The sequence below is a fragment of the Dipteris shenzhenensis genome, chromosome 18 (genome assembly GCF_047967505.1).
Source record: "Dipteris shenzhenensis isolate YYH24624 ecotype China chromosome 18, Dip_SZ_1.0, whole genome shotgun sequence".
Classification (NCBI taxonomy): domain Eukaryota; kingdom Viridiplantae; phylum Streptophyta; class Polypodiopsida; order Gleicheniales; family Dipteridaceae; genus Dipteris; species Dipteris shenzhenensis.
The window spans coordinates 16,239,529-16,311,617 of NC_141613.1; the positions used below are offsets into that span (position 1 = coordinate 16,239,529).

Genomic DNA, 72,089 nt, shown 5'->3' on the forward strand with positions numbered 1-72,089 from the left:
CTCTTGGAATCAAACTTACCTCTCTTTTCATTTGATGTTGCATCCAGTCCAAAGCTTCCTCTAGTGCCATGTCATGTGAAGCACTATAGGGCAATTGCTCAATCAGTAAATGGTTATGCAAATTGCTTCTACCCATACTTGTTGGGCATGTCCCTATTTTGCATCTTGCTCTTCACAAGAGTACACAACAATTGTGTGGCTCTTCCTTTCCATTACTCAATTTTATTGTTCTCTCTTAGACAAGGCAAAGTTTTTGCTTATTCCCGAGTCCAAATCTCATGCTTTGGATACATATTATCCCCCATTGTTAAATCTTTTGATTTGGAGGCATATTCCCCTCTTTGTTAAATCTTTGATTTGACAACTTTTTACCTCTATTTCATGAAGTAGGCAAATGTTTTTTTAATGCAATAATTAATAAATTTGACAGAGACCATTGATTGAGAGCATATTAAATAAGTCATTTACCCTATAATGTCATATACGTACAATGTGATGAAGACGATGGATTGAGAGCATATTAGTCATATACCCTACAATTTCACTATGCACTAGCTACAAGGTCCACTTGGCTTTAGTGGCTTGATTCTTCGGGAAATACTCTATGTGCCATTTCCCATTGAGGCATCCTTCACACTAATCTCCCTCTTTGTTAGAACCACTATGTGCAAGCATACATGCTCTTTATCCATGGATGTAATTGACAACTTATGTATCTCAATCCATGTCCAATGGCTCTTTCTTCAGTGAATAAGATCACTTCCTCATCATCAAAGAGAACTAAGATCTTCTAACCATCATATTGTGGAACTAATAGTAGATTCATGGCAAGTTCTATTACATAAATCACATCACAAATGTATTTGATCTCACCATCTAGAAGCTATGAATTGATGTGTTAGTAATCTCTTTAATTGGAAGTGGTTTATTGTCTCCAAGATGAACATATGGATCTCTTGTAACTCAATCAAGTTTCTTGAACCAATCACATCTACAACACATGTTGTAATACACCACTATCCAAATGCCGCAGCAGCTGGCAATTTGCTTTGATGCAATTAAAGCAATGCATAGCTTGATATCCAAGATCTCAACATGATCTGTCTAACACAATTGAACCTCTTTATATTGCACAACACATTTTATGTGAGCTTTCACCTCTTTTTGACACTTCTAAAGCGTACTCTACTTTTGCTACATATGCTTTAAACTATTTTTTGCCATTGTTGCGTGGTTCCATCCTTAGGCCTATTGGTGCATTGTCTAGCAATGTGGCTGAGTTTTCCACAATTGTAACAATTCATTTTGTTCGTTGCACTTGATTTCTACTTCTTGTCTTTGTTTGTTCTTGTTCTATCTAGGCTTGGAAGAGAACTCCCACTATGTTATGCATGCTTATATGACTTCTTGCCTTTGAATTGCATATGATCATCTTTGACACCAAGTGCACTCTTACTGTGCCCCCAACATGGCCTTCCCTAAACCTTTTCTTCGATCATTCCTATTAGATCAATAGGCTAATCATCTAATTAGACTTGATAGCCATGCCTTTGGGAAGCACTAGTATCTTAAGGCTCTCAAAGGATGGGGGCAAAGTCTAGAGTATCTATTCAACAAACTCTAGGTCCTCCATTTCAAATCCATTCCTTGAGGACCTTCATCTTGTTCAAATGATCCATCAATATATCAAGGGGGCACAAGAAGCCTCTTCTCGCCAATAATTTCTTGCAAATTGAGTGGGTCTACAATTGTTACACCCATGCAATTAAAATTTATTAACGCTTCATATCCACGTCTCCTCAAATTTCTTCTTGCAAGGATATTTCCTACATGAATAAGAGCCACATTTCCTAGAAAGCGGAGTGGCCACATAGTCAATAAGTCGTGAAATGATTTCCTTAATGCAAACAATGTACAGTTTTTTATTTTATTATATTTTTTCTTGCTGTCCCAACCTCATGTACATTTCAGCTTCACTTGGATATCCACATAACCTCATGAGACTCAATAATGCGAAGAGGAATGCAAAACCACTCATGGTAAGAGAGAGTATCATTATGTGTCATATTGCACATTTTGGAACAGATCTAATCACAAAATGACACACACAGAAATTTCGAACCCTAGTCTTGCAAGATATATTCGGTAACACCCAATGCTTTCTTTAATATGAGCCCAAAGTTACTGCTTCCATTAGAATCAGATCGGCTTAATATATTAACTTTTCCTCAATGGAACCAGATTATCCCATCCGCATTCCCACAGGAGCCAGCACTCGAGCTTAAATTCCATCCATGTATTTTAGCCATTAAAGCAATCCTCAAGACCAAACGGTTTCAGAAGATTTTAAAAGAACTAATCAAAAAATAACAGAACTTTGCCTGTGTTTAATTGCGAGTTCAACATAAATATACAGATTGAAGCACATCAGAATTAACCAGATATACTCTAATGCAATTAAAAACATATACTGGAGTTATCTTCAGGCAGGGACCGAGTGCATTCTCCTTCAAACCAATCAAGACTGCTGTGATGCTTTTGTAAATACACAAAATACTAATTCCAGCACAAAATCTCTATAACATCGGTAAATTTCAAGATCTACATTACAAGTTCTGACAAAAGAAGAGCAGAAAGCCAACACTTAAGGAGGATCTTAGGAAACCAGTGAGCAAGAAAGAGCATGTTATTCCACCATCTGTAAACTTAGTCTGCACAGCTGGACTAAATCAACCCCTACAATTTCACACTTTTCCTGTTTCAAGGAGGTACCGCACGGAAACCACAACTTACCAATGTTCTGTGGACTTATTCACATCTGACCCCCAGATTACCATTAAAAAATAAAGATCGTAGGTCTAAAATGAAAAAAAAAACAAAAAGAACTACCACCTGTATGCTAAAACAATACAAGGGATTCGAACATTACCTAGCCGCCCAGGAAATCCTCATCAGGAAATCCTCATCATATTTAGCTACTTCTACTTTGCAGCCGCAGACACAAGAGATTCGGAAGTTCCTGACAATTTCACCTACTATTCTACATCGCAAAAGGCCAGACCACCCTGAACAGCCAACTGTACCTAGGAAAATGTTCGACGCACACGGCCACGTCTTCTCAGAAAGTCCGGTACGTCAATTGGTGCTCCATTTCCCAAATTTGGTGGAAGAGAAACAGGAGGACGACCATCAGTTAACCGACCTGACACTTGCTGCAAAAGACAAAACAACAGGAAAGTTTAGGAAAATAAGTATCGGGGCTCCCAAATAGTCAACCCATTCTAACCAAATAATATACTACACTTGCCTTGGACGCAGCCCTTTCCGATTCATCACGCCCTTTAAATCCTGTAGCAATAAGAGTAATGCTGACCTGCGCCAAATAGTGAAAAGAGAGATCTTAGAAACCAGATATTTTATGCAAACCCAGTGCAGATCCAAGAAGATACAATCTATGCATATGCATCCTTTGCTTCTAAACATGACATAACTCAGTGTATCGTGATGACAACGGATTGGCTGTTTTCGTTGAGGCTCTCTGGTTCTCCCATTCTCTCCCCATCGCATCCTCTCCATGGATTAAGCATTAGCAAACTATTACACATACAAATGCTTGATTTCTTAATAAGGTCGTATTGAAGAATATTTAATTAAGACCCTTGTGTCCCAAATCACATTAAGGTCAGTAGGACTAGGCAGTGCCCGCTATGTTCAGTTTCAAACAATATCCTTGAATTACCACAAGACGAGACAGCTTACCTTAGAGTTGTAAGCAGCAACCGCTTCAATAAGAAGAGATGCAGCAAGAAGAAACGTTAGCACGGCCTTGGTTGATAGGAGCAAAAAAAGCCCAACTCCACTCCTCCACACCAGTAGTCACAAATTGGAATCCATCAACCGGGTGGTCCATGCAATAGCCCTCCTCCCCAGACAAAGGTTGGGAAAAGTGATATCCACAAATGGGATAGTTCAGGAAATCTTGCATATTCCAAGGGCCAATTGGTAGAAGTCCTAAGGAATCCATTGACAAAGCAAAGAAGTAGACCCCTTGCTGAAGAGGCTGGTGAGGGATACAATGAAGGGGAAGGATTGGGGGAGGGCCGAGGCTCTGTGCAAACCCTCCCACCAGGACTCCAACAATCCTTCCCCTAGGCTCATTGTCATCACAACCATGAGGTTGCCTCACTCAATGCAAGTGATGCCTTCGATGCTATGCGGTACTTTGATAGTGATGCTTCCAGGCACATTACTTCAAGAAGTATTTATTTGCAGATTTGCAGCCTGCTCCTATTGGCAAAAGAGTGTCTTGTGCAAGCAATCCTTCATATCCCGTGTGAAAGGAGTTGGGAGGATTTTATTGTCATCAGTTGACGAGACTGATTCATGCCTTCAGATGTGCCACGGATAAAGAAGATTACTTTCTGTGTCCTCTTTTGGGAAAAGAGGCTTAGCTGTCATTTATCAAGATGATAAGTGCATTGTTAGGGATAGAGAAAAAAGACTATCAAATAGTCACTATACGCACTTTGAATCAGAGTTTGTAGCGGCTGGACAACCATGACAGCAATACGTCTAGTGTGGTCCCACCAAAACACCATCTATTTTTGTTACCTTCATAGATTATTTATCTAGATTTTCATCGATGTATCCTTTGAAAGAAAAAGCTGATGTCTTTCAGAGCTTCAAGCATTTGCAAATTGCTACTATGATTGAGAATGAGTCAGGGTGAACTTCGAGAATAGACCAAGTAGAGGAATACATGTCCGATGCCTTCAAAGAATTCTTGAAGGAAAGAGGGATTATGCATCATGTACAGCCTCTTATAAACTCAGAAAAAAGACGTTGCTGAGCGGAGGAGCAGGTCTCTTATGGAAATGGCCAGATGCATGATTAAAGGGAAGAGGTTGCCACACAGATTTTGGTTGGAGAATTATTTGTGCAGCACATGCTTCGAATAGATGCCCCACCAAGGCCTTGAAAACTGTGGCTCCCTTTGAGGCATGGTACAAATAAGAAACCAAGGTGGACTACCTGAGTGTGGTTGTCTCTGTGGAGCTCTATGCCTTATTTGGAGATGACTCCTAGATATGTTTGTGAATACTGGGAAAAATGCACAAAAAATGTCTTTCCTAGAGATGGATATATTAGAGCTGAGAGAAAATTGCAGCTCATACACAGTGATGTGTGTAGTCCCACCAGGACACCATCTTTGGCACAACATCTATATTTTCTTACCTTCATAGATGATTTTGCCAGACTTTCATGGTCTATCCTTTGAAAGGAACATCTGATGTCTCTCAGTTTTTCAAGCAATTTACTGCTATGGCTGAGAATGAATCTGGGTGCACAGTGCAAAAAGAAAGAAAGATGTATTTATATCTTTGGGAGGTTTCATGGGGCTATGAGACAAAGTACAATCAAAAGAGTAACTCATACAAGCCACTATGGACTAAGGCAAAGGGCTCGCTAGGGCCCTTCCTGAGTGCTATGCTAAGGAGCTCAAAAACACAACTCCTAGTACTCAAAATATGAAACCAAGTACCATGGCAGCTCTCCCGTGGCATGGAAGGATACTTCATATCTGTATCTCTCGAGTAGTCTCTCGCTATGGCAGAAGGGCACGATCTCCATGATCTCTGTATCCAGTGAGCCATATCAAGTGTGACACCTCGATTTTGACGGTCACCTCTGAGGAGAGCTGAGATAGGCTGGACCTCCGTCATGCGGGCTCCAGTCAGCCTCTACATCACATCTGGTCACCGCATCTTTGTAAGCTAGCTCCTAATCCTGCACTCCATTATGTGCTGGGGCCGATTCAAATGCGTAGATATCTGTCACATGTCGCTGTGCTCGATCTACCTTTTTCTCTCGTGGCACTATCACCTCCTCTGTCTGAGTTGCCTCAGTAGGGTCTCTCTATGTCACTGAATCTCAGTCACGTAGAGGCCAACACAAACCTGGTCATGGAAGTGGATCAGTCAAGAGAGTGGTCCGAATTTGTGCCCCTCTTGAAAGAGGCAACCGTATTGTCCTTCGATCTCAAAATCCATATACCTAGATGAATCCAGGAACATTCCCAAACTCATCCTCTAAAAACACAACATAGTGCAGTTTCAATCTCATGAGAGTCACTCACAAGGTTGAAAACCATAAACTCCATCATGCATAGCAGGGACTAGCTACTATGACATCCCCACTGACGTCATCAGCGCCCAACAGTGGGTGTAGACCATAGTATAAAAATATGCTCTCACACATACAAATCCACACACCCACACATACTTGAGCATCCATTTATACAAGGTCTTCGTCCTGAGATCTCAAAATCCATGTTAAATTGCTCCAAAGAATTCTTGAAGGAAAGAGGAATTATGCATCCGTACAGCCCCTTATTTACCTCAGCAAAATGGTGTTGTTGAGAGGTGTCTAATGGAAATAGACAAATGCATGATCAAAGGGAAGAGATTGCCAAACAGATTTTGGTAGGAGGCAATACTGTGTGCAGCACATGTTTTGAACAAATGCCCTATGAAGTCCTTGAAAACTGTTATACTGTTTGAGGCTTGGTGCAATAGAACACCCCAAGTGGACTACCTCAAGGTGTTTTGTTGTGTAGCCTATGCAAATATACCTAGTCAGTTTAGAAGCAAGCTGGATAATAAGGTAGTTAAATATATTTTTGTTGGCTACGACAATGAGAACAAGGATTACCCTCTCTACAAATCTTCAAACAAGAAGGATTTTATCAGTAGAGATTGATTTCCGCAAAAAACCCAAATCAATCCATAACTGATTCGACAGACACCTGCATATAGGCAATTAGGATGTGTTTGAAGGGTTGCTTCCACGGGCAATTGAAGGCACTTTAGAGCAGCCACTAGAAAATCAAAATATCCAATATGCACATGATGATGCACAACAGCCTTTGGATGCTCCAGATCAAGTCCAGGATCAGCCTATCACACATGAGGATGTGCAAGAGATTGTCATTGAAGAGAGGGCTGCACATGAAACAGTTTGTAGATGGCTGTTACAGACCTTTGCAGGACAGCAGACTTTCAGCCCCTCTCTCCATTAGGACAGGGGCTGGTTCAAGAGGGACCAAATGGAGCAAACTTTGTTGATTCAGCTTGGACATGAGTTCACTATATGATACAAAAGAACCAAGCAGTTTTAAGGATGCTCAAGATAATGAGCATGAGATGAGAGCCATGCAGGTAGAAATGGATTCTATCGTGAAAAACAATACATGGGAATTTGTGGATTCGCCCATAGGGAAGAAACCTATTCGGACAAACTCTGTGTACAAGATTAAAAGATCATCTAACGATAGGTCTATTCTCAGTGCAGAAGGGGATAGATTATGACGAAACCTTTGTCCCCACTTCCAGGATGACCACCACCAGGTGTGTTTGTTTCATTGGTTGCTCATTTTGGTTGGAAATTACATCAGCAGGATTAAAAACCGCCTTTCTCAATGGGGACTTGCAGGAAGAACTGTATGTGAGTCAGCCTGTTGGTTTTCAAAGGCCTGGTCAGGAACGTAATGTACGCAAACTGGACCACAAGGCACTTTACAAGCCCCATGGGCTTGGTATGAGAAAATTCATTCAGTTTTGCACAACCAGGGTCTACAAAATAGTCCCAACTGAGAGTACCCTTCATGTCAAGAAAGACAAAAAGGATTTGTTCATTATCATCTTGCATGTGGATGATATGCTGCTCACAGGCACAAATGAAAGAAATTGCAGAATTCAAGAAGGTTCATTTAAGATATCTGATCTGAATTTGGGCATTGATTTTATGCAAACAAATGAAGGCACTGCACTCAAACATTCAAAATACATTCAGGGGCTGTTACAAAGGTTCAACTTTCAGGACTGCACGCCTCTTTCAGCTCCTATGCAGCTAGGGTTGATGCATGATGCAGGTGAATCTTTTGATGCTGTTGCATACAATTAGGCTGTTAAATGCCTTATTTATCCCTGGAATACCCATCCAAATATTACATTCAATGTATCCCACTTGAGTAGGTATATGCACAGCCCAAAGACACAGAATTGGTGTGCTGTAAAGCGTGTTTTCAGATACTTGCGGGGAACTCAATCTCGTGGTCTGCTCTATGCTGGGGGGGAGACTCTGGCTTGCATGCTTTCAATGATTCAGATTGGGCTGGTGATTATGACACTCGACATTCCGCCAGTGGAAATCGTTTCTTTATTGGCAATTAATGCATTTCATGATTGAGCAAGAAACAATCCAGTTTTGGCAGCTTCATCTGGTGAAGCTGAGTACGGGGCAGCTTTCACAACTACAATTGAAAGTGTATGCACACCTTCCCAAGTCCAGGGACATCCTCTTGACCTGCTTTTGGTCGAGGAATTACAAGTTTGCTACTCCCATACTCATTGACAATTAGAGTGCTATTGCCGTGACATGGAATCCTCTGTTTGATGGATGCACAGAACACATTGAGATCCATTATCATTATGCAAGAGAGAGAGACAGTTACATGCAAGAGAGATCAGTTTGATCTAGACATCAAAATGTTGCAGATTCTTTCAACAAGACCCTATCCAAAGAAAAGTTTCAAACTTTCCACATATTGTTGGCCCACTTCCATTTGGTGGTTGAGATCACTCCTTGTACACCAGGACACAGTCACTGCAGGGGGGATGCTGGAAATATTGTAATATTTAAGCCAACGGCCAATCTATTAGTTAATTAGGAGGGTTAGGGGCATGTTTTCCCCCCTAACAACAATTAGTGGTTGAGTTTATGGTACAGTCAATTTTGACTCACCTTAGGCTTTTAAACCTTTGTCATATCAGCATCCCTCTTGTACTTCATTCTTGTAATCTCATTTCAACTTGACCCCACATTTTTCAGCTCTCTCCGTCTCCAAACTCTCATCGATTTGCCCATAGAAAAGAAAGCTATAAGGACAAAGGGGTATACAAGGTTAAAGGAAGATCTGATGGTAACATTGACATGTACAAGGCAAGGTTGGTTGCCATGTATTCTCAGCAAATGGCGATAGATTATGATGAAACCTTTGCCCCCACTTCCAGGATGACCACCATCAGGTCTTGCTGTCCCATCGGCTGCTCATTTTGGTTGAAAACTACATCAGTTGGAAATCAAAACAGCCTTTCTCAATGGGACTTGCAAAAAGAATTGTAATGTGTAGCCTGTTGGCTTTCATAGGATGCCTTGTCATGAACATAAAGTATGCAAACTCCATGAGGCAATTTATGGGCTGAAACAAGCCCCACAGGCTTGGTACGAGAAAATTCTTACACTTTTTACCAATCAGGGTCTACACAAACTAGTCCAACTGAAGATACCCTTTATGTCAAGAAAGACAAAAAGGATTGGCTGATTATCATCTTGCATGTGGATGATATGCTGCTCACACGCACAAATGAAGAGAAAATTGCAGAATTCAAGGACCTTGAAGCTTCATTTGAGACGTCTAGGTTTGGTACACTATTATTAGGGCATTCAATATATGCAAATAAATGAAGGCATTTTGCTCAAAAGTCAAAACACATTCGTGGATTGTTACATAGGTTCAACTTTCAGGACTGCAAGCCTATTTCAACTCCCATCGAGCTAGGGTTGAGGCTGTCCATGCAGGGATGCAGTTGAACCTCTTGATGCATGTTGTATACAGCCAGGCTGTGGGATGCCTTATTTATCGCTGCAATACATTGCTAGATATTCAGTTCAGCGTATCCCACTTGAGCAGGAACATGCTATATGCCATTCTATGGGCTATCCATAGGTGCCACTCATTCCTTGGTATGTGCCTTGTACGCCTAGTTATAGGCAGTTAGGACAGTTGGTACAGTTAGTGCTTGTACCAATCAGGGCACTTAGTCTAGGACACCCTGTCCTAGGATTTCGTTATATTGGGTGTCTCTTATACTCTCATTCAGTTTTGCAGCAATTCGTTACAGCAGCTCGTTTTTGCCTCCATTCCTTGTATTCTTGAGCTTCCATTGCTTGCCCTAGCCAACAATGGCATCAGAGCAAGTTAGGGATCCTTCCCCTCAGTCATTGACAGCTTTTCCAAGCTGTTTGGCAGCCATTCTCTCCTTGCCACTTGCTGGTCAGCTCATCTTGAAGGCATTTACTGCAAGCTGAAGTAATTTGAGGTTGTTCTAAGCAGTTCCATCGCCAGAAAACACCTTTCTGGGGCTCCTCCAGAAAAGGCGCCTCTTGTGTGTACGGTTGATGTTTTTTGAGACTCCTTCCGCATTTTCTGTGCTTTTCAGTCTGCTACAGCACAGCCGCCTCCACACGTGTACTGTACGGAATCCATACAGTCTGTACAGCTGTACCGACTACATGTGGCTGCATTTATTAGCCGTACGGAGCTGTCAGCTGCAGTACGGGAACCAATGCAATAGAGGCTTACCCAATGATGTAGCCCCAAAAAATGCAGTAGAGAAAATGCTGCAAATGCGAGCACAAATAGTCACCCTTGAAGAAGAGGTGAAATGGACAGCAAATGGCAATGAAGGGTTGCTAAGAGAAGGCTGGAAATGAGAATTACAATAAGAGAATGTGATCCCACAAGAAGGAGAGCACTTCGAAATGAGTGGAAAGGGATCCAATGGAGAGAATCTCGCAGCCCAAGGCAAAAGGACAGCAAATGAGAGGAAACAGGCTCAAGGAGAGGTCTCCGGATGGCAGCAGCAAGCTCCAAAACCCAAGCACAAGTCTCCAAATGAACAAATCAGGCTGAGAAGAGGCTTCAAATGCTGGCACAAACTCCGAGGCAGGTCCGTACAGCAATAAATGCTCCAAAACAGATCCGTACATGTCTCCATACAGCATTAAAATGCTTTGTACACATGCTAAACCAATCCGTACAGGCAATAAATGATTCCTTCTCAATTTTGCAAAACAATCCTTTCTTTGCTTCATTGGCATTGTGGAAAGGCCCCGTGTTGCCTTGGAAGGCCTAGTGTTGCCTTTTGGGAGGTTTTTTGCAGCAAGTACACCTTGAGACAGCCAAGCATTTACAATAAAAAAGTTTAGAAGCTTGAGCAGAAATTTGCCTGTTGGTTTTGAAGGTTGCCCTCCTCTCCTTTGCATTGTCAACTGGTCTTTTGGCTTGAATTTCAGCACTATGGCTGACAGCAAGGATGATTTGTTTGGAATGCTTGGGGCTGAGAACAAGCTTGATGGCACAAATTACCCCATTAATCCACACTTTTCGAGAATGCAAATGTGTGCAATGCATGCAGAATTTGAATGCCGATTGGCCCTCCAATGGGGAAGAGCGCCCTCATGAGAGTACTTGTTTCTTTTTCGACCTACATGCAAGGTGGAAGAGAGATGACGGATGAATGCAATGTGTTAGAGAGAATGCTACATGAGATTCACAATGAAAGGGTGATACCCTTTCATTAATGTCCCTTGAGATCACTCAAGTTCCGTCTTCCCATTTACACCTACCCTTATCCTATGACCCATGCATCTACCATTCAATGCACGTTAATGCACCCTTCCCTTCCTATTGCCCCTAGGACCTAGACACGTGTGTGCACATTTTTATTAATAGAATAAGTATCACATGTCCAAATTCGATGCCGTCTGAAGCAGTGGCTCCAGCTCGACTAGTCCTATCCACTCAGATGATCCACCGCCATAACAAATCGGTCGGTGTCCATCACAAATACAAATACATGTTACACCATTGGCGTATAACATAATAATAATGTTTTAATGTCTACTAATCAATCAATAGGCCTGCCAATGAGGGACAGTTGAGGGAAAGGGGATATAATTAGCAGGACATGGAAGGGAGAGGACAAGGCACGATAAATTAGGAGAAAAGATGAAAACACCCAAGAGATCAGAAGTGCAATCACTGTCTTCTTTGATTTGTGCTGGATTGTCCATAGAACGTTGGGAAGCCCTTTGGATTAACATTAATATTTCACCATTTGATGTATACACGTTTCAAACACAAAACGAGGACATAACTATTGTAATACCAATATAAGGACCTGGTTTTTGGCTTTGATTCACAAGATAGCACCATGCCATGCTACATAGGAGTGGCAATGGCACAATGCGAGACTGCGCAACCATTTGACAATGAGTCACATGACTTGCGGCCAGTAGTCAACTTACATTAGATTATGTAACTCCTCTGTAAACAAACATTATCACATTCCAAAAACTTGGCTATTCTTGCAAGTTCTTGCAGACAAAAAACATGCATGCTAGGCACAGACAACAGTGTTCTTCACCACTTTGAGTTAAATAGGCAATTGAAGCTTTTCCCAAATTGCAAGCATATTTACACGCATGTTCCCACATGGTAAAGCGATCTCTAATCCCTAGAATAACACCTTGTGCAAACTGTTACGCTTAAACTCTCTCACTTGAAATCTGAACGCGATTCTTGGACTCACGGGCGATGGCACACTTAATGTTCCACCCAGCCAACCTCTGTAACCAAGCAAGCTCCAAAAGACTCATACATGTTGAAGTACTTGCATGCTTAAACCACAAAGCCTACAATTCCCTAGATGGATCTAGTCTACCACGTGTCATCATTCTAGGGTACCTCTTAAATGCATTATTATACCCCTCTCTTGGGATATCAATTAATTCACTTGCCCCTAGGCACATTTAGACATTTAATGCATTTAAGACCCATAGCCTTAGACCCATCTAGTCAGTGCCTTGTCACCCTCATCAAGGACCTTGACATTGATTTCTTTGACCATTTACAGGAAGCCCAATAAAATATAATACAAACATGATCCTCTAAAGGAAAATGTCCACTGACCCTTCCGAGGTCATGTTACCTCAGCTTGAGCGTAACATTCCTTCCCTCTTCAGGCATTAGCGTCCTCGATGATAAAGACTGGGAACGCTCTCCACAACTCGTATACAAATTCCCAGGTAGCTTCTAAAAGAGGTAGACCATGCCCCGCAACCAATAACGTGGGTATCTTCCAATTGCGTACTTGCATTGTTCCTCGGTCCGAGATTCTTGTTGGTTTGTGCCTTGCATTATCCTCTATCTCCTGAAACAAAACAACATCCTCGATTAGTGAGCCATCTGCGTGCAAAAACTTCTAATTTATAGACCACCTTCTTCTTTTTAGAATTAACCACGGCCCACAATATCGGGGTGATAACTTAGCACACTCTCCTACAGTCAAAGACTTGGAGTGCGAAGGAAGTCTGAGAAAAACTTTTTCTCCTTTCTTAAATTCCCTAACGCCGGATCTGTTTTCATCCGCATATGCCTTAGCTGCTCTATCCATAGCCTAGCAGATGTTAGCTCTCCCAAGTGCTAGCATCTCCTACATCTGAGCTGGATCCCTATAGAGAAATGTTTTCTATCATTGTAGGCAAATTCTAACACTGGCAACCACTTGTCTCACGTATGTTGCCTCAATGAAACATATGTGCTAAGCATATCCTCTAAAGTCTGATTGACTATTTCCGCCTGAACATCCTCTAAAGTCTAGTTGACTATTTCAGCTTAAGCATCTGTTTCTGGATGATTCCCACTACTCAGTCCCAACTCAGTCCTTAGTGTCTCAAACACTGCAATCCAAAAATGACTGGTAAATTTAACATCCATATCTAACACTATGGATTTGGGTAATCCATGTAGACGAAATATATGTTTAATAAAAAAATCCGCCACTTGCGGGGCATTAAAAGACTCTCTAGTTGGAATGAAGTGGACCATCTTGGTAAGACAATCAACTATCTCTAGGATAGAATCATATCTAGCTTGTGTCGTAGGCAAACCTACAATAAAATCCATGGAAATGCTCTTCTACCTACCTAGTGTTATTTCCAAGGACTGTAAAAGTTTGGGTGGCTTCACCCGTTCTGCCTTACTTAACACAAAAAACAATGTGTCACATATTCATGAATATGTATTTTCATTTTTGACCCAAAAAAATCTCATTTCACGAGATCATACGTGTGGAGCAACTGATATGGTGGAGCAGGAGAAGGAATGGAATAGCAAGCATGGATGAGGAGTAGGCGTGGAGGAGGAGGAGGAGGAGTAAGCAGCCAAACTCTCTGCCTAAGGTCATTATGATTAGGTACTACTACCTTGCCATTTCTTTTCAGCATACCATCTCTTATGATATATCTTGCATAATTTTGATCTTTTCTGGATGCCAGGTCACATCTTTCCCCGGGTTTAAGCGCATGAGCCTTTGGCCAAAGGCTCTGGATGAGCTCATCCATCTTTTGAGTTTCTCTTATCTCAACCATTAGAGCACTCTCTAATACCATGAAACTCATATTATGCATAATGCGTGATAACACATCAGTAACTTTATTATCCTTCCCTCTTCAGTACCAAAACGTCAGGTTAAACTCTTGCATGAGTTCTGTCTACCTAGCTTGGCAACCTCTTAAGTCAAGTTGTTTGCAGAAATGTTTCAAAGTATCATGATCAACATCAACATAAAACTCTGATCCATACAAATAATGTCTCCATGTTTTCAAAGCATGGACAACAGCATACAACTCTACTTCATGAGTTGGCCAATTTCGTTGAGAGGAAGAAAGCTTCTTGCTTTCAAAGAATACTGGCCTTCCTTCTTGGAGGAGAACTGCTCCTACCACAATGCCACTTGCATCGGTTTAAATGAAAGACAGTTTTTGGGGATCAACTATTTTTAACACTAGTTCGGAGATCACATCTTGTTTTATGGCATTAAAACTTTCTTGTTGATTCTGTCCCCATATAAAAGGTACTTTATTTGAGGTCAGATCAGTCAATGGCAAGACTATCTCGGAATACCCTTTCATATGCCTTCGATAAAATTGGACAAATCCCAAGAATGATCGCAAAGCGATCAAACTTTGAGGAATAGGCCAAGTCAGTATCGCAACCACTTTCTTTGGATCCATTTCCACCCCCTCAGGAGTAATAATGAATCCTAAATATACAAGTCTTACCATACACAGTACAGTTTTCTTTTTATTTACATAGAGATTGGCTTTCCTCAAAGTACTGAACACTATTCTCAAGTATTCGTGATGCTCAATAATACTTTTGATGAAAACAAGAATATCGTCAATAAAATATACTACAAACTTTTCGATATACGGGCGTAGTAAATCGTTCATAAGCATGACGAATGTAGCCGGAGCATTGGTAAGTCCAAACGGCATTACCAAAAATACATAATGTCCAAACCTGCTTCTAAAAGCGGTTTTATGCACGTCCTCAGCTCTAATAAAGATTTGATGGTAGCCATACTTAAGATCTATCTTGCCGAAAATTATGGCAAATGTAATGCATCTAGCAAATCATCGATCCGAGCCATTGGATACCTATGCATAACAATGATATTATTCAATGCTCTGTAATCTTTACAGAGGCAAAAAGTATCGTCTTTCTTTTCCTTCAATATCACCGGCGAAGCAAAAGTTGAGAAACTAGGCTGAATTTGCCCCAACTTGAGGTATTCTTCCAGTTATCTTCGCACCTCCGCTTCTTTGGTAAAACTTAACCTATAGGGAGGTCTACCGGGATTAGTTCAATCTTATGCTGAACATTCCGATCTGGAGGTAATCCATAAGGCAACTCATTCCTAAAACAGTCAGAGAATTCCTCTGCTATTTGATCAGCCAACTTGGCCATCTCCCCATCTTTGGTAACATCAGTGCTAGCCGAAGGATCATCAATTGGCTCTACCGATATTGTACAAAGAAACGAAAAATCTTCGTGAGTTTTTCGAACTTCCATTACGGAAACCAACGGTCCCTGAGGTATATCCTTTTCACCTCATAAGACATACAGCACATCATTCATCTTGAACTGATAAATGTGGTTTTTTCAATCTATGGATGGATTCTTCTTAAAATGCCAAGCCTTACCCAGGGCTATATCTGCGTGAGCAAGCTTTGTAATCAAGCTTCTCTGCTTAGTCATAAATTCAAAGTTTCAACTAGATAGCCCTTTGGTCCCATACTTCAGTTGAACTTCCGTCTGCCATCCTGACTGTATATGCATAGTCAGATGGGCTAATCTTTAATTTCAGCCTCTTTACAAGCTTGAAGTTAATTACATTGTGGGTTGACACTGAGTCAAACAACACAATGACGTCATGATTGGCTACTTGCCACTTCATCTTAATTTACTCCCTATCGTTAAAGGTTGTATATCCTATTACTGCGGGCTTTGATAGGATATTATTACATTGTTTACTAGCTTAGCAATAGACACACACAACAAAACAGGGTCTGACCTCTGAGAAGATCCCGCTAGCTGAATCTGCATCTGTTCTGCTCTGGGACTTCCTTCCATCTCCACATCACATTCTGCGATCACCATCTCAGCCATCCGACGATCCTTGTTTCATGGACAATCTTTCCACTACTGAGGCAGAAGGCATCCAAAACACAAGACTTCTCTCCTCGCTTTTTCTTTTTACTCTGGGATCAAAGAAGACTTCGACCAAGCCCGAGCTGCCATTGGTGTTACTTTTCTTTTCACTCCAATGGTGGTACTTGATTTAGAAGGAGTCACCAACTGGCCTGTGAGGCACTCCCTTTGCTAACCCACTTCTTCTTAAACCCAGTTTTCTTCGAGTACTCATACCAAATCTCAAACTGCACAAACCCACTTGGTTTGTTTCCTTTGGCATCCTCATAGTTCAAGGCTATGGCAATTGCTTCATCTAGCGTGTTCGCGTACTTAGCCCGAACTTCCATCTTAATACGGTCGTTCAAGCCAAAAATAAAATCCTTTACTTGAACCGACTGAGGAAGAGGGTCTGTTATCTTCATAACACATTCCCTAAACTTATCAGTATACTCAGCTACTGATAAATTTCTCTAACAAAGATTTCTATATTGATCCCAAGCTCAAGATGCTTCATCAAGAGGTAAGAAGTGTTTTCTAAATTCTTTTTTGGACCCCTCCCAAGTAGTGAATGTCACTCCATCCTTCTGTTGTTTTATCCACCATCTATCCACTGTCTTATTAAACATGTGGGTAACCTCATGGATTTTCTTCATATCATTCCTGATTTCACAAATGGTGAAAGCCTCATCCCATTTGTATATGAACACTGGTTTCAGGCTCATTGGAACTTTATCTTTCTCTTCATGAGATGGTCTAGTAGACAAATTGTGAACCAATTTCCTGAGCTCAGATTGCCCTACAATTGCTTGTAGTTGTTGAGCTAGAATCTATTGCAAGGCAATGAGAACAAATTCCACCTCTTTGATTGTGACGAAATTTTGAATCACGGGGGACACTCAACGTTTCTTTTGATAGTAGATTACCTCTACCAAGGAGCTTTCTATCCATTTTCTTCGTTCTTGTTTTTTATTTATCTACGTATCAGTTTGGGGATCGTGGAAACTTACAGTTGTCGATGTTGGACGTGGGGATTTCGAATTTCAATTGTGCCTTTGTAATTCCAATAATGCAATTCAACCAGACAGTGTATGGCCTGCTGGGCGCGACACCTGCGAGGTCGACTGGACTCTCGATTCTACGGGATCCACCCTAGAAGCTTCCTCTTCAGCTTCCATTTGGGTTGATTGAGTTTTTCTGCTAGGGGTCTTTCTCATCCACAACAACGGCAAGCTGGAAGACAGTTGGGAGTGTGTTTGGAAGTAATGCTCAATGGTGTGGAACTTCAATATGACACGTTTCTAAATGCAAACTGGCAAAACTTTCCTATGCTAAGGAATTCCTGCAAACTCAACTAACTGCTTTTCTCGATGGCACAATTGCAAAAGGCATCTATAAAGGCATAGTTCCAAAAACAACTACAGCCTACAACACTTCACAAGAATCAAAATTTTCCAAAAGCGTCAACCCACAAACACCCTGCACGCTTTTGCACTCATGGACTTGATTCAGCCCATCGCTATATCTTGGACATTCCTTATTCAAAGAAGACCATCGATAGGGCTAAAGCGGCAGATCGTTATCTTAATACGCCATTATTTGCAGATCGAAGTGTTTTGCAAGAGGACGTTTGAGAAGGTCCAATCGTTCGTACGCTGGATCTGATGTCTTCTCTAGATAGGAAGACAATTTCTTCTCCAGATCGTTCGTACGCATGGAACTGATTTCTTTTTCAAATTGGAAGACGAACTCAGAATCACACATCGAGACAAGATCGTCTTTCTCTTTCTCTTACTTGACTTCAAAAGACTCATACACATTGAAGTACCTGCATGCTTAGACCACAGAGCCCACAATTCCCAGTCTACCATGTGTCATCATTCTAGGGTACCTCTTAAATGCATTATTATACCCCTCTCTTGGGATATCAATTAATTCACTTGCCCCTAGGCACATTTACACATTTAATGCATTTAAGACCCACAGCCTTAGACCCATCTAGTCAGTGCCTTGTCACCCTCATCAAGGACCTTGACATTGATTCCTTTGACCATTTACAAACATTGATCCTCTAAAGGAAAATGTCCACTAACCCTTCCGAGGTCACCTTACCTCAGCTTGAGCATAACACAAACGAGCTCCACTATTATGAAGCATGCATTCACAAGTGAAATGATTATGAGATAAAGGCATCCACTAATGCCCTTAACCATGAACATGGCCACAGACCCTACTCTTAACTGTTAACAACTCATATCCATGACCATCGATTCATTCCTTAAATACTACATGCATGGGCCTTTGGTGGGCCTTTCATTTGTGCAAGTCTCATGTAAAAAAATCAATGCTATTCAGACCTGTCCACTGTAGGATTCATCCACGACAGCTCCAAATATCAAGTTGGCATTAGGATCAACCAGATCGTAAATGACTTCTGCTGCAGCATTGACCTGCCACACAGTCACTGTATCAGGCTCTGTAAATTCGTGCTGAAAATAAGACATCAGAACAAAGTGCAGCAAAGAGAAAAAGGACAACAATCCGATAACTGTTTCATGATGTACACATCCCGAAATACATTATGGAAACAAGATTACACACGCAGAGAGCTTGTAAAAAAGACCTCAAATAATGTGAGATCTGTGCCTCCTGTGATGTTCCAAACAATCCCAGTGGCCCGCTCTATGCCTACGTCAAGGAGAGGTGATTGGATCGCATTCATTGCTGCATCTCTTGCCCTGGACTTCCCTGTTTAAGTAAATTCGAGCACAATTACATCTAATTATCATATGTCAAGTGTCAACCTTCTCTCTCTCTCTCTCTCTCTCTCTCTCTCTCTCTCTCTCTCTCTCTCTAAGCTTTTCAAGCACAGAAACTCACCTAGACATAAAGGTAGTTTCTCTTATTACCCTCCCCTTTGAGGGAGGAGTCTTTATGTATGTAAGGTTTTGTATTGTTTCAGGTCCCATAGGCCGATTTTTGGTCTTTAGAGGACGATAATATATTCTTCTTCTTCTTCTTCTTCTCTGTGTGTGTGTGTGTGTGTGTGTCTGTGCAAACTAAGGAATAGCTCACATGAACTAGAAGTGGAGAAAGGCAGATGGATGCGGCTCAAAATTCCAATAAAGGAAAGATTACGCAAAATCTGTCCGACGGGGGAAATACAAGATGACAGTACGTGCTCTTGAAATAACGAGCATATGCACACATCAAGGAGAGACATGGAGATAGTAGCATAAACTGATGAGTCTATTGGAACAGCCAGCCCACAAGCTCGGAAGCTACATAAAAGAAATCTTGGAACTCCGTAGCAATGTTCTCGGATTAGCACACAAAATACTCACAAACATAGAAAAGATTTGTGAGTTCTCGGAAAACCATAGCAAAGTTCTCGGATTAGACTCATACCATAGAAAGGATTTGTGAGAATTGACTATCAATGGTCACGTCATATGCCACATCATACGACAAGTCATCATATGACAAAACCACACTAGAAAATGAAAGAAACTAACATTTTATAGCTTTCAACTTTCCATTTCAGCTCTAAAATACCAATTTGGAATTTTCAGAGAGTCAAATACAAAAAAAGGGGGGGGGGAGGGGGGGGAGGTTCCGGGGACATTCCGGTTCCCCCTTGATTCGCAGAACGTAGTTACTAGGGAACGGCGTTCCCTAGTAACTATGGCTCCAACATTCAAATGGTCAAGTGGCCGCTTTGGTGGCCCATCCCCATTAGCTTCTATTTGAATTTTCTTCAATCTCATAGACCCTTCGGTCTTTCAAAGACATTAATAAACTCTACCGAGTCAGGGATTATGATTCCTCCACCTCAAGCTGACACTCATTACCATGGTTGGCCTTATCCTCATCCATGACTTTAGCAACAAAGCGTGATCCGAGGTGCGTTGGAACGTCTATACACGTAGATGGTTTGAAAGTATGGGACTCCATATGGGTAGATTGCCCCTGAGCCCCCATTCAGTATAACCTTGAGGCCCCTTATGGTCCACTCACTTAACACAAGGCCAACCAGGTTATCCAAGAGGATCTCATACAGCTACGCACATTCAAGACCCGGTTAGTCCCTAACAGCTTCCTGTATAGCTTAGCTTCTACAAAGACCACTACTTACAAATATCCGAGGAGAGCTTCATCAATCCACCAAGCCACACACAGATCCATCTTTCCCACTCTTTGAAGATTTCGATCGGGCAATTTTGTGTCTCCTCGAAACGGCTATGCATTGAGACTTGCGTACATTCAAGACCCGGTTAGCCCCTAGCAAGCTTCCTATGAAGCGCAGCTTCTAGAGAGACCACTACTTAACAAATATTCGAGAAGAGCTTCATCGATCCACCCGACTACATACAAATCCATCTTCCCCAATCATTCAGGATTTGGATCAAGCAATTTCGTGTTTCCTCAAAACAGCTATGCACTGAGACTAGACGAGTGTAGGGCAGTAGGCAGACCTAGAGAGGACCGCATTGCACCATATGTGATTTACAAGAGATTGAGTCAGAGGAGCATTTTGCTTTCAAATGCTCTGAGAGATCCGACGTCGTCATCATTGTCTCTTCAGGGGATGGGTTCGGACCCCTCTACAGCCTCGTCTCATCCAAACCAAGGATATCTAGCCACTTTCATTCATGAAGCCATATGACACACATACCAGTTGCTCAAGGCACATAGACGAGATCAAGGTACCCAAGCAGGTTCCACTAAGAGTATGATCAATGAGTTTTTCCAGCCGGATAGCATGGACTAGCAAGTCCCAAGAGGAGGGCGTAGCCGAGGCCCAGAGCGAGAAATATGACAAGGATATCTAGCCACTTTCATTCATGAAGCCATATGACACATATATCAGTTGCTCAAGGCACATAGACGAGATCAAGGTACCCAAGCAGGTTCCACTAAGAGTATGCTCAATGAGATTTTCCACACGGATAGCATGGACCAGCAAGTCCCAAAGAGGAGGGCGTAGCCGAGGCCGAGAGCGAGAGATATGACAGATCCGTCAATGTGTCAATGCACAGATCAAGCTTGAGATCTTCCCTCCATGTTACCAAACCAGAGACATGACTCACCGGTGTGACAGTGGCACTTGTCTGACACAAGGCCACAACTAGGAGACCACCACAGATCACACATACTCACCGTCGCCAATGCTCTATCATAGGTTTTATGCTGCTGCAGCCTCATACATCAATGGAGCCTCTCGTGGACTCAACTCCTTTGCCAGCATACAGAGGACCACCATCATGATGCCACCCAAAAAACTTCCATCCTTCTCCAGGGCTCACACTTTGTACTAGTGTTTTTATGTTTATGATGTCCTTGTCTTGGGTGCACATGCCCCCTTAGAGATTCCACCTATTCAGCTCATTATATCTAGTTTTTCCAATCTCATAGACCTCTCTCTCTCTCTCTCTCTCTCTCTCTCTCTCTCTCTCTCTCTCTCTCTCTCTCTCTCAACTTCACATGAATACATTCAATTACCACCAAACTTTTCTAAAATGTTGTTTTATGATAGACTAAGGTGCCTACCAAAGCATATTTTCAAACTGAAAATTGTGTAGAAGGGAGCACCAATAGTTACTATTTTTCAATAACGAGAATTGCAAAATCTTATGCACTTCAACCGAGCATAGTTCCACACTCAAACTTCACAAAACTCTTAGCCTCGATCTAAAGAACACTCACCCAAGACATCTTGGCAAAAGGCTTCATAGTATTGGAGAACCAATACCCATACTATCAAATGCATACTATCTCTCAGAACACTCAAACAAAGGTCGCAAACAAGTCGCCCCACTTGAGAAACGCCCAACGTAGCTTCAATACACAGCAACAAAAGAGAGCTGTAGTTATTGTACACTATTCATAGCTTCTATTCACAATTGCAATAAGCTTAGCATGAGCCAGCTCATGAGTGTTGGAGATATCATAGCCAATGAGAGTGGTCATGTGATGTGTTGGTGTGTAGTACTAGGAGTTCTAGTACTAGTTCATGTGTGTGAGTCATGTGTGAGCGACATGTGTCACTATGGGACTTATCCCGTATGCACATGGTGCTAATGTGTGAGTGAGTAGCCTGTATAAGGCTTGTACTTCACTTATCATGTCATACTTGATGGATGAATGAAAGCCTTCATGGATTCTACATTTGTGTACCACTCCTTCACTCCATAGCCTATCGCTCTCTCTCACTCACACCATGTTTCTAACATGGTATCAGAGCAGGTTCACCCTGCCATAGCTGCCACGTCATCCTATACCTAACCCGAATCCAAAACCCTAATTCTACTCAAACCTTTCTTCCTGCAGCCGCCTCAGCCCTGCACATTTCTGCCTCAGATTCAGCCTCGTTTCTGTCTCCTTTCATCTGCTTTCTAACCTTTTAGGGTTTCTGCACAGCTGCCATCTTTGCTGCCATTTCTGCTCTTCTATTGGTTCATTTCTGCACTTCAGGGTCTCTACTTGCTGTTATTTGACTTGGATTCACTCAGTTATACCTTTCCAAGAGTGTTCTTGCTGCTTTTCCATTAGGGTTTGCATTTTGGACCCCCGAGGGCATCCATCAGCTACTAGACACATTTATTCAAGCATTTCTCATGCTGTTGATTCATTTCAGAGCGCTACACAAGCTCCTTTATTGGCTGGTTATCCATTTCAGCTTGGTGCCTTTGCTACCTCAATTTGACACTATGGAGTCGTGGTGAAGACTCATCAACTCTACCTTCAGATAGGGATGAACAACATGACAAAGCACTAGCGCTTATTGGTGTGAGGTTGGTCAACAAGTTGCTTCATCACCTTGACCTCGCTACTTCAGCCAAGGAGAACCTGGACAAGCTCAAGAATATTTATACTACATCTACTGGACATCAGCAGGAAGCTTCATCTGATATGTTGCATGATCTATTCCTCTTTGAGGTGGTAGATGATCCTTAGCTCTATCTGTATACCTAGATGAATCCAAGAACATTCCCAAACTCATCCTCTAAAAACACAACATAGTGCACTTTCAATCTCATGAGAGTCACTCATAAGATTGAGAACCATAAACTCCATCATGCATAGCAGGGACTAGCTACTATGACATCCCCACTGACGTCATCAGCGCCCAACAGTGGGTGTAGACCATAGTGTAAAAGTATGCTCTCACACATACAAATCCACACACCCACACATACTTAAGCATCCATTTATACAAAGTCTTTGTACTTAGCTCTATGTGTGTTTGTGTGTTTGTGTCGAGTCAAATAAAGGTTCTCAGCCTTGAGTTGTCCCTCTAAACCAAATGTATTTGGAGTCATGTGTGTGAGTCATGTGTGAGTGCCACGTGTCACTATGGGACTTAAGTCTTACCCCATATGCACATGGTGCTAATGTGTGTGTGTGTGTGTAGCCTATATAAGGCTTGTACTTCACTTATCATGTCATACTTGATAAATGAATGAAAGCCTCATGGATTCCACATTTGTGTACCACTTCTTCACTCCCTAGCCTATCTCTCTCTCTCTCTCACTCACACCATGTTTCTAACAATGAGATGTCTTCCATGTACACACCTCCGAATGAATTGAGAAGAGACTAGACAAAATAAGAGATAGAAAGGTGGTGGTGGGTGCGACTTTCCAACATGTGGGTTCTTTTGTTCCTCCCCCAGCAAGTTGATTTCTTTAACGTTCATTATGGTCACCTTTTCCTACCTCTAGAAATTCCACACTTACAAGTTCACTAACTCACTTTAAAACTATACAATCACATGTTTTTCATGAGCTACCAAATGTATTTACAAGGCCATAAAAATGTTCCTACATCATAAGCTGTGTTAGCAAATGTGAGCTATCTTTTGGTTCCATGCTCTTTGTAGAAATAATGCAAATGACATATATTCACCACCTCTAATCATAAGCTTCTACTCTTTAGAGATATTCCTTGGTTTGCTTCCGATTTTGAAGGCCCTCCATACGTAGCTTATCAAAGAAGTTCATCAATTGTATCCCTTTGAAGGACTTAAAGGGAACGTCGTGTTTTTTCCCCTTCACTCATCTTTTGAGGTTACTTTTCTAGAGGAATTTGATGGCATTACACATTAAAAACGATTTCTTTCCTTAAACTTTTCGAATAAGAGTTTTGTCTTGGTGCCTTAGTGCCCTCTCATTCTTGTCCTTTTCTAATTCCATGTAGTAGATTCTCATATTTCTCAACTATTTAAATTGTGAAAGCTTCAAGAAAGATTACACACATTGCTTGTCTTAAACGAAAAAAGACACCAATCAATAGGTTGTGAATATGCACCTAAACAATACCAATTTCCTCAACATGTAAATTATCAATACGATATCATTTCTTTGAGAGGACACCGTTTTAATTAAGGTAATGTTTCTAAACCAAAATGTGCATGGTGATTACTAAGACTAACTAGTCTCATTCAGGGCTAGTCTAGATGAAAATGAATGTATTTCTTTTCAAGTCATGAATTTTTGAATGGGTGGGAATTGGTTTAATGTTAAAATAATCTTGATTGAAAATTTTCACCATCTAAGGTAAGAAACAACCTAAAGGCTAAAAGTGCACTTGGAAGATGTATTTTGGTCCACCAAAGTGCTGATGTAAAATATGGAAAGCACGTCCATATTCTTTTTATTAATGATACCATTGAGGGGGTGGCAGGCGGCAGCATGTAGGAGGAAGGAGAAGGGAGTAGATAAGATTAGATGTCACATCAAAAAGTGTACAAATAGGGGTGGATGGGGACATATATAGCCCCTCCACATTTCCCACCTAAGAGGCCTCTAAAGGTCCTCTAAATTGCCCTTCATTACAGCCATCCCTTCCCATAGAATCTTGCCCTCAAAATTTCACAGCATGGCTGTCCAAAAAATGCAGCAAACAACAACTACTAATCAGCCTGGTGGGAGATGGGGGTGGTCCTAGACAATGCTTTTTGATTGCCATCAATTTTCATCCTCAAGGAGTCCCCGCCACTCGATAAGATACTCTATGTAGACCTTGTTTCGGAGTACATGGTCTCTGAAACCCACGATGCGCTCTAGAACATAGAGGATGTGGCCCTCCTCATCCATAGGTGGCAACTCGGGAAGAACATGGACATGCTATCCCACATGTGATTTCAGCAAAGACACATGGAAAATATCATGGATCTTGGAGGTACTGGGTAGCTCCAACTGATATGCTACCTCTCCAACCTTGTGGATGATCTTGTAAGGACTGTAATACCTATGAGCAAGCTTTGTGGTGGTATTATCTTTCAGCGAGGCAAAACGGTTCTTATGGAGATGCAAATGCACATATCTCCCTCTTTGAAAGACAAATATCTCCTGCGTTCATCCACATATTTCTTCTGCTTGGCTTGGGCATCCTGATATTCTTTTTTGCCAACTGCAAAGGGCATCCATCCTCTCCAAAGTCATTCCGTGCTTGCTGATTTTTAACAGCCATGTCAACAATCGAAGAAGGCATCCCGACCTTGCATCCATACATTGCCTCAAACAGGCTCATGCCAATGGAGAGATGCTTGGTACTGTTGTAGCAAAATTCAGCAAGTGCAAACCATTTATCCCAAGACTTCTGAGTATCACGACAAAATTGCCTCAAATATTCCTCCACCCATTTGTTCACCCTTTCCGACTGTCCATCAGTCTTAGGATGGTAAGCAATGCTAGGTGTGAGTAAAGTACCCACTGCTGTAAATAACTCCTGCCGAAAGTGACCCATAAATTTTGCATCTTTGTCACTAACAATTTCCTGAGGGAAACCATGACGCTTAAAGACATGCTCAATGAATTGCCGAGCAGCTTGCGATGCTTGAATACCGGATCTTAGTGGGTACAAAATGGGCTTGTTTTGTCATTCTATCCACCACAGCAAAGATGTTGTCCCATCACCTCTCTGTAGAAGGAAATCCTCTGATGAAATCCATTGCTATGTGCATCCATTTGCCCTCTGGAATGGGTAATGGCTGCAAGAGACCTGCGGGTAATTTGCTGTCCACTTTATTCTCTTGGCAAGGCAAGCATTCAGCCTCGTATTTAACCACATCCCTCCACATGCCTTCCCAGTTACAGCTCTACTTGATTCTTTCATATGTTTTAGTGACACTTGCATGTCCAGCCATGGGAGAGGAGTGCATTTCTTGCAAAACCAACTGTCTATATTTTGAGTTTGGCACTAAATAAATCCTGTTCTAGCACCACAACAGCCCATTATGCAATTTGAACTAGAAGGCTTCTGCAAATCTGAAAATATGGGAGCTGCCTTAGAATTCTGCATATACTCTTTGTTAGAAACATGGTGAAGGGAGAGAGAGAGAGAGAGAGAAGGCTAGGGTGTGAGAAAATGATGCACAAATGAAGACATAATGAAAGGCTCTCATTCATTCATCAAGTGTAATAAGACAAGTGAAGTACAAGCCTTATATAGGCTACTCACTCACACACTAGCACCTAGTGCATATGGGATAAGTCCCATTATGACACGTGGCACTCAAACAAGACTCACACGCAAACTAGAGTCTAGTACTAGATTACCTAGTACTACACTAACACGCTCTTTGACTATGATATCTCCAACACCCCCCTTCAGAGTAAAGAGTGTGAGACCCAACATGCAAGAGTAGACCGATCCCCCCTCCACCGCAATACTGCAAAGAGCAAGTCCAACTATCCAACACCTCCCGTGTGATAGTGACTTCTCAGTCAACTTGCGACCGGCAAGGGCAAACCATCACTCGTCATCCCCCCTTACTCTGAACGCGGTGGTCGATACCATCAACCAAAGAAAACACAATACAATCATTTTTGGGGGACAACCCAAAGCAGAGGACCTCTTATTGACTCTTCAAACATTTATTTTAGAGGGACTACAAGGCAAAGAACCTTTAACTCAAACATAGAAATATTTTGATTCATTTTATGCATAGCAAGGGTAGAGAACCCATGATCCCGAAGTAGCTACCGCACAAGAGTGTGCACATCTTGATGCAAAGAGGTATGTCGGTGAAGAACCACGCTAGGATGCCTCGAATGACGTGTCGATGAAGTTCATAGGAGCAACTACCAAGGGAGATCATGTCATGACTTTCAATGTGCCGATCGGACAGTCACCGAATGTGAAGATCTTCAAATTTGAGCAATTATGCCCAAAGGAGGCAAAATGCCCAAATGAATGTACAAGATAGTAATCAAACTACATGAATTTTGAGAAATCCCCAAATGTTTGCATGCAGAAGACTTCAATACAGCTCAAGGGATGCAAAAAACATAAATGCCCTAAATTTTGAAAATTAGGGTTTAGCAAAAAATTAGGGTTTGAAAAATTTTAGGGCTTTTCACATTTTCTTACAAAAAGCCCTAAAAGTTTTGGAAGATCTAAGCAGATATTGCAAAATTCGACTTTCAGGGTTTTGGAGCAGTTAGAGGTCCAAAATCTGCATGTAGCAAGTCGTGGGCTGGAGTGCTGTAAATAGCTCGTAAATGCCTTCAAATGACTCGAAATGCTGCTGAGAAAGCCGTCAAGTGGCCGACTATACAGCAGCAACAACAGAAGCCTGTTCTTGGCGTTGAAAACCTTCGAAAATGCTCTGTTGAAGGCGGCTATGCAGCAGCATCTCAGAAACCTTGATTTCGGCGAAGGAGAGCTCCAAAACTCATGTAAATGGACAGCTCTGTTGCAGCGGCCTGAAAACCCTAAAAATGAGGATGGAAATGCTCCGAATCAGCACGTATACAAGCGCCACTTGAAGGAGATGCCTACCGGCAGCACATGTCCACACACCTCTTAAAAACAAGCCGACCAGCAGGGCTGTGGAGAGGTTAGACCAAGAAGAGATGAGGCAGCTGCAAAAGGAAAGAGGCTGAAGCAGAACTAGGGTTAGGGAAAGGGTGACAAATTAGGGTTAGAGCAAGGGTGACGTGGCAGCTATGGAAGGTGGCTCTGATACCATGTTAGAAACATGGTGAAGGGAGAGACAGAGAAGGCTAGGGTGTGAGAAAATGATGCACAAATGAAGACATAATGAAAGGCTCTCATTCATTCATCAAGTGTAACAAGACAAGTGAAGTACAAGCCTTTTATAGGCTACTCACTCACAGACTAGCACCTAGTGCATATGGGATAAGTCCCATGATGACAAGTGGCACTCACACAAGACTCACACACATAGGCTAGTACTAGATTACCTAGTACTACACACTAACACACTCTTTGACTATGATATCTCCAACACTCTTCTTGAATGCCATGAATCGACTCCTAATATATGGTAGAGATAGCAGACAAATTGCAAACCCACATCTTGGACAAAGTTCTGCAACCACATTTTCCTTCCCTTTTCTATACTCAATGTCAAAATCATAGGATTGGATTGCAGCCAACCACCTCTTTTGCTTATATGACAAATTTGACTGGGTGAGGAAGAATCTGTCCTATGATCTGTTTTCACCTTAATTTTACTCCCGTAAAGATAGTGGTGTCATTTCTTGAAAGCATGCAAGATAGCTAACATCTCCTAATCTTAAACATGGTAATTTAGTTCTTTGGCATCAAATTTCCTGCTTTCAAAGGCTATTACCCCGTGTTCCTGCCTCAGAACAACCCCCACTCCTTTGCCACTAGCATGTGCTTCCACATTGAAAAGACGTGAAAAATCAGGGCATACCAAGACAGGTGCATGAGTGAGAGCAAATTTCAAGTCTTCAAAGCTGCATCGTGCTTCCTTTGACCGCCGAAAAGCATCCTTCTTCAAGAGGTCAATAAGAGGAGCTCCCTTCTTGGCAAATTTGCGAATAAGACGCTGTGTGGACAAAAATGTAAATATGTATATCACTTGTTGTATGTTGATGGGTAGGTACATAGCTATGTACATACTGTTAGAATTATTATTATAATTTAGCAGTGACCAATGTAATGTAATAAGTAGGTTAGGGGCACTTTTCCCTCACTTAGAGGTCTTTCCCCCTAACCACAGTTAGTTCACTAACCGTACGGTTAGTGAAGGATAAGGTTTTGTCACTTAGACAAAACCTATCACTCTCTTCAGTTGTATTACACTCATCTATTGCAACTATCGTTTTCAGCTCTCTCACACTTTGCTCTCTCCCTTTCTACTCACATTTGGTATCAGAGCAAGTCGATCACCTGCACTTGCTAAGCTCCTTCAGTCTGCTCGCTAGTCACTCTTCATTCCAAGCTTGGAAGAGTCCAGCCCGTACGTGCATCTTCAGAGGCAAGCTGCGCATCAGTCCATACAGCCATTCTAGGCTGTTCCATACGTTCGTGCCAACAACTCCTCCTATTCAATTCGTGGTACAGGAGAAGTTAAACTTACAGCCATTGATGGCTCAATATTCAAAATTTCTGATGTCTTGTATGTGCATGGTATCACAAGAAGTCTACTTTCAGTGTCCACTCTTAACAGAGCTGGATTTCAAGTCATTTTTGAAGATGACAAGTGTGCAGTCCATGACAGAGAAAATGACTATACCTTGAGATTGTCTGGCACTTTGTTACGTAGTCTTTTTCAGCTTGACATGTATGAGAAAAGACCAGCACATGCTCTTGCAGTTTGCACTCCTACTGCTGCTATGCGAAATGCGGAGTTATGGCATGCCAGATATGGACACATGCATTATGGCAGCTTGATGACGCTTCAAAAACATGCCATGGTTGATGCATTGCCTCCTCTTGAAACACCTCCTCCACATGCCTGTGAAGGGTGCATTCTTGGTAAAATGCACAGATTTCCTTTTAAGAAGGATGGATCAGTAAAAGCTGTTCGAAAATTACAGCTTATCCATAGTGATGTCTGTGGTCCCATGAGGACTCCATCATTGGGTGGTCATCTTTACTTTGTCACTTTTATAGATGACTACTCCAACTACACTTCGGTTTATGGGCTGAAACGCAAATCAGAAGTGTTTATGGTTTACAAACACTTTGCAGCCACGATTGAGAATGAATCAGGACTCAAGATACAGACATTATGCACAGATAGAGGAGGGGAGTATTTGTCTGCAGATTTTGATGCTTTTTTGAAAGACAAGGGCATTGTACATCACACAAGTCTGCAGGAGGTACCAAGGGGACAACACATACTCACATGGTCTACATCATAGGTGACTAGAGGTGAGGACAAAGAACTCACAGTTTATTACAATCATTTTGGAGGACTATCCACGCAGAGTACCTTGACAACTAGGGGAGATACAAGTGGAGCTCAAAAAACATACTCATCATCTCTTGGATGATGTGGGCTTGACAAGAAGCCTCTTCTTGTAGCAAAGCAAAATATCCATGTCAAGGCAAGGTCTTACCACATGGGCAGTGTCTAGTGCCTTATAAGATGGTACCATGATAAAAGAAGTAAAACAAGTGGATCTGAAAATCATATCCTTCGAGAGAACAATTATCTTGTCATCTCCATAGTTGTGTAGAGAAGCATATCTTAGGTATCTGACCTTCATCTTTTTCTTGTACTTGGAGTCAAATGAAGGTGCCATGAGAGGGTAGATCTTTGTCAAACTGATCTGATACAGTCTTTGACAGTCAAATCTTTGAAGAAATGCTGACCTTTGACCACAATTTTTTTTATGCATATGCTTGTAAAACTGTCAAACTGCAGGAAGGTGCTCCAAAGATGCAACTCAAATGTGCTCTAGATCACATCCAATGATCAAATATCCTAAAGAAAAAGGATAACTGATATAATTCCAGAACTTTCTATCATGAAACCTCTGGAAATAGTTGCAAACGGAAAGAGAGATCACAGTTATCCCCAAATTGAGCAGTTCGAGGCTGGAGGCCGAAATTGGAGCAACAGAGTGAAGCACTCAAGGGGCTTTCTGGAGCAAAAGAAAGCTCTCATAAGGAGAAGATCCAGCACAGAGGTTGGGCGAAATGGTGCGCTGTTTTGCCCGGGGGAGCTGCTGCAGGCTGAGTCTGTATTTTGACGTTTTCTCCCTCGTTACTGAACCAAATGGGCTGCAAAGTGACTCAAAATGATCGTCTTGAGGTCGCCCATCTTCTCCTAAGAGGGCTCGAGCAATGGTGCAACAGGCAGGGAGTATTCTGCAACAGAGAGATGGCGAAAAACTGCGCTATTCGGGCTGCATAGGGACAATGTTGAGAAATCCTCTGGGGGGTATGGTCGCCTATGTCTAGGGGTTCTCCAGCTCCAAGGGCTTGGGCAATAGTCGACTGTAGGTGTAGGATTCGAAGCTCCAAGAGCTGGGCTGAAAGGGGGAAGAATGGTGAAGAAGGTGGAGGTGGAGAAGAAGATGATGAGGTGGTGGGATCAGGCTTAAGGAGGCTGGTACTGCTCTGATACCATGTTGGAAAAGAGCAAGCTAAGCAAAATGGAGACAAGAAGATGGACACAAATGAAGAACTGTCTCATAGAATGAAGAGAAATGAGGGCCATATGTAGGCTACCTCTACATCCACACTGACATCATAGATGACCTCATACCAAAGGCCACCAAGCTCCTAGAATCTCTCCCCTATCCTCTAGAAGCATCTAGCTCCACCTAACACACCTAACTGCCCCTCTAGCACACACATATAGAAACCAAGGTGTGCCTGGGGCATACACCTTGAGATATCCCATCAGATACAGAGAGAAAGAGGCAAATGAAGTGCTTCTACTGTGAGAAGCTTGGTCATTCTACTAAAGAGTGCCGCAAGAAGAAGGCGGACCTCAAGAAGAAGGAGTCCAAGTCCAAGGAGGAGCCAAAGACTGAATTAGAAATGTCAGGACCGGTGCTCTCTTCATCATCACTGAGTACTACTCCCCGTATGCATTCAGTGAGGGAGAGGAAGGTTGGTATGTGGACAGTGGAGCTTCAAAGCACATGTGTCCTGTGAAGGGTGTCAGTAGTATTCCATTAATTACGACTGCTGGAAACGAGGAGCTGATTTCCGGTGTACTGTACATACCGGATCTATGCAAGAACCTATTGTCTGTCAGTCAGATGGACACGCACAATATGTCAGTATTATTCGACAACAGCAAGGTCACTATCACATCCAAGGCAAACGGACAGGTGGTGGCTCAAGGTGTAGAGGAGCATGGGCTAATCAGCTCAACGCTCTGGTGGTGTACGGGGACCATGGAAGATCCAGATTATGGCACGAGCGGTTTGGTCATGTCAACTATGGCACTCTCTCCGAGATGTAAAAGACAAAGATAGTGAATGGACTTCCACCGATTGCAAGCAATGATCATGTCTGCACGGCTTGCGTGAAAGGCAAGCAACACAAGGACAAGTTCCCACAGGAGGCCTCATCACGGGCCAAGAAGCCGCTCAAGTTAGTTCGCGCTGACATCTGCAGCCCAATGTCGACAAATTCATTCGCACGTTCACAGTATTCTCTCTTACTTATTGATGATTTCAGTCTGGAAGGCCCAGGTAGAGAGGGAGCGCGGGGAGGCAATCAAAGCCTTCCGCACCGACAGAGGGGGGGAGTTCACTTCGACCGAGTTCAATGGATTCTGCAAGAAGCAAGAGGTCAAGAGACATTTCGCACATCTTAGCAGAATGGAGTTGCTGAGAGGAAACACAAGACCGTCACAGAGACAGGGTTGACCATGTTGCGAGGGAGGAATCTCTCAAAAGCCTACTGGGGTAAAGCCGTGAACATTGCCGTTCACATCCTCAACAAAACCAAGACAAAGGTTTTAGGTTCTAAAGCATTTGTGCATGTACACAAAGATGAGCGAACAAAGTTGGATCCCCATAGCCGAAGCTGTATCTTTGTGGGATATAGCGAAGAGTCCAAGGCCTACCGCCTATTCGACTCGGACAAGAAGAAGATCCTTATCAGCAGGGATGTGATCTTTGAAGAGACCGAGCCACAGCCTGCCGAGGAGGTTCCAAAACTTCCAGCGCTACCCCCACCCAAAGCAACCATCCGCGAGGTGGAGCTAACTGAAGATCCGGAGGAGGAGGAGGAGGAGGAGGAGGAGCATGCCATTCCGGAGCCAGCTCCCAAGTCAACTTCATCCAAAATACCTCCATCTGAGTAGAAGCTACCTCAATGGTATTTGAAGACATTAGCAGACTCACGGGTCGCAGACATACCCGAGAGCAGTTCCGGAGCACGACGGTCTCTTTGGAGTGATTCTATCCTCTATTTCCAACACTACTATAAGCTTATCTTTCAAGGCTAAGTGTCTAATAAACATTTGCTTGCTATTCTAGTGCAGCTACATTACACTATCCACAATGTGCCAAAACCTCTCGTGCCACAATCTCAACATTACTTTGTCTCCTTGTACCAACATTGTGCTAATCTTGTAGAGTCCTCCTTCGACACCTCAAGCAATCACCTTCTCCATAGCTTTAGATTTGATGATCACTTTGTCCTCATTGGCTCACCTTATACATTTGCCATTCACATCATTACAAATCACAAGAAGCGTTGGAAATGAATGCCCACCCAATGCACCAAGTATTGGAACATAATAATCTCAAGGGGTTTCTAACTCCTATCTCATCATTACCTAGATAAAATAGCCGTGCATGGCTTAGTTATGTAGCAGTTTCCATGCTAATATCTCAGGAGCCTCAACTTACTGCAGATAGTCTTCAAATTCTGCAGTGATTGTGATTGCAAGTCTTTGCAAACTAGCAAGGGCTACACAAAGAAGGTGGCATTGATTCTTAAGACTTCCTCAATCCAAGATCATAGTCTTGAGATAATAGTGCTGCTTTGTATTGCTCTACAAGACTGGTCGGCCTTCAAGTCGAATGAAGTTTGCACATTCGAAGTTCTCGAAATTTGTACTCTTGTGCATGCAATATAGCTAGAATCCTTCAATCAATTTCCAAATTCTTTGCCATACATTGATAAATCTTTGATGTCTCACCTAGGGTAGTCCATAGAAGCTCCACGTGTATGTCCCCCAAATGATGAGAAGCCAGGTTAAGAACCACCGACGATTGGCAATAAACTCCAGGTGTTCACATTGGACCACTCTCTCCTTTGAAGTAAGCACACTTGGGACCCTGTATTAGGATCCAATAACGGTCCCCCTAGGCGGACCAAATTGGCCCAAGGCATGGGCCACATGGCTAGTTAACATAGCCCAGCCAAACCAGCCAAAGGGCTGGTTAATCAGCAGGCAGGTCAGCCCACAGGCTAGTTCGTGGTAGGTCAGGTAATTGGTCCACCCAATCCTAGAACATTAAGCGCTACAAATAGAGCAAAGATGCCCCAGTGTCCCACATCATCACTGACGCTCATCCTACAAGTTATGCGGTTCCCTGCCATGTCTAGACACATCATGTACTCCGCCTTTCTACCGATTTTGTTCTAAAGTGTTCCAGCATACGTACATTGTGATGTTCATGGTGGATAGCTTCATATAGCCTTTGACTTCCCCAATAGCGGCGTATGTGCTGTAGTTATGGTGATAAGAAAAGTAGGTTTGCTCATATGTACCCATTTCATGTAAATTCATCGATTGTCACATGCATCCTCTCCATGTCGTCATGGCATGCTACTTGTACCATGCATTGTACGTTCAGGTAGTATATGGCATACATCCTGTTGTGAGCCTTTTGAACGGGACAATGGATTTCACTCCCACATAAAATGTACAACAGGAAGAGCATCATTGCTCGGTCCATCTGTAAGGCTGAATACATGAGCACATCAGGGCCACCCAAGAACCCAGGCAAATGCAGCTTTGAAGGCAGGAAACTCCCCCAAGTGGAGGGCGACAAGCTTGCTACCCCGGAATCAGTCACCTGAATTCACTACAAGTCATTTGATGCAGTAGTCATGTTTTATGACAATACTACTAGGCCTGGAAACTGGAAGTCCTTAGGTCAACTGCTTGCAGATATTACCTGGAGAGATTACCTGGACACCAACGAGACTAAAACCTGTCCTCAATACACATGAGTGTCTCAAACAAAAGTGTGGTAACAGCAACAAAATTAACCTCACAAAATATATGACTGCTAAGAATCACCTTGACTACACATGTCCACCAAGTTTGGAAGGCACGGAGAAAAGTAAAAGTTCAAAATATAATTTCACTAAACAAATAATGCGGTGGGGGGGTATAAACAGACACAGAGAGAGAGACAGAGAGAGAGAGAGAGAGAGAGAGAGAGAGACTAACCACTTGCAGTGCCAATTCCCATCAAGGATGAGCCAGCATCAGCCATGATTGCCCGTACATCAGCAAAATCCACATTAACTAGGCCTGGAACCTACATCCTAGATAAATTTCAGTACACAGTAATATAGTTGAACGAACAACCAGGAAAGCGCATTCGACAAATCTCAGTTAAGAATAAGCATACAAAAAAGAGTCTGATCAGAACTAGCAGAACACATACTGTGATAATATCCGAAATGCCTCTGACACCTTGGCGAAGAATATCGTCTGCAAGGTTGAAGGCTTCTGTCACAGGTGTAGACTGAGAAACGGCTGTTAAAAGCTTGTCGTTAGGAATGGTGATGAGCGTGTCAACACTGTATCTCAAAGCTGCAATTCCTTCTTGTGCCTGAAGTGCTCTCCTACGTCCTTCAAAAGAGAAAGGGGTAGTCACAATCCCAACAGTTAAAATGCCTAGGGACTTTGCAACTCCGGCAATGACAGGAGCAGCTCCACTGCCAGTTCCACCACCCATGCCAGCCTGTCAAGGTTCACCATTGTAAGATAAAATTGACTGGCCACAAAGTCATTTTTTGCTGCACTCAAGCCGTAAGCTCACAGTGAATATTATGCCCACGGTGAACACACCAACTAACCACGAGATAGAAATGCCATGCATTTGTTGATCACATATTTCCATAACTTCCTTTGCTATTAATCTAAAAATTCCTGAGCACTGTCATCACATATTATCGAATGCATTAAGGAAATAAAAAGAACATAGAGAATAGCCTTGCACTGTCAATTTCAGTCCTTGCCTTGCAGAAATGTAAAATTGACAATTCAAGACGACATCAGGTATCACACAACAGCAGCTTTGTAAAAGGTAGAGAGAACGGAGAATTTTAAGGTTCTTAATTTGCATCTAAAGGGTCATGGATGGCGTGTACATACTGTGACAAAGACCATGTCTGCTCCGCGAACAGCTTCCTCCACAAGTGCTCTACTTTCTTCTGCTGCATTCATGCCTATGTCTGGATTTCCCCCCGCACCAAGTCCTCTGGTCAACTGCTCTCCTATTTGCAACCGGTTATCAGTAGGCAAGGGGGACATCTTCAAAGCTTGCAGGTCCGTATTGACAATCCAAAACTCCACGCCTCTCATGTCACTCTCAAGCATCCTGTTCACAGCATTCGAGCCGCCTCCTCCGACGCCTATAACCTTGATTTTAGCCTCATTGTATGTATCTCTTTCGAGCCACTCATCACTAGTGGAAAGCTTTCTCCCGAAGACAGCTCCATCTCCATATCTCTGCTGAATACTTACATCGTCCTGCCACCTTCTAGAGTAGCCGTCAGATCCCATAGAAAACGATGACGTGCCCGCCCATTTCCTCCTCGACTGTGCATTTGAGCGAGCGCGCGCTGAGAACAATGACGAGTAGGATTCATTGGAAGCTCTCTCGTTGCCCGAGTAGTGGGTCCTGTTGTCTTCGATAAGAACGCGTCGACTTCCCAGATACTTCTTCTTATTGAACGAGCTCGACGAAGTCCTGTAATCTGTGCACCTCATGCGCGTACGCGCTCTAAACACATTCTGGCAATGGCATTCGGGCTGGACGGCGTGGGCCCTGTCAAGGGCACGACTCCGAAGGAGACCGGCGGGGATGCAAGGGGAGGGAGAAGGATCCGGGAGGGGCCAGGGAGAGCAAAGCTCGAGGGGGTCGGAGGAGGACCAATGGGGGGGGAAGGCAGGGCCGAGGAGGGAGGAATCGAGGAGGCGAGCCATGGGGAGGGAGGGGGGGGAAGGGGGGGGGGGGGGGGGGGGGAGTCAGGAAGGGAGAGGGGGAGCCATAGAAGGAGGAGAGGAGGAGGTGGTGGCTATGGCGATGGAGAGCTTGGGAAGGTTTATGGCTATGGCGGAGTAAGCTCTTCTGTTGGCCGTCGTCGTCGTCGTCGTCGTCTTCTTCTTCTTCGTTGTCTGTTTCCTTCTTTCCTTCTTCCTTTCTTTCTTTTGTTGAGCCAAAAATGCACAACTATATCTCTTAATGCTTCGCCTCCTCCCCTTCTTACACCTCCTCTTTGGTTGTTTTTCATTGGCCTTCAATTCCTCGTACATACCCACACTCTTTACTCCCTACTCTCTTCATTTTGTCTTTCTAATACAATCTGTCTATCCATCTATCTATCCACTTATCATCCCTTCCTCCCACAACCCTCAACCCTGGAGCTCAATGTCCTTCTCCATAAACGACAAAATGAAATATACATATATATATATATATATATATATATATATATATACAGAGAGAGAGAGAGAGACCGTGCAAGTGCATATACCCCACAGACCTTTGAGTTCAATCTGATATCTCAAGAAAGAAAGATAGAAAGACACATTGAGAGAGAGAAAGAGAGAGAGAGAGTGTGTGTGTGTGTGTATGTGTGTGTGTGTGAAACACCATCATCACCCTCTCATTCACCCCCATGCATGCACTACTTGTACGTCCTTATGGCCCCTTACCTAATCCCAATGTAAAGTCAATTTACTATCTTGCCAAAAAAGTAAGAAATACAAAAAGTAGAAAAAGTAAATAATAATAATTTTGCCTCTTTTTTCCTGCCAAAAAAAAATGCTATGCTGTCAATGCTACTTGAAACTGCCACCTTTGTTTCAATCTTTGCGACCTCTATAGGGTTGCCAACAGGCCTACAAGCTTCTTCCTTCCACTTGATCACATCCTATGGTCTAAGTCAACCACAGGGTAGTTAAACCTTGTATCAAACTATGCATCTTTTTGTATTTTTATTTTTGCTACAATCTTGTGTAAGCTACCTTGAGCAACTCTCCTTAAACCCTTAACCACCTCCTTCAAATCTATACATACATGCATGATTGCACGTGCATGCGCACACACACACGCATGTATGTATGTGCGTGCGTGTGTGTCTCCACACACATCCATGTGTGTGTACACACATCCATGCGTGAGTGCATGCGTGCGCACGTGCACATGTACGTGTCCGTGTTGCATGCACGTGCGTGTGCATGTGCGTGCGCACGTGTGTGTGTGTAAAGACATGATTGCTATGCACATCAGTTTCCATCATTCATCCCAAGAAAACATCATTGGGCTCTACCCCTAAGTAACTATGTATTTTCAAATTCCTCAAAAGATGCTTTTTTATTGGATGGTAAGATGTCCATGGGTGTCCTTCAACTAGGAAAAGTCATAGGGCCCCACCCATAGTTGTCCTATACTTTACATGCCTCTAGTATAGATTCTTTAAGCTCAAGGAAGTGCGTGCTCTCTCTTATGATTCACATATACTTACTTGAAGTGGGAGCATTAGCAAACATAATCTAAGTGAGTGAATGCACAAGGGAGTTAAAGTAACCCAAATTTATTAAGTCTTTACTCAAACTACCACTAAATCACCATATATGTGTGAAAGGCCCTAGGACAAAAACCTATATCTTTTAGAATGTATTGATCATCTTTAAGGTCCTATAGCAAATCTCACTCTCTACAAGCACCTTCGAGCATATGTTGAGAATAGCATCGTTGTTCACACCAATGTTCATGAATAATGGTTTCCCCAAATGCTCACACTAATTTCTTTCTCAAATGCTAAGAGGCATTTGTCTTCAAAAGATGTACTTAAAAATGCAAGCTTCTCTAAGGAATATCCATTGTAACTATAACAAACTAGCAACTGTCGAGACAGTTTGTTGGGCTTGTGGGTCTATCCTTTTAAAAAGTAAGACTTTGCTAGTTTTTTGTGTCATGCACATATGTAACATTTATATTTCTCACACAATTAAAATATATACTCTCAAGTCAACTACCGCTAGCTTGAGATGAAAATGCCCATATGAATGTAGCTAGGCCTCCACACTCCTAGACGTCCATGAATTAAGTTCCCCACAACGTCCCTCCCAATATTTTTCCTTATCTCAACATACCATTCATTACCTTCGATTGATGATACATTTGACTTTCAACTTTTTGACCATACACTCATGTAGCTTCCAAGTGATGATACATTTCCCTTTCAAAGTTTTGCCCATGAACAATCAAGTTCTAATATTTGCCTTTTGCTAGCAATCCATAACCCCCTTTCTATATTAGCTTCATGTAAGCGAGTCACAAAGTTCTGTCATGCATGCACATGGACACACACCATGCAAGACAAAATGCACACAATGTGATTGACTTGCATAAGATTTTTTAATTTTCCCATGAGCTATTAGGCAAGGTACATTTGTGTATGGATGGACTCACAAGCTCGTTCAAGAGTGCACACCCTCTACATAAATGATAGTGAGCTATAACTCTACCATTTCAATAATCAATTAATGTGGCTAATTGAAAATGAAAGAAAGTGCTTTTATCGGACAACTTAATTGCCATATCAAACATGATTCAATTTTTATGTGTATGTGTTTATTGTCAAACAAACAAAAAATTAGGTTATATATCAAAATTGTTACACAAAATATCTTGCATCAATATCAAGGACTAATGATCAAACTAGCAACAGCATAATCTTGTGTACCTGAGACCACATACCTACATTAATTCACACATCATTCCCTTGCGGGCTAGCACCTTATATAGGTTTGCTACCTTACATGTAGGAATGCAAAGGAGGTTGTACTAGTGAGGTGGGTGTGGGGGCTTGGTTAGATAGATATGGGGACCCCTCTCTACATCCATATGGGGCTAGATATTTATTATAAAAACCCTCCTCTTCAAAATTTCCCCTAACAACCCATATTGGCTATTTTGAGATATACATGAATGCCCTTATAGTTAAACTTTAGCATGGGAAACACATTGTATCTAAACTATAATAACAAAGATATATAATGATGATAGGTGATTTGGTTACTAAGCTTGGCATCATGCTTCGTGTCACTCTCTTTTAATGATGGTAGTTGTAATCCATCGAGTGTTTTATAGTAACACTTTTCAAAAGGAACCATATGAGTTAGGAAAAAAGAGTAGGGAGTGTGTTCCATTATGTGCCTCTAATCATCCCCTTCATAGAAAATCTTCTTACTTTCACCAACTAAATTTAGGCCTAAAATTCCTATGGTATTGGTCTACAAGTATGTAAATTGACCACCCACCAATACTCTTTGTTTCTATGTGTCATCTTGTTTAATGCATAGCTTTCTAGTTATAAGGTCTAGTTTTGGTACATGAGATCACAATGAGCATGAATGAAAGAGTTGGGCTCTCTACATTAAAATAGTGGAGAGGTAGCATTTAGTCCATATAGATATTGTGTTTTGTAGCAAGAGCTCTAAGCATATAAAACCAAACATTTGGTCAATGTGTATTATTAGAATATGTATCTATCCATGCATAGTTTTTAAGACTTTGAGCACTAAATATGAACGTCAAGTTTAAGTGGTCTCTCCTTTGCTTGTAGGGTACTTGAGCTAGCCACATGTAAAAGTGTTGTTTGAGTGTTTATTTAAGATCATCTATTGAATGGAAGTGTTAGCATTGATGCTTGGCACTAGAGTTACAATGGGTTACTACTTGCATTATAGGCTTTCATACACTAGCTAAAGCCTATGTCCAAGATCTTGCCTCTTGGTTGGAGCTTCACTTTTGCCACAGCAATGATTGCTTATACACTCCTTATAGGCCTTGTACTAGGTCCTCAATTGAAACATAATGCCATCTATAGTCTAGGATGATGGTAAGAGATATATTGTGGTGCTTCAATGAGCTACTAGACCGAGGTTCCTATGCTCTATGGCTTGTGAGCGAGGTTGCACTTGACAAGAGCTAACATCTACTACTATTCATAATAGGCAAGCACATCTCTAAATCAAAACCAACAACGGTAAGAAATAGTTTAAAGCATATGTAGCAAAAGTAGAGTATGCATTAAAAGTGTCAGAAAGAGGTGAAAGCTCACATAAAATGTGTTGTGCAATATAAAGAGATCCAATTGTGCTAGATAGATCATGTTGAGATCAGGGACATCTCAAGGAAATCAAGCTATGCATAGCTTTCATTGCATCAAAGCAATTTGCCAGCTGTGACATTTGGATAGTGGTGTATTACAGCATGTGTTGTAGATGTGATTGGTTCAAGAAACTTGATTGAGTTCAAAGAGATCCATATGTTCATCTTGGATACAATCAACCACTTCCAATCAAAGAGATTGTTGACATATCAATTCATAGATTCTAGATGGTGAGATCAAATCCTTTTCTGATGTGATTTATGTGATACAACTTGTCATGAATCTACGATTAGTTCTACAATATTATGGTTAGAAGATCTTAGTTCTCTTTGATAAAACGAGGAAATAATATTATTCACTAAAGAAAGAACCATTGGACATGGATTGAGAGATATAAGTTGTCAATCACACCCATGGGATAAAGAGAATGTATGATTGGACATAGTGCTTTTAACAAAGAGGGCGATTAGTGTGAAGGATGCCTAAAATATGGGAAATATCACACAGAGTATCTTCCAAAGAATCAGGCCACCAAATCTAAGTGAACCTTGGAACTAGTGCACAGTGACATTGTAGGGTATATGATTGATATGCTATCAATCCGCCATCTTCAATTGTCGGCATATGGCATTATAATGTTCTATCAATCAGTGATCTTTGTCAAATTTATTCATGATTGCATTAAAAAAGTATTCTCCTAGATCCTAACTTCTTGAAAGGCTAACAGTTCAAGACTATGGTAAAAAGTTGTCAAATCAAAGATTTAACAATGGGGAGGGAATATGCCTCCAAATCAAAAGATTTAAGAATGGGGGTATAATATGTCTCCAAAGCATGAGCTTTGGAGTGGGGAATAAGCAAATACTTTGCCTTGTCCAAGAGACAAAAATAAAATTGAGTAGGGGAAAGGAAGAGCTACACAATTCTTGTGTACTCCTCTAAGGAACAAGATGCATACTAGAAACATGCGCAACAAGTGTGGGTAGAAGAAATTTGCATAACCATTCTACTTATTGAGATATTCCCCTATAGTTCTCCACATGATATGGCACTAGAGGAAGCTTGGACTGGATGCAAAGTCAAATGAAAAGAGAGGCAAGTTGATTCAAGAGTGGGAAGTGCAATACCGTTGGGTGTATAGAAGAAGTTAAAATTATAAGATATACAATCTTGTAACTCACAGAATGTATGCTTCCCGAGATGTGGTTTTTGATGAGGAACTAAAGTAAGCTACTTGTCATCATGGTTATGAAGGAATAAGATGGAAGAGCAGACAAACAAGTGGTTGACAATGTCATATATATAGAATTGTAGACAACCATAGAATGTGGAATATTTGATGACATGCTACCTAGTGTGATAGTAGTAGTCAAGAGAATAGTGAGCATTCCCTAGCAATCTCCAAGAGTACATCACATGGTCAACATTGATATTTTTTATTTGGCATTGGTATTGTTTTCTTCTATGTTTGATAAAAGTTTGGGTATCAAGTGATAGCCTAGCGGCTCTCACTTATTTCTATTTCCTAAGATATTGTATGGGATTGAGAGGATGAGTGGAATGGATCATTGTAAATACCATAGGTATGAATTATAAATACCTTGGTATGGGGTGAGAGTTATTTGTGTATGGGATATTATGGGGTTCTTAGAAAATAGGAAGAGTGAGTCATATAAAGAGGTGGGCTCATGTCCATGTGTTCCAATAATATAAGAGAGGCCACATGCCAAGCATGTGGAAGGCATGTGGAGGAGTGTGGAGTCAAGAGGAGTCCTTCCAGAATTCCCATGTGGAATAAGGAGGATGTGGACATATGGAAAAGAGAGGGTCCCTATGGGCTCCATGTGGGGAGACTCTTGACTTTCTCAATATTTTAAGAGTCTTGAGCATCTTTTGATGGGACACATGGCAAGAGTAGCCAAAAAGAACATGTATGGTGACATACGGGCTTATGTGATTGATGGGAAAAGGAATCTACAGGCAGCAATTGTAAATGGGTGAAGGAGGGTGACAAAATCTCTATAAAAGGAGCCCTCCTCTCCCTTGTTCATCATCTCTTCCACCATTAGGCCTCATGTTGCTGTAGCTCTAGTCTCCTCAAGCCTCTTCCATGAGCCTTCTCTCCCTCTTGTAGATATTCTCTTATGTCGACTCTTGAGTCCATCTCTCTCTAGTTTATTCCCTCTCTCTATGAGTAGTCTTGGAGCTTTCGCTCCCTCTTGTATGTATGAAACCTCTTCTTCTCCCTTGTGTTTATAGTATTTTGAGTGTATTTGAGTGGAGTATTACTCTCATGGCAATGAAAGTCATTCTTATCATTTTCCTTAAGTCTCCATTCCTATGTCCTTTTCTCTCTCTATTCAAGTCTCTAAAGTAGTTCTTGTTCAGCCGCTCACTGTGCACACATGGTCCATCTGTTTCCCGAGCCACCAGGCAAGCTTCTTCCTCTCTTTTAGGAGAATTCTAGGGGTATTGGATCGTTGATAATTGTGGAGCCTTGAGAAAGTAGTTTGCTCAGGCGAAATTACATGGGTGGAGGGTAGTTTTTATGACAGTTTGACCCCCTGTTAGTGTTTTGCTGATAACTTTCTGCTCGGTAGTTTGATTTTGATGAACTTATATCAGCACGAAGCTCTCTTCAAGCTGCATGTTCCTATGTTATTAGATCTTGAATCAAATACCAATGTAAAAAGTTATGAGTCTCTGTGTTTGATAGTCTATTTTCATGACAGTTTTTACCCCCTTTTAGTAAATTGTCCATATCTCTTCAACCGGTTATCTGTTTTCAACAAAACTTATATCAGTACGGAGCTCCCTCAAGGCACATCCTTCTATATACTTTAATTCCTGATATCAGTTTTCTGGTGGAAGTTATAGACCTCTGTGTTTTCTAGCAGTTTGTAGAATGATTTTGAGCCATTTCTAGAGGCTTATGTGAAGGAGGTGCCATGTTTCCCCGGAATTTACCCATCCAGCCAAATCAGCCCCTTCAAGCCCCTTAGATATATATCAGTTCATGTCATGTGGAGAAAAAAGATCTTCTTCCAACAACGCATCGCTCTCCTCTTTGGCGCGGACTTGCTTGGTGAGATAATGGCCTCTGCGGATCCTATTCTTCCCTCAATGCTGGACTACAACGTCACTTGGGATGTTACCATATTCATTCTCCTCTAAGGGAAGCAAGGAGAAAGATATGTTGTGGTTTTCTTTGCATGAAAATATTTTCTTCATCTCTCTTTGCAAGTGATAAGGGTATCTATTATTAAGATTGGGAAGAGCAGGAAGCTAAGAGGTGCATGAAGTTTCATTACCCCCAACTTCAAGTCACATCTTTTGGTGGAGATGCCAGGTAAATTTGGTATTGGATTCATCCCACCTTACTAAACAGTCTCGAGTATACTTTATTGCATGATATGCCTAGTATAGGCATGTGTTTCTGATGTGATAAAGAAGATGCCTGGAAGAACTCCGTTAGAAGAGATTACAGCTCGTTTAAGAGAACTTGAAGATTGTGAAGGTGATGCTCAAGCTATTCGCACGGTCATCATGATCATATCCTTTATGTTTGCACTCTTGAATATGTTGGCAAATCGACAATGTCGACAGTAGGCACAATGATAGATTGGGGATTGTTTCATGCACTGGCAGCTTGGTGTGAAGAAGAGTTAAGTCTTTGGGTAGTTTTTGACTATAACAGTGGAGTGGTGATTCTCAATGCTTTCAACTTCTTTTGCTATGCAAATGATGAAGAGTACAATATCTTGAAGCTGTTATGTGCACTTCCAATTGTGAGAGGGGTGATTCTTGAATGCATGTATACACAATGTTTTCATGGTGCTGGTTGGTCACTTATTTTTGAAGATTTTGTTGAGGATCACATTGTGGAGGGTTTTTCAACAAGTGATTATGCATAAAAAGTTGGTCTTGGTATACTAAGGCTCTGTGGGATCTTGTTTGGATCTTGTTTGGGATATTATTTGGATCTTGGTGTTTCCTTTTTGTGTTTCATCATGGTGAAGATTCTAGTATTTCGAGGGATCCAAGCAGAAGACCCGGAGACCCGGAGTCTTATCTTCAGGATTTTATTCGAGGATGCCAACTTTTTGGATGATCCATTGCCTGATTTTCTTGAAAGTGTAGCCTTGAGTTGGCATGAGGCTTTGCTGGACTCTACCAAGGAGGATTGGGACCAAGCGGTGGCAGTTATGAAGCAGAGATTTGGGGCAGTGGAGTCGCCAAATGCTTTGATGTTGCAGTTGGACCGGTTCTATCAAGGAGAGGGTGAGATGGTCTCTGCGTTGGCAATCCGATATGAAACTTTATGGACAAAGTATGAAAGGGCAGCTTTGCGAGCTATGGCATCTGCATCATCGGCCCCTCAAAGTCTCTCAAGGATGGAGCACTTAAAGATGAGCAAATTTGTTATGGCTTTGGAGCCTTGTCTCTGCTTGAAAGTAATGAGTAAAGATCCAACAACATACATGGAGGCACTTCGCATTGCAACCAAGAAAGAAGCTTCTCTAAAGATCGAATCCTCTTTTGTGTCTTCAATAGCTTCAACTTCTAAGGTGGAGGTAATGGGCACTCCTCAGGTACCAAAGTCCTCTGAGTTTGATCATAATATCTCCCAATCGATGGCAAAGTTTGCTGATTTGAAATTGCATTTGGTTAATGCACGACAACCTAGAGCACCAAAGAGTGAGGATAGGCCTGGAGATAAGAGTGGGGTCACTTGCTATGAATGTAATGAAAAAGGTCACTATCGCCCCGAGTGTCCTAGATTGAGAAAAAAAGAAGAAAAACAAGTATCCTTGTTAGAAGCTTCTTCAGGGGATGAGGAAAGAGAGGCAATGATGGCTAAACGGGGGCATGGTAAAGCAAAAGAAGAAGAAGAAAGCAAGGAAGAAGTAGATGAGGAACATTAGGAAGAGGAATGCCGTATTAAGAAAAAGAGGGCATCTAGAAGGAGAATTAGCTAGTCAAACTTTCCTTTAGGACAAGGCATTGGAAGCTATGACTTGTTGTCCAACCTTAAACAAAAGGAAGCTCATATCACCTTTGGCCAATTACTTGCTTTGTCTCAAAAACTACAGAAAGAATGGGGAAAGCTAGCAAGCACAAGAGTGTCAAAGAAGAAAAATTCCATTCCTATTGTTCAAAAGGTAGATATAGATGTTGGTGATGATGTACCTGTGGTTGATGTGATCATTGATGGTCAAGTGATTTTTAATATCCACGAGAACGGAATATAGATAATGCAAGAGAGACAAAACACCAAATATCATTGTATTCCGAAGCAATAGCTCGCACAACAACTGTGTACAGAATGACATCGGAATGCTACTAATAGCATGTGCACAGAACCCTCTGATAGTTAGGGAAGCGACCGTTGAAGACCCAACCACTTGGAGATCCAAACCGCCAACCCTTGCTGCTAACCTACCCTCGCACACCCCTCTTGGTCACTGCTGCTAACCCGCATGGTTATGCAATAACAATATTACTGACCATTTAAAAAAAAAGATACCTTTTTTTCCCACTTCAAAATCCAAAAGACATGAAATAGCTAACATTTAAGATGCTATAGAGTATGCAAAGCATAAAATTATTCAAGTATAATGAATGTTCTTCAATCCATTAAAAAGAAAATTCTTCAAGCTACCTCTCTTTTTGAAAGAGTCTAGGAACTTGACCTTAGATTGGTTCCATCTATTCCCATCGCCTTGTGGGCATAGGGGCTAGGAACCAATCTCTTGGCCAAGCACTAGGTGGGGCTTAAGAGAAGGGATAGAGGTCTCCCTTCACTACTACCATGTGGCACATTTGAAATTCATGTGAATGGTTATGGAAAAGCCTATCTCTTTAGCACTTAGTTTTCAGCAATATTTCAATGCAACCTCACTCCATCATTATTACGATCAAGACATGTAAGGCATAAGGTGGACCCATACTTGTATCCACACCCTTAATCATAAGTTTAGAATTATTCCAAATGCTCCAAAAGTTCAGAACTTCCTCTCCAATGCAAATTTTCCACATGGTTCATAGGATGGAAGCAAGACATACACTCTCTACCTCACTATCGTACTACACATGAGAGGCATAAGCTCAAAACAAAATTTTAGGAATTGTATAATTACTCAAAACATCTCATGAAAAGGTTCCATAGAACCAAAAAACACTTCATAACCTCATAAAAATTCCCCACAATCATCACCACCAACTCCAAAATACCAACCGTAACCATCCTTTTACCTCAAACTATGCTTTCACCTCACCAATCACTTGAAAAAACAACAAACTGCCCACATATGGAGAGGGAAAGGAGAATCCCAACCAAGTTTAGAGGTACCCCAAGTATTCCATGAGTCAAGGGACTAAATAATAAGCCTCACCCACTGCACAAATGCATCATACCAAGGGAATACTCTTCCACATCAAAACAATCCCAAACTAGCTTTCTACACATGGCCAATGGAAGAAGAGACCACTCCCATCCCTTCACACTTGCCTCAATCAAAGTGACGAAATAATAAGCCTTACCCAGTGGACTTGTACCACTTGCTTATGGAACTTTATTTTTGAAATACATTGAAATGGCATCAGAATGTATTGATGTAGTTAGATATATATGCCAATGGACATGTCTGACAATGACAATAAATGGAGCAAAAGAATGCACTAATGTTTGCTCAAGTCACAATGATTGGCCATTTTATGAATATGTGGCATCACCCTCAAACACCTTGCAAAATCATATTTGGGTGTCTATCCTCAAGAATGCAATAAGGCATCCCCAACCTCACTCCACGATTCTGAGGATAACACTCAAGACATGTAAAATAGAAGCATACTTGTATCAACACCCTTAATCATAAGTTTAGAATTATTCCAAGTGCGCCAAAACTATCCAAACATTCAGAACAACTTCTCCAATTCAATTTTTCCACATGGTTCATAGGATGGAATCAAAGACATACACCCTACAACTCTACACATGAGAGGCATAAGCTCAAAACAGAATTTTTCAGAATTGCATAATCACTCAAAAAATCTCATGAAAAGGTTCCATAGAGCAAAAAAACACATCAGAACCTCATGAAATTCCACACAATCATCACCACCAACTCCAAAATACCAACCATAACCATCCTTTTACCTCAAACTATGCTTCCACCTCACCAATCACTTGAAAAAACAACAAACTGTCCACATATGGAGAGGGAAAGGAGAATCCCGACCAAGTTCAGATGTACCCCAAGTATTCCATGAGTCAAGGGACTAAATAATAAGCCTCACCCACTACACAAATGCATCAAACCAAGGGAATACACTTCCACATCAAAACAGTCCCAAACTAGCTTTCTACACATGACCAATGGAGAGACCACTCCCATCACTTCACACTTGCCTTAATCAAAGTGACTAAAAAATAACCTTACCATTAGGGCTTGTACCACTTTCTTATGGAACTTTATTTTTGAAATACACTGAAATGGCATCAGAATGTATTAATGTAGTTAGATATATATGCCAATGGACATGTCTAACAATGACAATAAATGGAGCCAAAGAATGCACTGATGGTTGCTCAAGTCACATTGATTGGCCATTATATGAATATGTGACTTCACCATCAAATGCCTTGAAAAATCATTTTTGCATGTCTATCCTCAAGAATGCAATAAGACATCCCCAACCTCACTCCCCCATTATGAGGATAACACTCAAGACATGTAAGGCAGAAGCATACTTGTATCCACACCATTAATCATAAGTTCAGAATTATTTCAAGTGCGCCAAAACTCTCCAAATCTCATAAATTCTTCTCCAATTCAATTTTTCCACATGTTTCATAGGTTGGAATCAAAGACATACACCCTACAACTCACTATCACACTACACATGAGAGGCATAAGCTCAAAACAGAATTTTTTAGAATTGCATAATCACTCAAAACATCTCATGAAAAGGTTTCATAGAACCAAAAAACAATCCATAACCTCATAAAACTTCCACATAATCATCACCACCAACTCCAAGATACCAACCATAACCATCCTTTTACCTCAAACTATGCTTCCACCTCACTAATCACTTGAAAAAATAGCAAACTGCTCACATATGGAGAGGGAAAGGATAATCCCAACCAAGTTCAAAGGTACCCCTATTATTCCATGAGTCAAGGGACTAAATAATAAGCCTCACCCACTGCAAAAATGCATCATACCAAGGGAATACTCTTCCACATCAAAACAGTCCCAAAGTAGCTTTCTACACATGACCAATGGAGAGACCACTCCCATCCCTTCACTCTTGCGTCAATAAAAAAAGAATTTTCAGAATTGCATAATCACTCAAAACACCTCATGAAAGGGTTCCTAAAACAAGAAAACACTTCATAACCTCATAAACATTCCACACAATCGTCACCAAAACTCCAAAATACCATCCATAATGATCCTTTTACCTCAGACTATGCTTCCACTTCACCTATCATTTGACAAAACAGCAAACTATCCACATATGGAGAGGGAAAGGAGCATCCCCACCAAGTCAAGAGGTACCCCAAGTACCTCTGAGGTATTCCATGAGTCAAGGGACAAAATAATAAGCCTAACCCAATGCACAAATGCAACATACCAATCTCTATAACAAGGGACTCGTCTTCCACACCAAAACAGTCCCAAAATTAGCTTTCTATGCCTCAATCAAATTGACTAAATAATAAGCCTCGCCCAATGGGCTTGCACCACTTGCTTATTGCACTTGATTTTTGAAATACATTGAAATGCCATTAGAATGTATTGATGTAATTAGATAGATATGCCAATGGACATGTATGACAATAATGCTTTGATGACAATAGATGGAGCCAATTAAAACACCGATGGGGAGGTATGTATTTGTTCTTCACAGGTAGAGTGCCCTCGCTGTCCAACAACCAGCTCCTTCCTCTCCCTCTTCATTCCAGCCCTCTTTTGGAAAGCCCCTTCCTTCCCCTTGCTACCCACAACCTACTTTGTTCCTCTTTTCCTCCATCTTTCTGCTCCTTGGGCAGCCTCCTCATATACCCCTTGCTACCCACTGCTAGCTTCTTCCTCTTCATGCTCCGATCCTCTCCTCTATATTTTAAACCGAAACTTGATGATTACTTTGCATGCTGAATCACTCGAGCTCAAGCAGCCCATGCTCCTTCTGCTACCACACATGGGCCTAGGACTATGGTGGCTAAGAATGCACCTACTCCAAACAATAATATAGGTCCATCCAAGACAATTGTTGTAGATCCATCTCGATCCAATGCCTCCATTCTCTTAAGCTATGATGGGGAGGACTATGATGCACAAGGGATGGTGTGGTTCCATACTTGCATGAATTTGAGTTTGGTGGGGATGCTCAATACTCATGGATATAGTGCATGTTGGCAGATGAAAATTAGAATTTCTTGCGGGACATAAATGATGGAGATCTATTCTCACAATTCTTTTTTGCATTGACAAAGTGTTAGAGGTAAATGGAGTTAAACATCAACATCTAGATGATATAATAGAAAGTTCAACGTTAGATTTATTTATTTGAAGAGAACCATTAGATTTGCTTTATGAAATAGCCATACACATAGAGTTTTCAAAAAATGATTGATGGTTTTCAGCACTTAAAAGGCATCATTGGAGTCAATTACTCCAAACATATCAATAAGTATTGTTCTAATATCACTAATAAAAGAAACATTCAATGTGCCATAATTATAAGCTCAACAAAAATCTATTGTACTCTTTTCTAATTAAAGAGAACCATTACATTTGCTTTATGAAATAGCCATTGTTCCAATATCACTAATAAAAGAAACATTCAACGTGCCATAATTACAAGCTCAACAAAAATCTATCATACTCTTTTTTGTTCATAATTCTTTTCTATGCAAATGCAATAAGACAAATATATGAATGGCCCTGTTTAGAGGGTCTTGTGGGAAAGGAGACTTTAGAAAGTAACCCAAAATTAGAATAGAAAATTGTGGAAAGTAATAAAATAAATAGCTTATACATAAGGGAAATGGGACAGAGTTTACACCTTCTTGCAATGAATACATGAAATGGACAGAGTTTAAGATAGGACAAAATCTAGGGAGACATACATGCGACAAAGTTTTCTTTTCAAGAAAAAATGTGACAAATCTTTGAAGCTAGAGGAGTTCCTTTTTAAAAAAAATAATGCAAGATACCTACTTGTGGACTAAATGGAAACGGTGTTGCAAGCTATGGAGAAGAGATGAATACAAAGATAGAGGCATTGAGAAAGAAATGAGGTTTGGGTAAGATGCTGGAACTAATGCCATGATTTGAACATAAAACTTGACCTTGTAACTTGGTTGGTTTCTCATTGGTTTTAAAGTAATTTGTAGCAAGACTTCAAGAATTTGCTTTATTGGTCTATTGCATGATCTGTTATCAGTTCTACTTGCACTTGCTGTAAGAAAACAATACAACGTCTGTGCTCAATAGATAACAGGATCTCGTACGCAAGAGAGAAAAATAGATAGTATGGAGAATCAAAAATTTGATTACTGTAGAACTGATACAATAGATGGCACTGCCTCCCAACCGTGCGCTCCTGTGAAAGAAGCTTCGATGGCGAGCTGGAAACAGTAGAGGACGGAGGCTAGATGCTAAGGAATCAGGGTTGTTGTAGCCAGTGATGAAATGGGCTTCACGAGCTTGCTCTTATATAGCCACCAGTCGTAGTTGGTTAGACCCAATTTGGTGACCGACCTAGTCTGCCCAAACCGGCCAACTGGGGGTCGATCCAGAAATAGGCCACCGACCACATGATAGAACCGGTGCACAAAATAGAGCAACTGAACTCCGTTCAGCTTACAGCCATCCGGGATCATCTGGGACTCCAAACGAGCCCCGCAACTTGAGAGTGGCTGCCTCGAGAAATGCTCCATCTACCCTCAGTGCGGTCAGTCATGGGATGCCTTCCTGCACTTGCATGTAGCCTAGTTGGTAGTGTGCTAACTCTGTCTAGCCATCAGGATACACATGGCCCCCATCTGGTGTTCAAACCAGGACCTACCGGATAACCGAGCTAATCAAATGCCTTCTCCTCATATGGGGGGCCTTACAAGTAGAGTTAGCTGGTTCCCACGTAGTTACACGACGAGAGTGGAGCATTGATATCTAACACCCTCCTCAATGTCCACCTGCAAGTGAACTTACTTTTTCGGCCCAATGCCAAGTCAATGAAGATGCCTCTCCAACAAGTCTCTTCTAAGAGCCTTCATGAAGATGTCCGCAGCATTCTCTATAGTCAGACAGTACACCAAGTCGACCTCTCCATCCATGATGAGCTCGCGTATAAAGTGATATTGAATCTCAATGTGTTTTGTGCGAGCGTGGAAGACAAGGTTCTTTGCAATCGCCATTGCAACTCTGATTGTCACATGATAACTGCGTAGGCTTGTTCTGCACTGCACCCATGTCCCCCAAAATCCTTCTCAACCACACTACTTCGCAAGAAGCAAAGCATGCTGATTTTGTACTCAGCCTCGGTAGAAGAAAGAACAACTGTAGGTTGCTTCTTGCTGACCCATGACACAGCTCCAGATCCAAGTGAGAAACAATAACCTGTCACTGATCTCCTGCTGTCCACGTCTCCTGCCCAATCTGAGTCACAGAATCTGGTCAAGATGTTGCCCTTGGTATAGGTGATTCCATAATCAAGTGTGCCTTTGATGTATTTCAGCATCCGCATCCCTGCCCTCCAATGGTTCTCTCAGGGCTTATTGGAAAACTTGCTTAGTACATCAATCGCAAAGCTAATGTCCCGGCCGTGTATTGCACAGGTAAATCAAACTGCCCATAAGTCTTCTATACTTCGCTTCGTCCACTAGTGGTGATGAATCCTCATTTGAGAGCTTCACGTCAACCTCCATAGGGGTACCAATTGTCTTGCACTCAGCCATGCCGAATGCCTTCAGTATCTCTCTAGCATACTTCAGCTGTGAAATGAAGATCTGTTTCGGCTCCTACCAAACTTCAATCCCCAAACAGAAATGCATCAATCCGAGGTCTGTCATTTCAAACTCTCTTCCTAGCAAATGCTTTGTCTGTGAGATCTTCTCTTCATGGTTCCCTGTTATGACAAGGTCGTCCACATAAAGGACCACGATCATACACCTGCCTCCTTCTCTGAAGATATAAAAATTTGCATCAGATGGGCTCCTCTTGAACCCGTTTTGCAGAAAGTAGTCATCAATTCACTGGTACCACACTCGTGGGGCTTGTTTCAGCCCGTAAAGTGCCTTCTTCAGTTTACAGACTTTACCTTCTGAACCGGGGATCACAAAACTTGGTGGTTGTTCCACGTATACCTGATCCTTGAGATCTCCATTCAGAAAGGTGGATTTTACATCCATCTGAAACACGGGCCAACTTCCCTGCCAGCTAAAGCCAAAACATTACGAAATGTGGTTAGTCGAGCTGTGGGAGCAAAAGTATCTTGATAATCAATACCATGTTCCTGTGCAAATCCTTTTGCCACGAGCTGAGCCTTGTACTTATCCAACATGCCGTTGGACTTGTACTTGGTCTTGTACACCCACTTGGTGCCGATTACCTTGCATTTTGGTGGACGATCCACAAGGTCCCAAGTGTCGTTCTTCATTATGGAGCCATACTCCAATTGCATAGCCTCCATCCACCTATCATCGCCCTGTGCCTCTTCAAGACACTTGGGTTCATCAGCACGGATCACCTCTATCATCAAAGCGTAGTTGACCAAGTGTTCTTGCGCCCTTCTTTGCTCCTCTAATCTCTTGGACTGGCGGTGTTCGGATGGTTCCTCCTTAATGGCTGGAGGTTCTCTGCCATCCAAAAGCTACTTTACCCACTTCGGGAATGGCCATTGCCATTGTGGTTCTGCAGGCTCTTCTTCATCTTCTTTATCTTGAATCCTCCCAAGCACCGTTGGGGGAGTTCGGTCTGCTGTTGGTGGTGGTACTAGATGGATATCTTGGTCCTAGTTGTCGGGGAAGGAAGCATCCTCCTCCAATTGATGCGGCTGTTCTGAGAAGACCACATCACGACTTACTATTACCTTCTTGGTAACATGGTTATAGAGATGGTAACCCTTCGCCTCTTCACTGTAGCCCAAGAAAATACACTTCCGGCTCTTCAGTTCCCATTTGGTCCTATTAGCATCAGGGACATGCACAAAATAGTCACATCCAAAAACTCTGAAATGTGTAGCTGAAGGTTTCTTACCAGAAAAGGCCTGCAATGGAGTCATCCCATTCACAGCCTTCGTGTAGCTATAATTCAGAATGTAAACTGCAGTGTTACATGCTTCAGCCCAGAAAGTCTTTGGCAAATCTTTCCCTTTCATCATACTCTGCCCATTTCACAAATGATGTGCATCTTGCGTTCTGCTACTCCATTTTGCTGTGATGTATGTGGCGGGGATTTCTGCCTCTTGATCCCGTGACTTTTGCAGTAACTCTCAAAGTCAGTCGATGTGAACTCTCCACCTCTGTCTGATCTCAACTTCTTCACCTTCCTCCCCGATTCTTTCTCGACCATTACATGCCATTCCTTGAACCTACTAAAAGCCTCGTCTTTAGTCTTCAAGAAGTATATCCATATCCTTCTTCTATAGTTGTCGATCAGCGTCATGAAGTAGTAGGAACCACCCAAAGCTTCCGTCTCCATCTTTTTGCAGAGATCCGTGTGAACGAGCTGTAGAGGAGCATTTGCCCTGCTAGCCTCTTTAGGAAAGGGCTGCCGATGCTACTTGCCCATCATGCAAGCTTCACATACATCGAGCAGATCTGTAATTTCTAGTAGGTCTGCAATCATTCCACTTTTATGCATCTCCTTCAAAGAACTAAGGTTTAGATGACCAAACCTCTCATGCCACAGCTTAGTGTTCTTCACATCAGCTCGAGCACTAAAAGTTGAGAGTTCGTAGATATTGTTGCACCATGTACCTTTACCAACGACCTTTCCTTGAAGATCCAAAATCTGTGCACCATTCTTATCGAATTGAACTTTGAGGTCCCGATCCATGATCGCAAAAACGGACAACAAGTTCCTCTTGATATCTGGCACATAAAGAACATCGGACAACTATCTTACAACTCCATCTGACTTGAGAGCAATCGTACCTTTTCCTTTTGTTGGACATTTTGGAGCATTGCCGACTGCTACCAGGATGTCATTCCCTACCGGCTGTAGAGAGGTATACCAATCCTTCCGATTGGTCATGAGGCATGATGCACCATTGTCAATGATCCAAGGTTCATCTGCAAGTACATGAACTGCCTTTGTGCAAATCTCCTCAATTGCTACAAACAGCTCTACTAGTACTGCCTGTGCACTATTGCTGGACTCTTTCTTTACTCCGTTCTTCTCATCTGTAATCTTCTTTCGGCACTCATTCTGCTTGTGCCCTGCCTTGTTGCAATAGAAGCACTTGATCTTCTTCTTTCTCTTTTTATCATCAGAAGAAGATGGGTTACTAGAGTCCTTACCCTTACCTTTCTTTGATCCAGTCCAGAAAGCCGAATCTTCTCCAGTCCTTGTCTTTTGACGCATCTCCTCCTCCAGAAGCATCGCGCTGAAATCCTCAAAGTTGAGGGGCGGATTTTTTGTTCTGCGTATTCAGCACCGTAACAAGACCATCGTACTTTGGTGGAAGAATCCATATGCACCTTCGTGCTAGATTCTCGCTGGTGATGGTGATGCCAATTGCAGTCATCTGATCGCGCAGATTCTTCACCCTGGTGATGAACTTCTCTGCTGCTTCAGACTCATACAGTTTCTTGTTCGTGAGTTGAGTCTCCAGATTCTGAATCCGCGTCTGATTCATGGTCTCGTACTGATTTTTCAAGACCATCCATGCCTCCTCCGCTATGGTGACATGTTGAATTAACGCCATGATGGAATCACTTACACTGCAGACAATAGAACACAGTGCATCTGCATTTCTTCTTGTCCACGCAAGAATCTCATCCATAGTTGGTACTATCTATTGTCTTGCATTGGCTGGATCCGGCAACCGGCCTCACGTTCGCCCCAGTAGCAGTGTCCCAAAGCTCATATGCGCTAAGGATGGTCTTCATCTTGAACTTCCAGAGTGGATAGTTAGAGCCGTCCAACTTTTCGCTTTCGCCGAACGGTGGGATTCGTAGTCTTGCGGGCTGGGCCATCTCTCACAATCTGCTCGCAAACAGAAACACACTACCAAATCTTCTTGCTAGAGTCCAGGCTCTGATACCACGTAAGAAAACAATACGTCTGTGCTCAACAGATAACAGGATCTCGTATGCAAGAGAGAAAAATAGATAGTATGGAGAATCAAAAATTTGATTACTATAGAACTGATACAATAGATGGCACTGCCTCCCAACCATGTGCTCCTGTGAAAGAAGCTTCGATGGCAAGCTGGAAACAGCAGAGGACGGAGGCTGGATGCTAAGGAATCAGGGTTGCTGTAGCCAGTGATGAAATGGGCTTCACGGGCTCGCTCTTATATAGCCACCAGTCATAGTCGGTTAGACCCAATTTGGTGACCGACCAAGTCTACCCAAATCGATCGACTGGGGGTCAGGGCCACCGACCACACGATAGAACCAGTGCGCAAAATAGAGCAACTGAACTATAATCTTCGTTTGACCCATAGCCATTCGGGATCAAACGAGCCCTGCAACCCGAGAGTGGACTGCCCCGGGAAATGCTCCGTCTACCCTCAGTGCGATCAATCATGGGATGCCTTCCCACACTTGCATGTAGCCTAGTTGGCAATGTGCCAACTCCGTCTAGCCATTAGGCCACAGATGGCCCCCATCTTGTGTTCAAACTAGGACCTACCGGATAACCAAGCTACTCAAATGCATTCTCCTCATATGGGGGGCTTACAAGTAGAGTTAGCTGGTTCCCAATAGTTACACGAGAGTGGAGCATTGATATCTAACACTTGCAACATATGGCGTCATCTTCGTATTTGGGGTTTTCTTCTCTGCCTCTATCTCCCCTCAATTTACTAATCCATATGGTAGCAAACAATTCCACTATATACATATGTATGTGCAAAGAAATTACTAACCTTTAATTTGGCTAGGTATGTTGGCTCTCTAGAATCGCTGCGCTAGTGGTCTCCTGGCGAGGAATGAATCACTAGATGCAATAGCAATGTTGATGGTCCAACGGGAGTCCAACTAGACTTCTTGGTCAGGGCCTCCACTCCCTCGCTGATTCCTTCCCTGCCCTCTAGAAACTCTGCCTCATCGACGTTCGCAAACACTCCCCTCCCCAGACTGCTTTAATGGTAATGGTTTCCCCCTCCTCAACGAACCCCTCAAAGCCTCCCTCATCCTCGTCGCCAAGAAATCTATTGACTCCGACTCTCAAGACCTTAATGAGTCTTCTTCTGCAGACGAGGGTCTCTCCTACATTGCCAACGAGACGCATGATCTACAGGTTCTTGCAAGTGGAGATGGAGCTGAGAGAGTGATCGGTACACTGGTGAAGCTCTAGATCTTGCAGGGTGGGGCAATTATGGGCGTCCAGCCGTGCTAGCACTTCAACCCCAGAGAAATCCCATGCACAACCTCACGTTTCACTTCTTTCTAGAGAGCTTTTCCCTCCCCGAAATCAATTATTGGTAGCATCTTGGTAGGGATATAGACTCAGGAGCAACTTGGAGGGAGTACATACTTCAACGTATTCAAAAGAGGGGTGCATTAAGCGGACAAGACCTCGAAGCAATAGAGCAAGATGTAGGCCTCATTTGTAGAAATGTGGAAGACATAGCATAGGAGAGGGAAGCTATTGTGAGGAGGGAAAATCAAATTTGGCCAAAAGTTGACATGTCTTCACGTTACCTTTAGGGATCATCTATAATTTTTCAATTTTTCTTCTTATTCTTTTAGTATTATTTTTCCCAAACCCTATTATGATAAATTGTATGCTTTATGTTTTGCATTGCAACAATGGCATCACACTCTTGATGCTCCTCATCATGCTCTCTTTCGGGTAGTGAAGAGCTTATAGTCTCCCATGTTGTGATGGAGATGAACAATTTTGATCAAAAGGAACATGAAAAACACAACCATATCTTGTGGTACAAAGAGAACAACTAGCAATAATAATACTACACTGGTACCTTTAAAAAAGTCAGTAGAGAAGAAATAAAAGTAGCCAAAGGGCCAATGTCTTAGACATAGAAGCTCTTGAAAGAGCAGTTGTAGTCACCAAGAACAAATACCTTGAAAGAATGGCCAAGCAAATAATAACCACCATGAATGAAGCTTGAAAAGAAAATATTTATGGAGGAAACTCAGGACTAGTATAGAGAATTGCAAAGGAGACTTAGCTCTGTTGAAACTCCGAAATGACCAGTAGAAGAGAAAATCTTACACTACATTGCATCAATCAAACTAGAAACATGCTTCGAAGCTTTGTGGAGACATTCAAAACACATAGCCCCTTGAATGGAATCTTTGTGTCTGATTACCAGGAGGTTATAGGATTTCTTCCTCCTCTGATTGTGCTGAACAACATCACTAATCGAAAGCGTGCATGATGAGGAGCACCTATATCTTGTATGAGTGTGATGCCATTGTTGTAGACATGAGAAGAAATGTAACACCTTAGGCATAAACACGCCCTAGGTGAGAATCATAACAAATGAATAAATATGGGCCAATAGAGGGGCTATTGCTGAGAGTTTGCAATTACAATGAATGGATAGCAACAAGTACAGGAAGAAAGCTGTGAAGACCATCTCCAAAACTATGTGGATAGCAAACATGGGAGAAAGCTACAAAGACCATCTCAAAAATTGGGCATGGGAGAGCTCAACGCAGAGCAAGCATGAATAAGAGTTCACAAAATAACCCCGCAAGTTTCCATGGAAGAACAACAGTAGGTTGGAGAGAAATTGCATCTCAAATTCTTACGATGATGGTATGTTAGAGGGATAAGGAATGAGCTTAGAGCATGATGGAGCAGTGAGCTGCCTAGAGATTCAAGAGCTTTGAGCGGCTGTAGATGTTTAGGTAAGAACTAAATGTCAAAGTAATTGAAATTTCACAGCTCTAAAGGGACGATGGAGGCAAATGAAGGTTCTTTGACAATGGAGCTTGAAGTCTTCCTATCAATCATTTTGCATTAAGAGTGTACAAACGAAAAACGATGCGCAATGAATTCGAACCAACTGCCCATTAACATCCTCTTAACAACTTCTTGGTGGACCAATCAAGAAATACCACGTCAACCTAAGCTCAATTAATCAAAAGAAATTATTTTACCTTTGAGAAGATAACAACCATGACTATACCTTACCCTTAGAGGGCAAGCCAAAAAACTTGAAGGTGGACCTCATAGAACCTTCCATGAGGAGAACCAATAGCAAATCTAATACAAATCTGACATGACACTTAATTAGATGGCCTTATTTTAGTTAAACTGATAGAAAGTTAAGAAAGACCTATTTTAGTTTTCTAGGGTGGATAGGACACAAAAATATTTTCCTCTTTGAGAGTAGTCGCATCCTTTCCTAAATGGCCACTCCATGGCATGCTCCCCTCAAGCAATCGAGTCTCTCAAGCTACGAATCAAGCAAGGACATTGTTTCCTAGAAGACAATTAAAATTGATCCAATTGTATCTTGCAACAATCTCTTAAACAGATCCCCACTCAAGGCATCTCACCCAAGCCAAATCTTAGACCTCTCACTCACACCTCTCGACAAGAGAAAGCATCAAGACAAGAACTCACGTCCCTAATATGTGGCCAAACATCTCCTCTACAAGCAAGAGCATGAGCCCCATTTAAATCCTTCCTTCACTCTCTTCCATGCATTAGAGCCCCCCCCCCAAATCATGGATCTCCTTCAAGATTACGAAACATGTCCTTCCTTCTCTCTCAGCCCTTCCACCCACCATAGGCCAATCTCCACCCCTAGATTTCCCCCCTTGGTGGATGAGAAGGTTTCATTCCACAAGCTCCACCTAAATTCTACCCAAAGAAATGCACAGACATCTCCCTTGCATTGACCATTGTCATTGCATGCAAATATGTGAGGGTGGGACGGGGAGTTGGGTAAACAAGAATATGCAAAGGAACCCAAAGACATTATCTTATATAATATTTTATAACTTTTAAATATTTTTACCAAATCATTATCAAATGAATTGCTTATTTCTTAGCAGCTCCAATGGGTGTTAGTTATATCATATAGTCAAGCATGGACTCTCAAAGCACTAATACGACCACTCATACATTGTGCGGGGTGAAGTGATTTGGGGTTAGTCAGCATGTTAAAACTTTGAGCTATCCATGAAGAAATTATGAGTGCTCTTACACTTCATCCTAGATGAGACACTATTTTTTTTAAAAAAACTTATGGAATTCTGGGAATAAATGCACCCTACATGTTAATTTAAAGACAACATAGAAAATTACCCCTATAGTAAATATATTCCTGTACATTTGAAGAAAAAAATACCTTTCATTTTGAACTCTCATGGTATACTTACATTTCCACAAGTGACCCCTCGAGCATAAAAGCCCACCTTCCTAAAGAAAGAACTCACTAGTGCAACACCTTGAGAAGGAATACCTCAGCACGGTCATCTACACATGATGGCACAACCCTAGGAATCAAACACATCTTCAGAGCTGTCCACAATCACGATCATGAATGAAAGGAGGCAGCTAGTGTGCAGAGCATTAACTTGCAAATGGAGAATAGTCTGATGAATTGCCATTCCATTGACTTAACTGACAGAACATAATTACCATACTTACCTACACATCTCTCTCTCTCTCTCTCTCTCTCTCTCTCTGTGTGTCTCTCTCTCACACACTAACTATATATATATACATATATATATCTACGTAAAGCTAAGAAAAAACCTTCTAGCATCACATTCCAAAAGTGGAAACTTAAGAGTAAGTTAAAACACTCTATAAAAGAATATATAATATATAAATTCACACACACACACACACACATAAGTGTATATGCATATTTACCGATAAGGGATCAAAAACTTCATGTTAGTCAATATTTATCATGCCAAGCATATAAAAATGAAAATACTAACAGAAAAGGTATTAATTAAAAGATTTTCACCAACAATCCAATACAATGTATAATTGAGCAATACAAAATAGAATCAATCTATACGTTTTGTTTCAGTCTGTCTTACTATACTTCTAGGTAAATTCAAATATAGCTATATGAATATAAATAAATAAATAAATAAATTATTTATATATAGCCACAAATTTAAAATAAAGAAAGACAAAAAGAGAGAAAACCGATTAAAGAATTCAATAAAAGAAGTAGAGAGAAAGATCACACTCAAGAATACAAATAGAAGCAAGAAAGATCAACTCATGAAAGAAAGGAGACTGCTAGAATGAACACTAAAAGGCATAAAGTTATAAACTTACCATGCAAACCCATCGAGTCTCAATCCATCACTCGGTTCAAAGAAGAGGATACTAGACTCCAAAACAAAGGGACCACTTGAGAGGAAAGTCAAGCAAACCACCCGAAACATAACAAAGCACACTGACCAATAAGAAGAACATCTGGAAGAAGATGACATGAGCTTAGGGGTGATGAACGAAGGATCATACCATCGTGGAAGCCATGCAGAATTGGGACCCCATAGAGTAAGTTGACCAATACCGTGAACACCGAGTAGTGTCCAACACTTCATAAGGTCTTGTGTTAATGATGAGCAAATCCTCACCAGACTAGAGGAATTAGGAAAGAATATGAACACAAATGAGATAGATAATCAATATAGTATGGTCACGTGGATGGCATTATCATGAGTCACCTATGACTATGGAGTCATGGCCAACTTCTTGCAAGATAGCTGAGCAAGTGCCGCTGATACCAATCTTCTCTCCTCGTAGTTAGATTATTGTATGAGTTGCTAACTCAACATGCATTCAGTTATTAATACAGTGTGCATTGAATGAGGAGTTGACCTCTATTTTGGATTGGATTTGGTGCAATTAATATGCCAGCTGTCTGATTCTATCAAATGTCAACCGTCCGATTCTATCAAATGTCAAAGTGCTAGACTATGTCAGGGTGCAATTAATATGCCAACTGTCAGATTCTATCAAATGTTAGAGTGTTTGACTATGTCAGGGTTGGATCTATTTCAACGTGGCCTCAACTAATTCAGTGTGCCTTAAGGTATTTCACTGTGCTCTGGGATGTTGTTGCTGTGTGTGCTGAAATAGGAGCTAATTTGGCATGCCTTCCCCAGACTATATCATCAATGGAATTTTGTTTCCTATGCACTATATTAATCTACAAACTCTCTTCTCCATTTTTTCAAACAAGCTAGCAATTTGTGATAGGCCAATGTAATCATTTAAGGAAACCTTTCAACCTAAACAATGAGTAACATATCCATTCGATGCCCTACAAATATGCATGGGTCTCGTAGGAAAGGAGACCCATCATACAAAGGATGCAAGCATTAGCCTAGTGGGAGGCTTTTGTGTTCATGCACACATTGTGGCAAGGTTCATGCCTCCTCCCCATAGGCCTCCCCCATAGGCTATGGGCTCATGGGGTTACTAAGGAATACGTAAGATAGAACGTCTATTCATACAAAGCAGTTTATTAAGTGGGCATTTTACAATTTTTCTTGTAGAAGTGTACGTAGAGAAGGGATTTTTAAAGAGAGAGGGTGAGGAACAAAATAGAAATACATGGGGATGGAATGAGGGGGAAAAGCAATTGAACTTTAGAAAAAAGTCAAAAGTTTGTGAAGGATTAGGATAAAAATTATTTGTATATAGAAAGGGCATTAAATTTAACCCTTTCAACACATGTATGGTAGCCACAATGTTGTGCTGTGAATCTTGAGGTTGATCTAATTGACCCAAATCAAACTTGTGCTCGACAAGTAAAAGCCAAAGTGAGGTTTTAAGTTTGATTCACTTAACACTAAGAAGGCCTCTCAATGCCCAATGCTTGCACTAGCAAGGCACTAGCTATGCTGCATCCTCATGTGTGGCTGTTGAAAGCTTGTTGAGGATGTGAGCATAGTTGGAATAATAACCATAATACTACAATATGGAGCGAGATGATTGGTTAATGTGCTTGAAAGACCATAGTTAGGGATGAAGTGCTAAGCTAGAAGCATGAACTCTAGGTTGGTTTGCAGTAGTCCAACCCTCTTAGGGATTCATCTAGGGGTGGCATGAGGATTAGACCGTGAGTGGAGGAGTGAGAGGCAATTACAACAAGGAGGGGTTGTGTTTGGAGTGAGAGGAATGGTGTTTGCATTCCAGAGTGCATGTTTGGGAAGGAGAGTTCCTGCAAGATCACACAAGCTAAATTAATCTTGCAGCAGTTTTAGGCAAGATCACGTGGCCGAGTACGAAGAAGGGTCGACCCCTTCCGATAAAGCTAAATTGAGGCATCTATAGATCTGTGGAGTACATTGTTACTCAGTTGTAGGGAGTAAGAGCAAGTCGCCCCACAGAGCGGTAGAGCAGAACACTTCAATAAGTGTGAGTCTTCGAGTGGTCTCCGAGCGGCGGGTCCCCATGGCATAGAACTATGGAACCTGCCAACTTGCACCACGTTTTAAGATTTAGGCTCATTCCACATTAAAGCGCCTCATGAGTATTTAGCTGTGTTTATTTCCCTCCATATATAGGCATGGGAACAGATAATGAACCAGAAAGGGGAGGCTCCACACGAGCTGATCATTGTCGGATATTGAGACTCCATCTATTGAGCATTTTTGCTCCATGGGGACCTACTTGTAGGGAAAACTTGAAAGTGGGAGCAAATGGGGAGAACGAAAGCAAATACATGACATGACTTTCATCGAACTATTATGTGCCAACAATGTTAAAGACCCCTTCACTCTGCCCTTGGCAAGACATGTGTGAATCCCACCTAAAATGCCCTTGTAGGAAAAACTTGAGGGTTCCATGGAAATTGGGGAGCAGATGGGGAGGGGAGCAAAAAATTTAACCGAGCTAGGGCGGTGTGGCTAAGGAGGTTGAGGTGGCAGGGGGCAGGAGGAGGGAGATGTTGGCAGTTCATATCATCATCTTCTCCAACATACAAAGTTCATGTAAATCTTCTCTTCATGCGAACTGTGAAGGAAATGTACGCTCATTCCAAGGGTGGGTTAGAGCACGCCTTGGAAACCATAGTATTTTAGCTGTGCTACTCTCCTTCTAAAGATAGGCACAGGAACGGATAATGAGACAAAAAGGACAGGAGCCGGGTGCTTGATAAGGAGCATGGGGACCTATTCTAATGCCTTGTAGAGATAGTTCCATGGAAAGTGGGGCAGAAGGGGAGGGGAGCAAAAAATCTGCCGAGGATAGGGGTGTGTGGCTAGGAGAGGAGCAAGGAGGCTGATCGTCTTCAACAAACAAAATCATCTTCTCCATCTCCATAATACAAAGTTCACGTAAATCTTCTCCTCACTTGCACCACACAAAAAAACACACCCACACACCCCCCCTCCACGCTTCTATGGCTGCCATCGCCACCGCTGCCCCTCGCTCCTCCTCCTCCCTCTCCCCTTCCCTCCCTCCCATATCCTCCTCCCCCTTCCCTCCTTCCCGTTTCTGCCCCCCCTCCCCCGCTTCCTCCCGCCCCTCCCTCCGCCTCGTCCTCTCCATGGCGAACCCCTCCCCCCCCGCCGCGAACCTCGGCGAGAAGCTCTCCGAGAGCATTAAGCAGGCCGAAGAGATCTGCGGTGATTCCCCTTCCGGTGAGTGCGCCGCTGCCTGGGACGAGGTCGAGGAGATCAGCGCCGAGATCGCCCACAAGAAGGTGCTGAGCAGCCAGGACAAGGACCCTCTGGAGAAGTTCTGCAAGGATCAGCCCGAGGCAGACGAGTGCCGAGTCTATGAAGATTGAGCTTGTCACAGGTGCTCCTGGGTGCTTACGTTAATTGGGAACGAGTTGTTGTATGATTCTCCTCCTATAGATGTCGGGCCCCCGTGACTTCTGCTAATAATTACTGCAGATGTAATCCAAGTTGAAAGGCTGGAGACTTAGCAGCAGATCATCTTACTGATTAAATTGTACGCTGTATATTTAGAATCCATTGGATCGATTACAATACCGTACAGCTTTTGTTTCTCTCCTCGTTTCATTGCACTTTCGTGTACGCGCTCGTATTGCAGTCGATGTCCCCTCTCAGTCATGGTGCTCCGTTCTCCCTTTGAGGAAGGATCGTGGGTACAGATTTCCGTTTCGACCATGTCTGTGCTTGTTCAGGACATGAAGGACGTGCTGGCCTGCAGAGACTGTCTTTCTGTGTAAATTCTTTGATGTCGATGCGGGTAATGCTCCTGAGTCTTCTCTGCCCCGGCTTCCCGGTAGGTCTGTGCTGGGATGTGTAGCTTCTCTCTCTCTCTCTCCCCCTCCCTCGGCCACCCCCGTAAAGGATTGTGCTGTTCCTAATAAGTTGGCTCTATAACAGATGAGAGCGAGAAGCCCGTAGAAGAGGAGTGAATTTGGGTATATACTGCAGTATGAAATTTCTTGAGGTAGCGGTCCCTAATTTTTCTCATTCCCCCTGAAGAAATTTCAGAAAATAGCTGTCCCTAATTTCTCTTATCATCCCTAAACGTAAGGATAGTTTAATCTAAGGGTCTAGCAATGATGCATCGTGTAATTCGGCTTGCAATCCTATTCATACTAAATTTTTGACAGCCTTGCTAAGGGGTGAAATATGAGTAATAGTTTTCCATGCTATGAGAAATGAAATAATGATTAGGTTTGAAAAAGGCACTAGCACAGGGAGATATAGGAGACGATGAAAAGGTATGATGTGTGCATTTGTGCCTCGTTAAGGGCCATGGTCGGTAGAAACGAGATCTCCACCGTCAATCTAAAATCGGGTAAATTGACCACTAGAAAAGTGAAGATTGTGCCTTAAATAACACCAGCTCACCGTTCCCACGAGCGGAAAGAGACCCGAGACTAGATTATCAAGAGACATGCGCCACAGATTGACACAACCAGTGGCAGACAACTCAATATGTTGAAGCAATCGTCTTCATTGAATCACAAAAAAAGTATCTTCAAAATGTATCTTGCACAAGAGACATGTGCATTCATGTATCATGATGATTGAGTAGGCTCACATATTCTTTGTAATCAACAAGTTGTATTTACTCCATTTTTGGCTTGACCCTTTAGGGGAAGGGCTTAGTAACAGTTAAGCTTTGAAAGAGAAAATTAGTTTGTTGGAAACTTCTAAATCCTTTTTTTTCAGAGTTTTGCATTCTTCTATTTATATAGATCTCCGTTGCTCCTACTAGCGCTGCATATTCTATTACATTCTATACCAATTCATGCAATTTAAATTGCGCACTTTCACAACACACCCTCCCCCCTCTCAAGCGAGATTCATTGCCGCCTTGCCCACCATATACCAAAGTCAATTTTGGTCATTGCCATAGCTTTTTCATCTTCAATCTTTGTGATGAATGTGTATTCATCTTGTTTCTTTTAGTATTTTCAAGTAGTCCTCTTCCTTGAATCATAAAAAAGTATCTCCAAAATGTATCTTGCAGAAGAGAGACGTGTGCATTCATGCCTCGTGATGATTGAATAGCCTCACATAATCTTTGTGAACAAGTTGTAATTACTCTTTTTTTGGCCTAACCTTGTAGGGGGACGCAATAATTGTTTAGCTTTGAAAGAGAACATTAGTTGGTTGGGAATTTCAAAATCCTTCTTTTTTTGGAGGTTTCATCAATGTGTACACATCTCCGTTGCTCCTGTTGGCCTTGCATCTATTACATTCAATACCAATCCATGCAATTTCAACCACGCACTTTCACAACATGTCCTTTCCCCTCTCCTTTGGCGAGATTCGTTGTCGTCTTGCCAACCATATTCCAAAGCCGCAATTTTGGTTGTTTCGTCTTCACTGCCATAGTTTTTTCATCTTCAACCTTTGTGTAGGTCCTAGAGAGGTCCTATGAATGTGTATTCATCTTGTTTCTTTCAGTACTTTCAAGTAGTACTCTTGATTGAATCATCAAAATGTTTGTTCAAAATGTATCTTGCAAAAGAGAGAATGTGAATAATCTTGAGAATTTTCAACGTAGCAAGAGAAAATGGAATACTACATTCTAAAGAACATATGGTATTTGGTAAGGATAACTTAGTAAGTTAGTGTAGAGAGGAGGATCTTCTTAATTAGGAAGTTTAATGTCCTTATCATACACTAGGGGCTTCAAACTATCCTTATTTGATGTAGTTAATATGGCTATGATATACTAAATGATTTTATGGCCATTTTCTCGGATATACCAAAGCATTAGTATCAAGCCCTACATTTATGGAAACTCTTATATAAGTGCACATATCTTTGTAATCTAGATGACTCTATGGATGACCATGGATGACTCTATGATATATGCTAGTCTTTGCCCCTTCAAATACTTCTTTGAGATCATCAATAAACTAGCAATTACATAATAAATCTCTTTGCATGCCATAGAATGTATGGGAATCCATTTATAGTATTATGGCATATTGAATGAACATTTTTCTTATATAGGTCCATTTTCTTATATATGAACATTCTCCTATATATGGTCATTAACATGTCCAAAGTTGTAGTATATGCAAAATGTGTGAGTGATGATTACAAAATCTCTCCTTATCTAGATTTCTTCCATGGTGTATTCTTTTATTTTACTTGGGACATCGATAACAAGTCCAGCAATGCTATTGACACCTTCCTTCCCTTCTTGTGTAAGCTAGGATCCTAGCTTATACTTTTTGGATGGTGGCAGGTATTAGCGTTGTTGGATGAGGTTTTGTACAATCTTGTTTTAATAATCTTATCATGTTTAGTGTGGTGCATATATTCTTGGACCATCTTTAGGGGTTCTAGTCTAATATTCACACACACACACAGATACACGCACACACACACACACACACACATGCATGCACACAAGCACACACATGCACATTCATGCACACGAACGCATGCGTGCGTGCACGCATACACACACCATTGCATACACATAGTAGTTTTTCTATGTTTTAGCAGTACACATCCGTGATGACTAATCTGCTTATCTCCATACTGATACCATTATTCTATAATATTTTTCTCTTTCTATTTCATTTACTATTGCGATTGATTTCCATGCTTTATTGGGATTTTTGCATTCAAAGTTCTCGTTATTGTATGGATTACCAATATCTTGCCCATAGAAGAAGCAACCTTATCAATCAAATGAAGCATCCAAAGATGGTGATTGGAAAATGAAATCCATATAAGGCACTCAAATTTGATGAATTCCTCAAGGGAGTAAGGATTCCATGTGTAGAGAACCATAGGTCCTCTAAAAGCCTAGATGACATTAGAGGGAAGGGGAGGGGGTTCAAAGAACTAAGGGGGGAGTAGAGGTTAAAGAATTAGGGGGGGGAAGAGAAGGGGGGGGGGGGGGGGAGGAAATAAAATTGGGGGGAAAGTAATAAAATTATCGATGTTAAATATGAATGTAAAGGAGGGAAAACTGGGCAAAAAAAGGATGAAAGGATTAAGAAAGGGGGAGGAGAAATAGTGGGCGTTACTAGGAAAACTGAGAGCGAGGCAGTTCGTGCGAGAGTAAGCGGTACCTGGCTATCCATGAAGGTCGAATTAAAGCACAGGGTGGACTTTACACCATGTGTACATGAGTGAGATCTTGGAAGATGGGCTACATCAACGTCAATGCCTGCAGCAGGTTGTGGTCCTTCTGAAAGAGGCAGTTTGCAATTTGGGGTAGGGGACAGCGGCCAAACTGTTGAAGCTCTTAACGCACATGGGAGGTAACCACCAGGATGGGGAGTTTCTGGCGGGATGTGACTAGTAGGGAGTAGTGGTAAACGCGGGCGCACAATTTGTGGAGGCTGTGAGCAAGGATAGGAACGAAAGGATAGGGAGGTAAGGAGTGATTTGAGTGAGACTTAGACTAGAGGAGGAGTGCTTAAATAGGCGAAGGAGTCTAAGTCGAGGAAGGGGGCTCGGAAAAGAGAGTCGGAGAAATGGGAGTCGGGTTTTGGGATGGTTAGGGAGTAGTTAGTAGAAGGTTTTAGTATTAAATAGGTTTAGTTAAGGGATTTTAATTAGAGGGGGTTAGTCGTAGGCTAGGACATTTGAATTACTAGAAAAAGGTGAGAAATGAAGAGACGCGAGAGAGAGAGAGAGAGAGAGAGAGAGAGAGAGAGAGAGAGAGATGGTAGAGAGAGATAGGGAGAGGGTAGAGAGAGAGAGAGAGAGAGAGAGAGAGAGAGAGAGAGAGAGAGATTAGGAAAAACAAGGGAGATTGAGAAAAAATAAGGAAAAAATTAGAGACAAATTAAGGGGAGAATAAGGGAGTTTGAGGGAAAATAAATTAGGGAAATTAAGGGGGGTTGTCGAGGGGAGATCTAATGAGCAAGTGGCCAAACCAATGGAGGAAGGGATAGTAAGTGTGTGTGTGTGTGTGTGTGTGTGTGTGTGTGTGTGTGTGTGTATCTATATATATGTAGATTAAGATTACTATGAAAGAATACTTGACTTCTCATTCCAATCTCAAAAGATTCATCTTAATGAATTTGCATTCATGCTCCCCTTAGACTTCCTCTAACATCTATCGGTCACGTCTTCACTTCTACCCACCAAGTTGTTATATGGCATGCACAAAGGAAGGGAAATTCAAGCTAGAAGAAATCTTGAAATCCTATTTCTTGTTGTGTTTAATTGAAATTGGTTATTATGTATGTTGAGATAAGAAATGATATTTATATTTCCACGATGACAAAGTATCTGAAAATTATATATGGAGAGTTTACTTTCTAATGTTTCTCTCACATTTTGATATAAGGGATTTATTTTCTACAATTTATCTCACATATTCATATATCATATTTATTTTATTATGTGGAACTTGTTGCCCCCTCCCTTGCACAACCGTAATCCCCTCAAATTAAAAAATCCCATGCCACCTACTATGGTACATGTTCATAATGTGACTACCACAAGGACCACATCCCAATGTAGATCTAGAGGAAGAGTACATAGTACATGCATGTGCATTAAGTTGGTTTGATGTTTCTTTTTATAAATTCACAATGGCAGTTGCTTTATGCCATGTTGCTTTATGAGGTTTTGTAGATGAATATGGATTTGAAAATTTTGTTTCATTTATAAGTGAGCATCTATCTTCCATTCAATTGCATGTTTAGAACTTGTATCTTTGTATCTTTAAGCCTTTTGGTGTGCATCTTATCATCAATAACTTCCAAAACTTGGGGTTCTAGGTACGTGGTTGGAATCATCTTTGTATATCTTTCTGAATGGGAAAAATAGAGCTTTTACATATTCATGCATCAAACATGGTGGTTCCCAAGGTACATTCATTGCCAATGGGGTCCCGGGGGTTTAATCAATAATGGAAGCATTGGGCTTATAATTTCTTTATCAAGGTTTAACTCTTTTTTACTACCCTTAGGCTGGGTCTAGAAAATGAACACATGGATTCACCACCACAGCTACATAGAACTATTGCCTGCACCTATTGTGATGAAGACTTTGGGTACTTTAGAAAGCTCATGTGGGCTTCCAAGGTGTATGGAGGCTCACTCATGAGCCTCGAGCCTTGATATCAAAATATAACCTCAAAATTTGAATGGTGTGTTGGAGAGTTTTGCTTGGTAACAGACTTGAATTCCATGTTTGGGGGGTCTTTTCCTATTATGTGTAGAAATAGTTTATGTCCTATGTAGTAACTTATTTTTGTGCTCAAACTGCATAGTATTGAGATGGTGTTAGTAGAGACTACTATCTCTAGAACTCTATAACCTCTAGAACTCTATAATGGAGCTAGTAGTTGATGCTTTCTTTGTGTTGTCACATGACATTGACAAATTGTAATGAGCATAATGGATCAAGCCTTGGCAAGACCTATCCTCTACTAGGACTTGGAAGGCAATAACAATTCATCACAAATCTCTCCTTCTCTTATACTCGCATTTAGAGAGTATCATAGACTCATTATTGTCTTGATACTTCTGTCTTTTGTCTCTCTCACAAACCACATAGATTAGAGTTAGATTTGTCTTGGTGGATCATACTCATGAGAAAATAGATCAAATGTTTAGTAATCCTCCAAGAATCTTAAAAGACATAATTTAATCACTCCATGATGGATTTTGTGAAAGAATCTTTTACTCCATGGCTTGACATTTGTAACTTGAAAGAGGCTTATGATTTCAAGAGTTTTATTCAAGGTGGAGTAGGTGAGGAACATTGTATCAAGAGATTGAATGACTTAATCTCTCAGCATCAAATTCTAATAAAGAAAAAGTAGATCAAACAACATATCTTTATGATAAGAAATATGCCTCTGCACCACATTGGGTGGATGGCTTAGAAAATTTGTCCTTCATGAAATTCATGCTTTACTACAAGAATCTTTAGTGATTAGTGAGGTGAAGTAGGCATAAGCCCAAGGAAGGGATGTTGACTATGAAAGGTGCATGTCTGAGAGGAGAATTTTGATTG

At 41.8% G+C, this 72,089-nt stretch overlaps 1 protein-coding gene and 1 pseudogene across 1 annotated transcript; one reads left to right on the forward strand and one right to left on the reverse strand.

The window, feature by feature from the left end:
- Positions 1 to 2,669: 2,669 nt before the first annotated feature.
- LOC147890862 (cell division protein FtsZ homolog 2-2, chloroplastic-like) lies at positions 2,670 to 37,622 on the reverse strand. The gene is made up of 7 exons (XM_087389866.1): positions 36,474 to 37,622; positions 35,761 to 36,060; positions 35,541 to 35,631; positions 19,002 to 19,126; positions 18,736 to 18,828; positions 3,304 to 3,373; positions 2,670 to 3,208 (listed from the first exon to the last, which is right to left on the reverse strand). The coding sequence occupies exons 1-7, from the start codon at positions 37,305 to 37,307 to the stop codon at positions 3,084 to 3,086; spliced, it is 1,638 nt and encodes a 545-aa protein (XP_087245992.1). The 5' UTR covers positions 37,308 to 37,622; the 3' UTR covers positions 2,670 to 3,083.
- Positions 37,623 to 64,955: 27,333 nt separating this feature from the next.
- Positions 64,956 to 65,670, forward strand: LOC147890863 (calvin cycle protein CP12, chloroplastic pseudogene; annotated as a pseudogene).
- Positions 65,671 to 72,089: the final 6,419 nt, after the last annotated feature.

Bases quoted from the DNA above. Each gene is read 5' to 3' on its own strand.
- LOC147890862 (XM_087389866.1), bottom strand. From the start codon at position 37,307: ATGGCTCGCCTCCTCGATTCCTCCCTCCTCGGCCCTGCCTTCCCCCCC. The intron at 18,829-19,001 runs GTCTTTTTTACA...ACTGTGTGGCAG, and splicing joins CAGATCTCACATTATTTGAG to GTCAATGCTGCAGCAGAAGT. The intron at 3,374-18,735 runs GTCTGAATAGCA...TATTTGGCGCAG, and splicing joins ATGAATCCTACAGTGGACAG to GTCAGCATTACTCTTATTGC.